The sequence below is a fragment of the Sciurus vulgaris genome (genome assembly GCF_902686455.1).
Source record: "Sciurus vulgaris genome assembly, chromosome: 5".
Classification (NCBI taxonomy): Eukaryota; Metazoa; Chordata; class Mammalia; order Rodentia; family Sciuridae; genus Sciurus; species Sciurus vulgaris.
In genome coordinates, this window is record NC_136465.1 from 110,651,895 (window position 1) to 110,717,787 (window position 65,893).

The window sequence follows — 65,893 nt, forward strand, 5'->3', positions numbered from 1 at the left end:
TTTAAGATGTTAGTTTGTATATGGGGAATGCCTGTGTTTCTGTCCCCTGTTCCAAGGAAACAATTTAATCTTTCAGATTTCTTTGATTTATGTCGGGTGGGAATTTTTCTTTTTTAATCTCCTGAAGACAGCCCCTCGAAATGTCTTCTGTGAGTGCTTGAGCTTCCTGAAGAGGTGGTATTAGGTATTCCTGAAATTCTGTTGAGGAGCAAGAGGAAAACCACTGGAGAGCAGGGCGAGACTGAGTGCAGAGGTAGGGGCTCAGCTGAGGTAGCTGGTGGGACCTGGGAGGGCTGGAGACCCTGGTAGCCTTGACATCACTGCCTCCAGGGGAGTGGCTTCACTGCTCACTGAGCATGCCAGGCGGGGGCATCAGCTCTGCCTACCCGGCCCCAAATTCTCCAATCCCAGAGCTGCAGAGGCCTGTGGGGTGCTGAATGAGGGGCTCAGCAGGGGACACACCGAAGATGAGAGGTCCTCCCGGGGCTCTAGGAAGCAAAGCCTCAGAACTTTTGAGTGATCTTGGGGAGGCAGAGGTGGTTTCAGTCATCATGGAGATTAAATTTCCTGCCAGCCAGTCAGGAGGGAACTCTGAGTTTGATTTAGGTTGGCTTATAATTTAAAAAACAAAACAAAAACAAAACAAAAAAAAAAAAAGGACCTTTTTTTTTTTTTTTTCCCTTTCCTAGCTGGGTTTGGGGAAGAAGAGTCACACTTCCTACTGAGCATTCCTGATTCAGGTCAAAGGAAACACAGTGCAGGTGAGACCCTCCCTCCCTAGTCCCTCAGGCAGCTCAATGATGCTACTCTGGGAAGGAGCTGAGGACAGCCTGGCATTGCAGACTGATTTGGCCAACTGCGGCTTTGTGGCGGTAGGTCCCTGTACATGGTGTGGTGGGCTGTCAGTTTTCTGAAGTCATAAGGCCTTGGCCCCCTTCAGGTTCAACCCCTCTAAGCAGAGCTCCCTGCTTATGACTACTGTGGGTGCACCCCCTGCCTGGAACTCTTTCTTTATGCACCCTCTGTGCCCCCTCTTCCTAGAAAAGGTCTGTGAACTCTCTGCCTATGACCATTGTTCATAGGAATTAGCAAAAAGCATAGAAAAAGCAAAAAGAGAAAACTTGGGAGAAGAAAACCCACAATATCCAGTTGGACCCTCCCACCAAAGCTGGGGCAAATCAGCTTTCCTGTCTCCATTTCCCCACCAAATAAAATGGGAATAACAACTTCTTCTCATCAAAGAAGTGACACACAAGTGGTAGAATACTCTGTGGTTGTGTGCTGCTCTTAAATGCAAGGAAACTTTCCTTCCCCCTTCTCCCTTTAGACTTTTCTTCCCTTGCAGAACTGAACCTGGAACTTCAGAGAGTGGGACCACTTCCTTGCTGTAGAAAGGCCAGAGCTTTGGGCTCTGAGATCCCTGATTCACATGAGAATAAACACAGACTCCATTAAATAAAAAAGGGGGCTTTGGTGCCCCTTAAATCTACCTGTGTACCACAGTGGCAGCAGTAAAGAGACTCTCCAAGCTTTAGCAAGTCATCAGGTCCTTCTGTAAAGTACACCGAATAAGGAGACAGACTACTTGGTTCTGGTGTAGGTATTTCTACTTATTGAAAATTGAAGTTATTTCATTCAACCTCAAGCAATTTTCTCATTTATGGAATAAACCAAGGGGGCAGAATGAAGACTTCCAAATGTAAATCTCAGCTTCCAGCAGTGCAAGGGGAGGTCAACACAGTCCTGAATACCCTCCTGCACCACCTGTCCTTGTGCATGAGTGGGGGAAGGACAAAGATGAGCAGAGCTCTTTCCTGAACTTCCCTTCCTCCTCATGGTCTTTTTGGACCAGCAACTCTTTCAGGCCTCCACTGCCTTCAGCCTGTGGGGCCCATAGTACATAATGGCCACGGAGGAGGTTGGAAGGGCAAGGATGCCCAATTGGCCCCACTCTGCCCTGGCCCACCCGGAAAGCCCCAGTGAGCTCATGTCTGCAGTAACTTCACTGCTCTTAACCAGGATGGTGAGACAAACCTGGAAGCCAGGCACAAGTGAGAAGTGATGGCTGTCTTCTTAGGAATGTACTGCCCAATTAAAATTGTCTCCCAGATGGCTCCAGCAGATGCTGGGACTACTCCCCAGGCCATCCTGGCCACCCTCCAGGTTATGTGGTTCTAAAAGCATTTATCAAGGGCCTACTATGTACCAAGCTGTGTGTTGGGGAGAAAAGAAGCAATAAAAGCCACACTAGAAAGTCCAGTCTATCTGTCCCAAGACACACTTTTGGAAGCAGACTGTTAGAGAGCTTCAGGTTTTGCTAGTGATGCCCCAGACTTCTTTCCAATCTCCAATCAACACCAAGCCCTGCCTCTCCCTGACCACAGGCTCCAAGCCCTTAGACCGTTTCCCTCCCTTTTGAAAGCATCCCCACCCTCCATCTTTTTCTGGGCCCCTCTTCTTTCTCCTCAGCTGATATGAATCAGTGGCTGACTCATTTCTTCTACTCTGGGACAGTCTGTAATCCCTCTGTAATGTCCATCCATAATGCAGATGTTAGGTTTATTGCACCCTGTCCTGGGCAGGGTGTCCAGTAGAGGTCATGAACTGAGGTGACATCCATGCAGTTAAAGAGGATGGGTTCTCAGTAGAGGTCATTTTCCAGGTGAAATACCAGTAGGAGACAAGTCCTCAGACAGGAAAGACTGACTTGGAAGACAGAAGTCTTCCTCTTTCAAAGGGCAAGTACCTTGAGGGCTGAAGTTGGAAGAGGATAGAAACCTAAGTGTGGCCGACATGGCATGTGCTTAAAACAAGCTGTCTTTTTCTATAAGTAGCTCTGTGTCTGTATTTGTTAGGATTACATCCCACTATGAGAAGACACCCCCCAAACAGGTTTGTAATGAGAACCCAGGGCCTGATCATAACTCCAGATGCCATCATGGACTTTTACCCTTCAACCTAGCCTTCCTTAGCACACACTTCCTGCCTCGTGGTTAAAGGTGACTTCCCTATCTCCAACATCAAGTCCAAATTCCAAATAGGAAGATTAAAAGACCAGTTGAGGCTCCATCCCTTTTAAGGAACTTTCCCAAAAGTTCCATACAACTTCTTTCACCTCATTGGCCAAAACAGTGTCACACGGCCACCTCTATCTGCAAAACAGATTGGAAAATGTATCTTTGGTTGAGCATTTGTCCTCCCAACAACATAGATTTGTTTAAGTAAGAAGAAAGGGAGCAATGATTCCTTGTTGCTTCACACTGAAGACTCAGGGCCAGTAGTTGGCAGGTGGCTAGACAGCAGCAGGTGAATGAGGAGAATATGGAAGTAAGAGAAATCAGGTGTCCAGCCTCTCTGTCAATTGCCAAATGGGTCCCTCCTTGACACAATTTCAGAATATCTCCTCTTCCCACATCATCTTTAGTAACTTCAGCTGCCCAATGTGTGCCTCACTTCCTTCTGCTGCAGGCTAAGCTCAGCCTGGAAGCATGTACAACCCCATCAGTTGTAAGTGCTCTCTAGCCTTTTATGTCCATGCCTGTATTGTGTAAGGTTGGGACGGGGAGGTACCCAAGCAGAGTCAATCTACTCCCCAACGCATCCAACTTTCAAAGCTCAGTTCTTGAGTTTGTTCCTGAGAGAAGCAGGCAGGAGTCGCCCTGGAAGCTTCCCCAAGTTGTGCTAGGGGACTCTCCTACTTGCACGCCCTCCTGTCGCACTGTTATCTACAATCCTAGAGTGGGCTGCAGAAGCGTCTCGAGCCTCTACGCGACTGAGGGCAGGTTCTGGGTGTTCGACTTTACACCCTCAACATCTACTAAGCCCCTGTGCAACGCGAATGGCTTTGGTCACCGGTGGCGCCTTCCTCCTCCCGCAGCAGAGGTGCCCAGTTGCAAAAACTTAAGGCTTTCCCAGTGTTTCTGGGAGCAGCGAAGCACCGACCTCTCCATGGACCAGGCGCTCCACCAGCCTCCAGGGTCACCCTCCTCTTCGGCTCTCTGCTGCCGTCTACCGGCGAGAAGGAGCGCGACAGCTGCACGGTGGAAGGGAAGTCCTCACGCTTCGAGAGCGCAGGCGCGAGCGCACGCCGTCGTCCCCGCGCGCCCACTAGCCGTTCTGCGCCTGCGCACCGACTGCCCGCAGCTCTAAGGACCTAAGAGGCAGGTATAAACCCGCTGGAGCGATTAGGTGGCTGAGGGAGAGCCCGGGAAGGAGCTGCCGGGAGTTCGAGCCCTGCAGGTTAGGGGACGCTGGCGTTCGCTCCGCCTAGGCGACTTTGATGAGATCGAAACATCGCTTTTGCAGGGGGCGTGACCTGAGCCCGCCCCTTGGGGTTGGGAGTGGAGGAGGATGGGGTTCGCTAAGGCCTGTTATTAATTTGGTTCGCTTGTTTGTTCAGGAAGGTTTTCTCGAGAAAGACACAGTCTGCAAATAGTGGAGAGGAAAGGGCGAACTGGACCAGGTGGCTGGGGCGAGTCCCAGGATGGTGAGGGGCTGGGTAGGTTGGCAAAAGGCAGGCCCCATGGCCCCCTCTGTATATAGAGGGGAGAGTGCCACAAAGTGAGTGTCCGGGTAGAAATTGTGCAGTTGGATTCACACTCAGGATGGCAACCTCTAATCTGTGTGTGTGTGTGTTCACTTTTCTTATAGAAAGAAGCAGCGTCTTCTGTCGTGGCTCAGTGTGGACGCTAACATGCACTTATTTGCCTCTTTTCATCTAGGACATGACACACGTGGCACATCACGGCCATGGGGTCTCAACAGTCTGCCTTTACACACCCTTCCTCCTGCAAGCGAAAGAAAGAAGATGACAGGGAGGCCTTGTTGACTGATCTAGAGCAGGAAGAAGCCATTGCTCAGTTCCCATATGTGGAGTTCACAGGGAGAGATAGCATCACCTGTCTCACGTGCCAAGGAACAGGCTATATCCCAACAGGTGAGAATATGGTGATCAGGGAAGAACTGATTCCCGGTTAAGGCAGAGGTTTGCTCCAACAGCTTTTCTCTTATGCAACAATATTTTTGTAGTCCTTGACTGATTTTGAAGCCAGCTCAGCTGACGTGATACACTTGGGGCAGATTCTGCAATTTCTCTTTGTCTGCTTATATTTGAAACCCTTTGTTTTCTTCACATCCACTCTTTTATCCCCACCCCCACCGTGGTTTTGAATATTCTTCTTCCTATGTTGTGGGGTTGTTTGGTACATTTCTTTATTGCTCTTGCTCATAAGGACTGGCACAGCTTTGTGGGTGGGCCATCTTGGAAGCTTCTTTATAAAGAAGCAGATAGTGAAGCCCAAGGTCAGCAAAATGTATCAGGTGAGGAGAAACAAACATATGTTAAGGAAAGGAGCCTGGGCTAGGTTCAGGATTATCTATTATTTAGTAAGCCCTCAGAGAGTCTTAAGAGTTTAGGTGGAGACTCACAAAGTTTAGAGCTTAAAAAACATTTACTCTAAACCTTCATATTAAAGGTGAGTAAACAGTTGCTTTGAGAGGTTGATGACTGCCAAGTTGGCCTAGCAGTAAAACCAGAATAAGATCCCAGGTTTCTCAACTTCATGTCACTGACCTCGCACTACTTTCAGGTGTTTTGTTATTTCTCACATTCTCTATAAATTTACTTTTTTTTTTTGTTCATTAGACCTAAAATGTAAAACTATACTTTTTAAATGTCTAATCCCAGGAAAGTATTTGCCATGGCAGGCTGCAGTGAAGTGCGAAGAAAAGTACTGCCAAGTAGATGGGATTTACAAAATACACGCTTCATTCTTTTCCAGAGCAAGTCAATGAATTGGTGGCTTTGATCCCACATAGTGATCAGAGATTGCGCCCTCAAAGAACGTGAGTTAATTGCCTGTCACCTGTTAATACCCACTCCTGTTGCTATTCCTTTTTATATGTAAGAGTGCAAGTTAATTCTATGAAAACTACATCTGTTCTTATAAATGCCCATTTCTTTTATTACTCTTTGCCCAAGAAAGGTATTTCTGGCCCCATCACTATCTGGGAAAAGGAACTTGAAGCTAGAAATGTTTTAAGGGCCGAGTGAAGGGATGAGATTGGAAGGAATTGGAGAAGTAGGGTGTCCTGAGAGTGGGGAAATGTCTCTGTCCACACAGCTCCTCTCTTTGGCTTCTCTTAACAGTGCCCAAACAGGTTTTAAAAGGCTTCTTCTGCTCCACCCCTTCTGCCTGGTTTGTTGTTCCTGGCTTTGTATTCTCCTTTCATTCTCCCCTTTGCTTCCCCTTTTGTATTGAACCTTGGTCCGTTGCACCATGATCTGACTACCTGTCGGGCATGTGTCATATCATTGCAGTAAGCAGTATGTCCTTCTGTCGGTCCTGCTCTGTCTCCTGGCATCTGGCTTGGTGGTTTTCTTCCTGTTTCCACATTCAGTCCTCGTGGGTGATGATGGCATCAAAGTGGTGAAAGTCACATTTAATAAACGGGACTCACTTGTAATTCTCGCTATCACGGTAAGACCTGGAGTTTCACTTCCTGGGTTGTGCACCTGCTAGTCTTGGACCAGGACACTTACACTTGTTTCCTCACTTGCCCTGATGCAGGCCACCCTGAAAATCAGAAACTCCAACTTCTACCCTGTGGCAGTTACTAGACTGTCCAGCCAGGTTCAGTACATGAACACAGTGGTTGGCACATATGTGACCACTAACGTGTCCCTCATTCCACCACGGAGCGAGCAACTGGTAAGCTGTGTTTTAGGGGTCCCTGTCCCGCAGTGTAGGAGGAGTGTCCCGCAGTGTAAGTGCTGCAGGGATACACAGCTGCTTTCCTTTCCTTCTGGTTTCCATGTGTAGGCACCAATTGATGAGGAAGACCTAATCGGCTCTGTAATTATGAACAGTTGTGGAGAAGGAGGAAGAAAATAGCTAGCATTTAAGAATTTGGGGAGCAAAAGAATTTATAAAAGAAAGACTCACCACACATCAAAAAGAGGTGGCATTATAGTCTGAAGTCCTTTGGCCTCTCAGAAGGGAAGAGGTCAGAGTAGTTATTAGAGGTTCATAAACTATATTAGGGTCAGTCTTGGGGGCATATTTTGTATGTGATGGAACAGTATCCAGGGTCTGTGGGTTTCTAATAATAGTGCTGTCCTGTGTCAAGCCTACTTGGCCACAGACTGACTCCAGTTTCTTTTTTTCAGGTGAATTTTACAGTGAAGGCTGAAATGGGAGGACCATTTTCTTATGTGTAGTAAGGACAACACTTTTTTTGTGTGCTCTTTACCAGAGGAAAGGAATTCAGAGTGGTGCTCAGTTGTCTGGGGACTAACCCTGCCTTAAGTCCCAACCTTTGGCCTGTAGGCTCCCTAGCTTTGGCTGTATTAAGGTTTATTTGGAAGAGATATCATTTTATATGTGATTAAAATGCTGGAATTTCTCAGAGATCATTAACCCACTAAAAACATTACCAAGCTCCAGCATTTTCAAAAAAACAAAAAAGGGTCACAATGTGAAAAGATGGGAATGACCCTTGCTGGGGGCTCAGAACTGGTGGGCCTTAGCAGCGTTGGGTCAGAAGGGTGGGTGTTGGGAGTCACCCCACATAATTTTGTACCCTTCTACTGATTCTTCTTCTTCTTTTTTTTTTTTTTTTTTTTTTTTTTTTCTGTTTTAAATCAAACTGCCTGTCTCTGTATTTGCTGCTTGGTAGCTTCTTCTGTACATTACCTGATATCCTGGTGCACAACATAGTGACCTTCATGCGGTATGTCCCTTGCTTCCCTACCCTGATGTCTTGAACTGTTGGACCCTGTGAGCTTACTGCCCTTGCTCAGAGGCACATAGCCAAAAAGATCCCAAAGCTCCTTGGTGTTCTCTAGATGTGGCGTCCAGATCCCCTGCATAAGTCACCAGGTTCACAACAAAGAGTTGAACATTGTCATTTTCTCTATGAAATGGGATCTAGTTTAACTAAGTACACTTGATCCCTTTAGAATCCTAATGAGACCAGTAAAGAAAGAAAAGCTTTCTCAAGGTGTAAGTATTAGGTATTTGACTAGACTTACTCCCTAACCACACAAATTACCATGTGTCATGTAACTTCAGAATTATTCATGGACCCATGACTGTCAAATTTGCAGGTAACGGGTTCTACTACGACATTTGAAATGTGAGGATAGAGCAAGCGTTCTCAGGATGGCACTGGTGATATTTTGGGCCAGAAACCATTTTTTTGTAGGCAACTGTCCTCTTCATTGTAGGATGTTTAACAGCATTCCTGATCTCTACCTACTAGCTTGGGGTAGCAGTCCCTCTATCCTTGGTTGGAACAACCCACAATGTCTCCAGTGTTGCCAGTCTTATGGGGTAAAATCATCCCTGGTTAAGAACCATTTATTTAGAAGATTACCTCATGACATAAGAGTATAGAAGGATCCTCTGACCTCCTGGTTATATAATGATGAAGATATGTGCCTGGAGCCCGTGGGTATTGTTGCCTGAATTTGCAAGAAACTTTGGGCAATTTTCCTTGCTTATTTCATTTCTTCTTGGTTTTCTTTTTCCTAGAACTTCAGTGAAAATTTTATATATTGGTCACATGACCCAGAGCTCCTTGGAGACACATCACTATGTGGATTGTGGAGCAAATTCCACTGCTGTTTAGCATCTGCTCTCAGTTCTCCAATGGCAGTACCTATAGAAGAGAGCCCAGCATCTGTTCCCAGAGCCTGAATTCCATACTGATCCCAGGTGGTATAAGAAGAAGAAGAATTGTTTCTCTTAGTCCACAGCAAACACCCTCCTGCAACCTCCTCCCTGTAGCACCATGTATGTTTCTCAGAACCAGCAGAATATTGCCCAGTGCCTAGCCTGTGCCCAGCAAATAGTTGGCCCTCAATAAAGGCTTGAAGAATTCAATTCAAATCTTTTTAACTGTTCTTGAGGCATTATAAGCTGAAATCATACCATGGTTCTGGTTATCAAATCACAGAGTGGCATGAAGATAGGACTGTTAGTGCATCTGCAGATGTATCGGTGCCTCATCTGCACAGAAGTAGCATCAGGGGGACCCCTGGAATACCTGAAAGAAGACAGCACGGAACCACTCAATGTGTGCATTTGTTTGATCTGTTCCCAAATGCCTAGAAGCTCTTAAAAGAAAGATTTTCTTTTCCTGTAGGAAGTCACTTGTTTCTACCAAAAGTCTATGTGGGGCTTGGTTTACCCTTCGTCCATTGGCTGGAACATGGATTGAGGGTTTGATAGAAAAATAAACTGCTTTTGATTCTTCTGTGTCTCTGATTGCCTAGACAACCCTGAGGGAACCATAGAATAGTAAGTGGATCAGTACAGGGTCCACTGTGGAAAGGACAGAAAAGGAGCCCAGACATCTTGCTGCCCTCATAAGCGCTGTCACAGCAAGCAGCCTCACTTCATTTGCCTCTCCAGGCAACTGGCTGCCCTATTACTTTTCAGAATAAAGCATACAGTACCCTCTGGAGGTTGGAAAAGGCAGGGCAGAGATGCCTGAGGAGTAACTCCCCGATCACCCCCAATGTGACTTTTGTCCTTAATAAGGGAAACCGGTTTGAAGTTGGAAGTTTCTTCAACTGTCTGTGCCCTCTCAACCACCAGAGGATGGGCTGCAGCCACAAATTTGCAGAGGATCAAGCACCTTAAGGCTAAATTTAATGACTGTTGGCTGACATTGAGTACCATCAAAGATTGAACGCAGGAGTTTCGGTGTTAACGGTGTGATGTAAAGAGTGTACAAAGTGGTGGTAGTGAGAGATCTTGGTGAAGGAATAGCACTACTGAAAAAGTTGCCCTAGTCAGAACATGCCCTGAACTCCTGAAGATGTTCACTCTTCTGTATTTTTAGTTTTTCCGTTTTCCATATAGCCTCTGTAGTGTATTTTCTTTGTGATTTTGAAAAAACTACTCATGTCAGTTTTGAGTCATTTTTTTTTTTTTTTTTGTGACTGGGAAACATTTCTTGCTTCTTGATATTAACTTAAAATCCAGTTAATATTTAAGTGAGAACAGTTAAATTCTCTAAACATAGCAATAAGTCTGGTTTTGATGCTACAAATTCTCATACCTACTTATATTCTTAGCATCCCAAACTGTACTTTGGGATGCTCTGCATAATTTTATCATGGTGCCTGTCAATTCTTGAGCAAATGCCTAAATTTTTCTCTCAGCCATCCCAAATTAGAAAGGGGAAGTTGTTGGCTCAGGTATCATTACCATCACCATTGTTTCCAGTGGATTGAAATTTGCAAAGAACGTTTCTTAGAGATGAGGCTTGTTAGAGATCACTTCTCTATAGCTTCTGCTTCGCCTGTACCATATCACCTGGTTGAAGAGCTGCTACCTATAGAAATCTCCATTTATTTGTAGGTTATTCATTCCAAAAAAAGGCATTGAGTGGGCTGGGGTTGTGGCTCAGTGGTATGGTGCTTACCTAGCACGTGTGAGACACTGAGTTTGATTCTCAGCACCACATGAAAATAAAGGTCCACTGGCAACCAAAAAAAAAATTAAAAAAAGCATCAAGCTCCCGTTGTATGCCAAAGATTGCAGTTTCTGATGGATTTTTTTTGAGTGATGTAGCTAGAAGTCTACACAAGCCTTTCATCTTCACCAGGCCCCATCTAGACCACAATTTATCTCCAGTAACTATTCTGTAGCCCTGGTTACCCCACAGCAAGACCCTATGATTTCTGGGTCAACTATCCTTGGGATTATAGCCCAAAGTATGGACAATTACTAAAATAATCAGCTGGGCCTGGTGGTGCACACCTGTAATCCCAGTGATTTGAGAGGCTAAAGCAGGAGGCTCTAAAGCAGAGGCTGGTTTGGGGCCAGCCTGAGAAACTCAAAAAATAAAAAATAAAAAGGGATAGAGATGAAACTCAGTGACAGTACCACTGTGTTCAATCCCCAGTGCTGGGAGGGTGGGGTGAAATTGGCCTATTTGTTAAAAACTGCATGAATCAATACGGTCCCAGATGTGTCCCCCACCCCAACTGCTGAGCAGAATAATTCTTTATAAGTAAAATTTGTCATCACTGTGTTAGCATTCCCGTAAGATTCTGTGCTCCTCCACTTGTTTAGAAGTGGACATAATTTCAGAAGGTCGTTCCATGATTTATTCAGGATTCAAAGGACTTCAGAGTAAGTCTTAGCTGGAACTCAGGCATTGGCTCCTAGTTCAAAGGCTTTTATGCCAGACACTTTCACAGAGAGGAGAAGGCTCAAGACAGGAAAAGTAACCTGACTCAGCCCTCATAATCAGTGAGCCTGCTCTGTCCCGCTTGCTCAGGAACTCACCTGACAGGTTATTCTTTCTGTAGAGTCCTACCTTTCCTGGAGCATCGGGGATCTGGGGAGTAGCAATGATTTCAGTTACTTGTTTACTTACACCTTGCCCTGTGGGGAGAGCAACAGTCCATCATACAGCACTGCATCCCTGCCCTGGTGGGGCTTGCATTTCAACTTGACGGTGGATGCCCACATATGCAGGGCATTCTGTTCCATGTCCTTGAGTCCTCGGGCTGAGTCTCTCTTTCTTTGTAGAGCAGCTGTTATTATTTCCAGGTTTTACTAGGTACCTAGGAAGTGATTGGGTTGTGAGGAGTCAGCTGGAGACCCTGGGACTTCTTTTGCAAGGGTCTAAGCTGGAGGTCACAATCTATTGAACTACTTTATTAAGAATAGGAAGCTCTGCTGCTGTTGCCATGAGTGAAGTGAGCAAGGAAGCCATGTGGGCTCCAGTTGGATTGACAGGTTAGAACTGAACTCAACTCTACCTATTATCTAAAGAAATTTTTCCTAAATATCCACATACCTCACCTGCTTTTCTTGCCCTCACTAGCTCTCTTGATCAGTGGAAGGGTTACTTGTACTTATGAGATGATAACTATTCTGTATTTTTAATTAACATGTTGTAATTTTACTTTATTTTTTTCCATGAGCTAAACCTGGTAAGGCACACTTCATTCAACTAAGTGTACATCATAAGTTGGGTATTGATACCAACAAATCCAACTTAATTTTAGTATTTCTTTAATAGAAAAGTTGTCAACTTAATCTAGAGGAAGTGGGCAGGGATGGGAGAAGGAGGCAGAGAAAGCTTTGCTTCTCTGGTTTATTAGCTGTGCCAGATCTTTTAAAATTGGTTTTATAAAAATCATCCCAGTGACTTGGACGCTGAGGCAGGAGGATCACGAGTTCAAGGCTAACCTGGGCAACTTAGTGAGACCCTGTCTGAAAAATAAAAAAAAAATAAATAAATAAAAAGTAAATATAAGGGTAGGGGATGTAGCTCAGCAGTAGAGTTCCCTTGGGTACCGCAGAAAAAAAAAAGAGAAATTGTCATGGATTCTGACTGGTTTCCTATCTGCTACCCACTTCACACACCACCACCCATGGGGCCCTCTAGTGGAGAAGGGAACAACTTGCTCACTTCTACACTACCCAAGGCACTGGAAAGCAAGGGGCACCAGGTAGTAGAGAGAAAGGGGAGGCTGTCCATTCTTAAGTCTGGTATTCAGGGGAGATGAGTGGAAGCTTTAAGTGCCAACCCAAGAAGTGAAGAATGGGGGCCAGAAGAGGGGTGGGAAAGGGAAACGGGGAGGGGCAGGAGGGATGGAGGTTAATAACCCACCTCTATCTGACCTAAGATTCTTAGTGAAAGATGCAAATAAATATCCTGGTTGCGAATGGGCACTTATCAGGGTCCCCTCTAGTCCTCCTGCCCTCCTGCCTGCTTTTTCACCCCACCTTCTCTCCCACCCAGCAGGATATGGCCCACACCTGACCTTGCCCTCTAAGTTCATGGTGCGCCATGCCTCTTGCTGAACAGCTGTGTTCAGTGGTTACTCTGGAGAGCAAGGCAATCCCTTGGAGACGTCTCTCTTCCCCAACTGTCATGTTATGGTTTGACACTGGGTCCCTCAAAGTTCCCAATGTTTAAGTCTTGGTCCCCAGAGTGATGCTGCTAGGAGGTGGTGGAAACTTGGAGAGGAGGGGCCTCATGGGAGATCCTCAGGTCACTGGGGGTGTGCTCTCAGGAGGGATTGTGGGCCCAGTATCTTCCTCTCACTCTGCTTCCTGGCTCATGATGTGAGAACTTGCTCTGAGACACATTCCTGCCATGATGTGCTGCCCTCACCTGAGGCCCAGACCAATAGGACTGCCTGATCTCGGATTTGAACCTCCAGAACTGAAAGCTAAAATAAGCCTCACTTATTTCACAAATAGCTTGTGTCTGGTGTTTTCATTGTAGTAACACAAAGCTGACAAATAGACTTAGTCTCTGGTCCTGGTTTACCCCTGGGTTCCACACAGTGCAAAGTTTACAAAGAGCTCCAATCTTGCTCTCCATTGAAAAGTCAACAGAAGGCAGCCCCAGGGCCACATCTTGATGCATACAGAATCAAGGACTAATGGAGAACATACTAAAGAACAAAGCACAAGGCAATGTTTACTTTCCAATAATTTTTTGTTTTTAATATCAATTGATGTTTTAAAAAATACAGAGGTGTTTGACACAGAATAGCACCATTGTGTAGGACACACACAGTTCCTGCGCCCAGCACCTGCAGCGGGTCTTCTTGCCTGGGCTGGGGGCAGTCACTCAGGGGGCATTTGACTCACACCAGTTAGTTTCCTGTCTCTGCTTTGACCCAAAGGTCTTACAGGAAGACAATAAATAAATAGAATGCCGAGATTTTATTTTGCAGTCTGCCCAGTTCAGGTCTCTTAGAGAGGGGAGGTCAGTCCAAACTGTGAGAGGGTGGGATGAATGGACATCAGGTCAGGTCAGCCATTCAGTGCAGAATCCTAGAGTGACTGGGATTGGAAAGTACTTGGGTCCTTTGGGTTTGCAATGGATTGTGTTGTTTCTGGGTTCGGGTTTTTACAAGAAGCAGACAGGCCCTATGTCCACACCAAATTCTTGCTCAGGCCCTCCTATGTCCATGGGTGCAATGTCAATGATGGGGAGGCGTGAAGTCTTCTGTGACCGGTACTCGATGACAGTCTTGCCCCACTTACCAGTGTGTTTCTAGGGGGAAAGAAAGGAGATGCTATTTAGTCCATGCTTTTGTAATCCAGTGATAACTTCCCAGGAACCCACAGCTGAACGACTACCATGTGAAACATACGAGGCTGCCTAGACCTCTTCTTTTTTGCAGGGTACTGGGAATTGCACTTAGGGGCACTCAGCCACTAAGCCACATCCCCAGCCCTAGTTTGTATTTTATTTAGAGACAGGGTCTCACAGAATTGCTTAGTGCCTCAGTTTTGCTGAGGCTGGCTTTGAACTCATGATCCTCCTGCCTCAGCCTCCAGAGCCACTGGGATTACAGGCCTGTGCCACCGTGCCTGGCCCTAGACCTCTTCTTGTCTTGCTCAAGTCCTCTCTGCTTCAACTCCTGTCCTTAGCAGCAGAGTTCTCCTCCACCCTCCTGTCCTATCCTTCCTTCCCCATACCATAGTGGATTCCCCACCTGTGATCCCCTCTTTACTTTCTCTTGTAGGGATGTCCATACACATTACATGAGCACTTCTGCAGAAGTCACTGAGTGTGCCAGGTATGGTCTTATTTGTCCAAGACAGAGAGTTGACAAGCTGATAGAACAATATGTACCTTTCCCTCACCTGTCACTCAACTTGTCTTCTCAATACAACCACTCAAACTCACATTTCTGATGATCTGTCACTTTAGGACTAGGACACGGTTATAGGCCAACCCTCCCTCCCACACAGGTGACTTCCAGGCTCTGGGCAGCTCATCTCTCTGGCAGCTCCAGTCAGCCCCACTCACCGTGCAGCCATCCTTCAGGGCAGTGTATGTGAACCTGCTGTTGCCCTCAGCCCGGATCTCCACATCATTGGAGCCCTGGATGAGCAAGGCCTTCTTGAGGTTGCCAGCTGCTTCATCCAGGTAGGCAATGCTGTTCTTGCAGTGGTAGGTGATATTCTGGGAGCCCTCAGTTGACAGCAGGCGTAGGAAAGTCATCTGGACATTGGCTGTGTTGGGAGCCAGGTTGTCATCTCCATAGCTGAACTGAGGGCAGAAAGCCAGGGTATGAGGCCTGGGAGGTGGCATTTACTGGGATCAGGGGCTTCAGAGGTGGCAACTATTCAGGAATCAGAGGAACTGATGGGGATGTTGGGTGGTGGGGAGTTGAGAGGACATGTCTGCTTCCAGGGAATGGAGCAAGCTTAGAGGATCTGTTTTCAACTCCACATGGGAAAAATACTCTTCCTCCTCTCTCTTTCCCCTCAAGCCCAGAGAAAAACTAGTGAATGTGGGGAAGGTGCAAAAACATCCAGGGAAAAAGAAAGGCTGAGGAGCCAGCTTGGGCCTAGAGCACCCAGATACTTACATGGAAGCCACCACTGATGGTTTCTCCAAACCAGATGTGCTTCTTCTCCTTGCTCTTGCTGCTCCACCAGTTCTTCTTGGGCACATTTGCTGGGTTGGGGTAGACACAGGTCTCTCCCGTCTCCATGTTGCAGAAAACCTTCATGGCGTCCAAGGTGCAGCCCTGGTTGGGGTCAATCCAGTAGTCTCCTACAGGAGAAGAGGCAGCACCCCATCAGGCTCAGCAGACTCATACTCAAAAACCCAGGAGGGCCAGACTGCCTGGGAAGGAGAGAGGGCCTACAGGGAAATCAGGGTTTAGGGAAAAGCTTGTGTGTGACCTAAAGAGAGGGGAGACAGAAGAGCATGTGAGCAAGAAGATCTGGATGGGCATCTAGCACTAAAAAAGGACACCAGCATGAAGGTCAAGACCAGAGCAGGATGGAATCCACCCTGAAGTCACTTCTGCCATGGCAGGCCAGGTGCTAGGGATACAGCTTCTCTGCTGTGAAATGGGAGAGCAACCATCTGCCAGAACCTTCCAGGCCCTGTACCAAAGGGTTTCTCTGCCTTGCCACTGAAGGAGGGCATGCCCAGTGGGGTGGCTCTTCACTCTCTGGGGCAGGAAACCCTGTCCTCCAGGCTCACCGCTCTTCCATTCAGGGTGGCAGAGTTTCAGGTCCCGGCAGGTGCGAGCAGGGTTCTTGCGGGAGCCCTCCGGGCTACGGATGCTCTCAATCTGGTTGTTGAGGGATTTGAGCGTGGCATCCACCTCAGCGTCATGCTGTCTCAGGGTACCAGCTGCCTCGTCAGCACGCATGTACTCCAGGGGGCTAGGGCCCTTCTCTCTCGGGCCTATGCCCGCAAAGGCAGACATGTCGATGCCAGGGCCAGGGGGACCTGGAGGGCCAGGGGGTCCAGGATTTCCAGGAGGACCCTGCAGTAGGGAACAGAGAGATCAGTCAGGAACCATGGGAGGAGCTTTGTGTCTGATCCCATCTGTGAGAGTAGACTAGGGCATCCTCTTCCCAGTCCCATGGCAGGAGTAAGGGCAGAAGTAGGGTCAAGAAAATCATAGCATCTTCTCCATTTCTTCCTTAGCCCCTCTCTTTTGTTTCCCAGCACCAACCCTTGGTTCCCTGAGCCCCTCAGGAGACCCCAGGATAAAGGATGACTTCACCACTAGCTACAGGTTAATGCCCCAAAAGAGACTTTGAGCTGGGGACACCTCAGACCATAGGAAAGGACTCAGGACACTTACAGCAGGACCAGTTTCGCCTGAGCGTCCACGGGGACCAGGAGGCCCAATGGGACCAGGGATTCCATTAGCACCATCTTTGCCAGAAGGACCAACAGGACCAGGTGGACCCTACAGGCCAGGAGAGAAAAGAAGTAATGAGAAAGGAATGGACCTCACAGGGAAGGCTGAGGGGCAGCTGTAGCTAGTTAGGAGGTCGTCATGATGGCACCAGCTATTCAGCCCCCAGTTCTTCATATTGCTCAGCTGTGGCACCCTAAATTGGCCTCTATTTGGTCAAGGACCAGTAGATCAGCTCCATGGCTCCCTATCCTCCTTAACTCCTGTTTATAAAACCCTGATACCTAAGCATCTGTCTGACAGCTGTGAGCTGTTCTTGTGATCATCATGTGGCCACAAGTGTTTTTGTAGCCATAGTGATGCCAGGCTGGTCCTGCCTCCCTCAGGGTACATCCTGAGTAAGGACCCCTGAGCCCAAGGTTCCATGACCAACAATTAGAAACCCTGGTCACTACACTGACCCACCCCTCCAGAAAGGCTCTGTCCATCCCCCAACTCCATCTCACTTACTCTAGGGCCAGAAGGACCAGCAGGACCAGAAGCACCTTGGTCTCCAGAAGGACCCTGTGTGGAAGGAAGTGGCAAAGGGCAAAGGTCAGTGCACACACACACACACACACACACACACACCCTACTTTGGGAGTTGGGAGCAGGTATGTGTCCCACCCCATTCCCTTTCTACCTCATCAGTCACCCTGAGTTTGTCCAGGGAGTTTCTGAGGGTGACCCCAAGCTATCAAAGCAGGAAGGGAAGCCCTGTGAGGCCGTGGGCAGCCCTCTGCAGACAGTGACACTCACAGGAGGGCCAGGCAGACCCTGCAGGCCAGTGAAGCCACGGTGTCCCTTCACTCCCCTCTCTCCAGGCTCTCCAGATTCTCCTTTGTCACCTCGGGGACCTTGAGGGCCCTAGGAACAATATAGACAGACATGGATTGGGTCAGGTCAGGGTTAGCAGAGCCCTGTGTTTGTTCCACCTAAGTCAAGAAGTCCCAAGAACAACAGAGTCCCCGCCGTCTTCCAGGCCCACCCTATCAAGGACCCACCGCAGGAGGCTCCAGTACTCACTGGGATTCCCCGGGCTCCGGCAGGTCCTGAAGGTCCCATGGGGCCTTGTGCACCCTGTGAAGACAGAGTGAGAGCAGAGTCAAGGAAAAGCCCTCCTCCACATTTTCCCCTGGGCTGGGCAGCAAAGCTGCTGTCCCCATGGTCTAGAGACCCCTGGATACAGGGAGTTCCTCCAGCCCTGTAGCTTGTGGGAGGGCCATCATGGAAACTCTCCCTGATCACTCAGCCACAATGACCACCACCAGCTTCTGCTGAATGAAGGATACTCACAGCTTCTCCTCTGTCTCCCTGCTTGCCAGTTGGGCCAGCTGGGCCAGGAGATCCAGGGGGACCAGGGGCTCCAGGAGCACCCACGGCACCAGTCTCACCACGATCACCCTGTCAGGAAAGAGGACTCAGACTCAGAGAAGAACATTCCTGAAGAGGAAGGACAGAAGCTCCTTCCAGATTGAGACAAAGTTGATTCCAACTTGCCACCCAGGCTGACCTATTAGGCTGAGTCAATGTCCTCTCCATCCCAGCACAAACAGAAGATACCAGATACTCACCTTGACTCCAGCTGCACCATCTCTTCCAGGTGGACCATCAGCACCTGGGCTTCCCTGGGCAAAGGAAACAAGAATGCACTTAGAACTCTGTCTGCCATCTCCCTTTGGCCCTCTCGTCTTCCCCTTTCCTGCTTGCCTATCTCATGGTCTCTGTGCTATTCCCCCACCCACCACATGCACACACACATCTGCACCATACTCTTGGGCCTATCAGCCTATCCTGACAGCCCCTTCTCCAGGGCCCCAGGACTTGGCTGGGGTAGCACAGAGATGCACTGGACCCCTCTCTCTGGTCAGAACCACCCCAGGGGGATTCGCCACTCACCTCTCGTCCGGGTTCACCTGCAGGACCAGTCAGGCCAGGAGGCCCCACAGGACCAGGAGGACCTCGATCTCCAGATGCACCAGGCGCACCTTGCTTGCCAGGCTCACCCTGTGGGGACAAAGACCATGAGTGTACATGCCAAGTGTCCCTGCCCAGGGCCCACCACTCATTTTAGGAGATAGGCATGACTCAGGGACAATTCTGAGGGTGCCGAGTGGGATAACATTTTTTCAGAGGCCAAGCCACCCACTACCCCAAGCTTAAAAGCCTCAGGCCTGAGCCAGGTGGGGCCCAGCTAGGCTGGAGGGAAGAGCATCTCTCACTCACCGATGGGCCAGGCAGGCCAGGGAATCCTCTCTCACCACGCTGTCCAGGCAGACCAACAATGCCCCTCTGACCAGCCAGACCCTGGGGACCTGGAGGACCATCGGCACCCTGAGAGGAGAGGTAGGAAATGAGAACAGATGCAGTGGCTCCACCTGACCATGGTTTTTCCTGCCCTCCTGGTTCTGTTCTCTGTGAAGTTCCTCTTCTCTCATCCCCACAGTCTCTGCTCCCTCCTACCCTTGTGAGGGGAGTTCAGGAGCTTCTTACACTCCTGTGCTCAGGGACCTTGGCACAGGCCTGGTGAGGGACTTACAGAAGGACCATCATCTCCGGGCTCTCCCTTCTCGCCAGGGGGTCCTGCAGGACCTTGGAGGCCAGGATCACCAGCTCTGCCAGGGGCACCACTGTCTCCTCGAGCACCTTTGGGACCATCTTTTCCAGCAGGACCAGGGGGACCAGGGGGTCCAGGGTTGCCCTAGGAGGAGCAAATGCAGAAAGTGAGAATTCGCCTCAACCTTCTCATCCAGGCTTCCAAACCACTGTCGCCTCAGAGAGAGCAGCTCGTTTGAGGGACTTCCATATCCCCTCCTGCCATACACACTAAGGGAAGCTTAACACCTCTTGTCTGCCTCTTTGTTCTCCTCTCCTCTGTGAGAGCTCTGGACAGCCAGCACAGGTTCCACCAGCCCACCGTGCTTTTTCTCATCCCCACGTTATCCCTCCTGCTTTGTCCCTCATTCTCGATTCCCCATTCCTAAAGGCACAGCCCCAACCTTGCTCCTTGAGCCCCATGCCTTCTGCTTGCCCCAGCCCCACTTCTCCTGCACTTGGCATTGGTGAACTGCATAACATTTCCCTGTAACCACTCTCTCACTGCAGCCCCCCAAGTGTCAGATCTGGAATCTGCTGGCTTCCTTATAAAGCATGGAGCCAGGTGCACAGAACTTGCTCAAGAAATGTATCCATGTTGAAGACAGTCATGCCAGCCTTTCTACCCACTGAACCAGCTATTCAAGGGGTAAACCCAAGTCAGTGCAGAAGATGTATGGTCCCAACCCTGCTCCCAGCTCTCCAGGGGGATGGACCCTCATGATCAATGAGCTCCATCTCAGAGGAAATGGGAGCCAGCCTGGAGCTCTCTTGACCCAGACAATTCCACCCCTGCCTGGGCCTCCTGTGCCAGGAGTAGGTAGACACCAGCCAGGAGTGACACTCACATTGGAGCCTGGGGGTCCAACACGGCCAGCAGCCCCAGGGAATCCAGTGGCTCCCTATGTGAGGAGAGAAGAGGAGAGAGGAAAGTCCCTGAATATCTCAGTCCTCAGGAGGGTCAAGAGTCGAACTGGCAGGGTGGATAGGGGGTGTCTCAGAAATGGGAGTGGGCAAAGGGTGAAGGGTCACAAACATCAAGAAGGGATTAGAGGGGGAAAGGGCCCCACTGGGCCTGGCCATGGAATCAGGTATGTGTGGCTCCTTGGTCTCTTGCCTACGAGGGCCATTTGGTGCTTCAGTGAGCCTAGGGCGCCCTCTCTCCCACCTGACTGGGGGATGGACTTAGGCTGTGGCATAAGCAGTACTGAGAAAGGAGCAGGTGGAGACTCTTGAACACCACCTACCCCAGGAGCCTAGGGTCTAGCCTTCTTTGTGAGGTAGGGGTTGAGGGGCCTCACTCACCGGGGGACCTTGGGCACCGCGGGCTCCTTTAGGACCAGTCACTCCAGTAGGACCCTGAGAAGGAAAGAGGGAAACAATCAGGCCCAGTGGACTGGGGAGAATGGTAGGCTTCTTTCTGAGTCCCAACAGCAGACTCCTGCGAGCTAGGTTTTCAAAGCACAGCTTCCTGCCAATATGATCCCATCCTGGAGAAGCTGTCACAGGCAGGCCTGTCCACCCCACCAACAGGAGACTCTAGAAGTCCTCCAGGCACCTCCCAGGAAGCCCTTCCTGCCCTGTCATCCCTCTCCCCAAGAGATCAGCTGCTTTGTCCTGGCTGTCTGTGGTCAGTGGAGATACAGTCTGTACTTTGTGCAGGTCCTCCAAGACCCCGACCCAAATATTCACAGACCACACCCCAGACAATTGAAAATCCCTTCCACTGACTGACAGGCTCCTAGCCATTCTCTGCCTGTCCAGTCTACCAGGTCCTTTCCTCTTGTACCCAGCAACCCTGCTTCTCAGAGGCAATTCTTAGGGAGCTCAGTTTTACCCACCTGAGGCCCAGGAGCTCCAGAGGGTCCCTGAGGACCAGGGGCACCAGCATCACCTTTCTGTCCAGCCTCTCCTTGCTCACCCTTGGCACCTGGTTGGCCGTCAGCACCCTGGAATAGGAGAAGTGGGTGAATAAGGGAAGGGCAAGCCAAACCCTTGAGGTTCTGCCGAAAGGGCCAGAGACTCTGGGAGTACGTGTGTGTGCGTGTGTGTGTGTGTGTAGTTGTGTGTCCACTCTGAACCTGAAAATAGGGTCTAAGACAGGACTGCTATAGTCACAAGGAAGTGTGAAAGGAGAGAAGGAGAGAGAACATTTCCCTCTTCCGTAATTTCTATGCTTCTCTCCCTCCCCAACAGTCTAAAAGATGCTATCAGGTACTGGATGTGTAACTGGCCTGCATGCAGTGGGGTGAGAGTGGGTTGAACAGAGATTCTCACAGGAGGTCCAGCGAATCCAGCAGGTCCAGGGGGCCCAGTCTCTCCGCGTTCACCCTGTGAAAAGAGCAGGCCCAGGGAAGGTCAGTACCCCCTGCTTGCCCGCTTCTATTCCCTCCTGAGAGCCCAGAGTTCTCTGCCTAGTTCAACCCAAGTTCATATCCAGTCACCCTCAGAGAGAAGGCATCTGAAAGTTGTCTGATCTTAAACTAAGGGACCAAGGGCAGAAAGTCTTTCTTGGTCAAAGGATATGTTGACTCAAAGGCCCTGAGCCCTTACCACATCCTGTGCCCACATGACTTCTCCCTTCCCTTCCCATCTCTCCTCCCACTCCTAGACCCAAAGGACAAGGAGCTGGGGCTAAACAGCCTTCAGGGTGAGGTGGAGGGACTGAGCTGGGCTCCTGGCTCCTGGAGGCTGCAGGCCCAGCTCAGAGAGGCAGATACTCACCGGGGCACCTCTAGCACCAGCACTTCCTGCAGGGCCAGGAGGGCCAACTTCTCCCTGTGGAGGAAGCCAAGAATGAGGAGGTGGGGAACCAAAGTGGGGGCCCTCTGAGAGCCAAGTGCATCCAGGAGGCCCTGATGATGGAAAGGGGACTCGGGGCCCTAGTATACTCCAGCCTATTTTCTCCTCGTGATCTCGGGCACCCCTACAGCCTCTTCAGGGCCTTCACTGAGGCAACTTCTACCCTCAGTCCAGCTGTTCCACCTCACAGGGTACACAGCTAATGGCTTCCCTGCTGAGAGGACCCCACCCTTCACTCCAGGAGTCCCAGTGGCAGAGGGGTGATGGTTGGTGAGTAGGAGGAGACACAGCTTCTCTGGCAGGAGAAGAGAAGGTGGTTTTCTGGGAGAGGGAAGGCAGAATGAGGGTGGCCAGCCATGACTCACCTTCTCGCCATTCGCACCCGCAGGGCCAGGGGGCCCAATGGGACCAGTCAGACCCTGGGAGAGAGAAGGCAAAGGTTAGGCAGGCAGGGAGAGTAGGGCCAGACACATGGGGGCCCACTCCAGTGGGCCTTGGTTGTATCCTGTCCAAGGTCCCCAGAGTTCCCATCCACTGTCTGGCAGATAAGTCTCTGTGAGTTCTCAATCCCAGCTTCTTCCCTCCTCTGATGCCAGAGACTCGTGAGGTCCCCTGTATCTGTCCCACCCAATTTCCAAGTCCTGCAACAAGCATTCACTTACTCGTCCACCGTCCTTTCCAGGGGCTCCCTCAGGGCCTTTCTCACCAACATCACCCTGGGGGAAGAGAAAACCAGCGGCCTCAGAGGGGCGCTCCAGGACTCCTTGGCTATCTTAGTCCCGCCCTGACTAGAGCTCCAGGGCTCAGTTCCTGCCCAAGAGGGTTTTGTTGTGGTCTCAGGGTGTATGACAAGAAGTAACAGGACTAAGATGAAGAGATGGGGAGAGGGTGGCACTAAAAGGCAGTTTTGGAAGTGGGGTCTCCAAGTTCCTCAAGAAGAAGGAACCAAGACTCTCATCCAGAGGGGATGGAGGATGAGTATGAGGGGCAGGAATGTGGCAAAGCCATGACTCTGGGGAGAGGTACTTCAGACCTGGTACTTACCCTGTCTCCCTTGGGTCCAGCAATACCAGCTGCTCCCCTCTCACCGGGCATTCCTTGCAGACCTGGAGGGCCCTGAGCCCCAGGGGGGCCAGCTGGGCCAGATGCACCCTAGGTGGAAGGCAAGAGGAGTCTATGGTGGGTAGCACCTCTCCAGGGCCTCAGTGTGTAGCCTGGGAACCAGTGTCCCAAAGTCCTCTTTCCTTCCCTTCCTCCTGCCCAGATCTCCCTTCCAGTTCCATCTTCCACTCGCCTCTGCCACTCTGCATTCCCTCTGAGCAGCTCACCTTCCTCTCCACCCTCAGTGGGACCTCCCCAGGCTCCCAGAAGACCCCTACAGGAACCAGTCTGACTTACTTTGGGACCATCAGTGCCAGGAGTTCCAGGAAGGCCACGGGCACCCTGGAGGCCCTGGGCACCAGGAGAGCCACGTTCACCTGGGAAACCTCGTTCACCCTGGGAGAAAGACAAGATGCCATCAGGCAAGAGAGGTGGGAAGGAGGTCAGGGAGAAGCAGGGAGGCAGAAAGGGAATTAGGACCTCCCTTCTGGGAAGTGTTGGCAGAACTTCACAGAAAGGGTAGGCCTAAGAAGGCCCAGTAATGGCCAACAGGACACTCACCCTGGGACCAACAAGGCCAGGGGCTCCAGCTTCACCAGGAACACCCTAGAGAACAAAGAAGCATGTGAAAGAGCGAAGGCAGCATGATCCAGAGCCCACTGGGGACAGCCCTCTATGGGAACTCAGAATGCATCATCTGTGAAGAGCTGGGACGTGGGTCTGGGACATTCTTAGTTCTCATGGGCTACTCAGGTCCTCTCACCCATGTCTCTTGCACATTAGCACAGGTTGCAGGCTCAGAGAGCTCCATACTCACCTGGTCACCTGGTTTTCCACCTTCACCTGGGGGACCAGGAGGGCCAGGAAGTCCCTAGAAGTCAAAGTGACAGGGTTAGCAAATAGTGAGTTTTCTGCCTCAGTCCTCCAGGGAGGCATGACACTGGGCAGACCCAAAGGAAGAAGCAACAAGAACCAGGGTATCAAAGCTGTGTTCCCTCGCACCCCATGACAGGGGTAGGCCCTCTACCCATGGTGCCTGCTGCTGCCCCAGATAATCCTAGGTGTGGGAAGGAACTGGACAGCCACCTACCTGGAACCCAGATGGCCCAGGAGCACCCTGTTCGCCTCGTTCACCAGCAGGTCCCTGAAGAGGGAAAGAAAAGGTAGGTTGAGCTAGTGCTCCTGAGAACCAAGAGCCACAGCTAGCAAGGTCCTGGGGTGGTCAGCAGCGTGGGCAGACCAATGCCTTCCTGCACTGTCTAGTCGATGTGTGCACGTATGCCTCACTCCCACCAACTACCTATACTTCCCTGCACCACGATGGGGTCCATACTTCCTCCTGGGACACCTCATCTCAGCTGATGGGTCTGGTATCCTGGTTTAACTCAAATCTGCATCTGTCAGCTCCGTTAGTGAATGAGCCTGAGGTTCCCTGTTCCACCCTACAAGCCCCTGCCCACGAGGTCACTGGGAGAGGCTGGCAGGTACTTACAGCGGGGCCAGGAGGTCCTGCAGCACCTGTCTCACCATCTTTCCCAGGAAGACCCTAGAGGGCAGAGAAAAAGGTGATGTAATGACTCACACTTTCCTTCAGTTCCACAGTTCCCCCCAGGAATGGGCAGATGTACTTTTTGACCCATGGTTTCCAGACCTTCATGATTTTCCAGTTGAACTCATTTCCACCTCTTCCTGTCCCTCCTTCACTGGCCCCCATCTTTTCTTTGCTGTCTCTTCATGGAAGCCTTCCCCATTTCCCCAGCCTGCTGACCTGCAGCAAGCCATGATCCCAAAAGGCCCAGCCCAGCATGGGCTCAGCCACAGAAATCAATTCTTGCTACCCAGGGATCCCAAGATCACACCTAAGGGAGCTACCCTTAAACCAGCAGGTGCTCAACCAACATGAAGCCATAGGCAGTGGGGCAGGTTACTTACTCTTAGACCAGGAGCACCAGGCAGTCCCTTCTCGCCAGCTTTGCCAGGCTCACCCTGGAGAAAAAAGAGAGCAGGATCATGACATGGAGGGTTATAGAGAGAGAGTGGCCAGAGGAGTAGGTAAATCTGGCTGGAGAGAATGGGATTTGGAGCCATATTCTGATGGATGAAAGAGGATAAAGCCAAATATCAGCCCTTCCCTGTATTCAGAGGCAGCTGTGCCACTGGGCACTGCCCTAGAGCACAACAGCATGTCCATGATATCCTGAGGCCTAAGGGGCCCTGGGCATCCCCCAGATCACACATTCTCCTGTAGGACATGGAGGCCAGAACTGCTCATGGCACAGAGATCCACTCATCACTTCCCTGAGTTAGCTCTGTTCAGGTTCCAGCCCTTTTTCCAAGGGGCAAGGAGGGAGATAGCACCACATGGAAGGAAATGGAAGAGCAAATTATTACTTACATTGGCACCTTTGGGGCCGGGGAAACCCATGACCCCAGGCTGTCCACGAGCCCCCTGAGGACCTGGAGGTCCAGGACGACCATCTTCACCAGGGGCTCCCTGAAAGAGAAGATGCCAGTCTCAGAACATAGGCCTTCTGACCACATCCATCCATCAATATCTACCACACGCCTGCTGTGTGGCAGGCACAGGATGAGGCATCAGCCACACACAGGATTGACCGAGGCTGCAACCAGCAGCCCACAGCATACACATGGGCCCATCTGTAACACAGTGCTGCTACATTCAGACATCTGCCCCTGAAAGTACAACTGGACTTTGTCTTATACTCCCAGGAGAGGACCAAACTAATGAAGAGGTGGCATTTTCAAGGCTCAAGGTTACTGCACAGGCCACACATGGCCTCAAACCTATCATCTATCCCCTGACCCAATTCTCAAGTTTCATGGTACTCCAGGCTCCCGCACCCACACTCCTGTCTTTCCTCCCTCTATATCCCCAAGGAGACCCTCCACCCTCCCACAGTCCAAGATGATGGACTTACTGAAGGGCCAACTTTGCCTTGAGGACCAGCATCACCAGGACGACCAGTGAGACCCTTTGTTTAAGAGAGAAAAGACGGTGTTATCAGGGACAGGCCCAAGACCTCCCAATCCTGGCAGCACAGGAGGGAGGGAGGCAGGGTGTAAGGTTCAGAGTCTTAAACCAGGGGCAACAGATGCTCCCTTACTTACCCGGGCTCCAGGAAGACCAGGTTCTCCAGGACGGCCAGGGTCGCCATTGGCTCCCTTGGGACCAGCAAGGCCACTGGGCCCTCGCTCTCCAGGGGCTCCCTACACCAGAGAAGACAGAGTCAGTAGGATACCTTGTAACCAGAGATGCAGGAAGAGGCCCAGGCCTTCTATCCCCACTCACCTTGGGGCCTGCCAGACCATCCTGACCTGGGAAACCACGGTTGCCAGGAGCACCCTGGGAAGAAGCAGGAAGGATGCAGTGAGTAAGAATGTTCCTAACACAACAGTGCCTGGAGACAGCCCAGCCAGGCTCCAGGGGGTCCATCCCATTGACCCACCAAGAAAATTTCTTTGGAGCAGTAGCTGTGGCCTACAAAGGTTAACTTCTTGGGCCTGCCCCTGCCTTTTGAGAAAGGAGCTAACTATTTTGTGTCATCCTGTGGGTAGAGGGCACAAATAGGATAAGGATCGCTGTCACTCTGGTAGTGGAGGAGAAAAGAGGAGTTTGCTTTCAGGAAAAGTCATGGGACTTGGTAAGAACGCAGGACAAGAGGTGAGATGGGGACTTCTCGCCCACTTACTCTTTCTCCAGGGGGACCAATGGGTCCAGCACCACCAGGCTCTCCACGAGCACCTCTTTTGCCTTCTTCACCAGCAGGACCAGGGGCTCCCTGGGGGCCAGCAGGACCCTGAGGACCAACACAAAATAGGATGAGTCTTCACTGGCTCTGGGGCAAGCACTAGCCCCATGTGTGGAGGAAATGGCCCTGGCAATGTTCTAGGGCTGGGGCATCTGAGGAAGAGAGGCCATACGAGAAGGGGAAAGTGGCCCAGGGGAGAGGAGGCATGGTGTAATACTCAAACTGGGAGCAGAAGTTGCTTCAGGGTCCTCTCAGCCCTGTGAAGTCCTCCAGGCTTAATGGGAGAGGGCGTGGATGGGGGATGGGGCTCTGGGGAGGGGCAGTGGGGCTAAGGAAATGCTCTGTACCCCAGGACAGCAGCAGGGAAGACAAGGACTTGTGGGCATATACTCACAGGTTCTCCCTTGGGGCCTTGTTCACCTTTGAAGCCAGCAATACCAGGCTCACCCTAAATGAAAAAGAGAGGCAGGTACTCACACTGGGTTCTCTCCCACCTGCAGAACCTGGCCAGAAGACACTGGGGTGAGGTCAGGTCAGGAAAGCACAGGAAGGACAGGCTTCCAAATCTGACTTCAGGAATGTAGGTAGGACTTAGTGACTACTAGATTCTTACCGTCTGACCTTTTGGACCAAGAGGACCAGTTGCACCTTGAGGGCCAGGAGGACCACGGGGCCCAGGGAAGCCAGGAGCACCAGCAATCCCAGGAGCACCCTGTCGACATGAGCAGAGGGAGCGTCAGGAGGAAGAGTGAGGAAGGACTGATCCCACCAGAAGCAGCCCCAGGCAGCACTTACAGCAGATCCTTTGGCTCCAGGGATGCCGTCGGTTCCAGGGTTACCCTGAGCAAGAAGATAGTGTCATCATGAAACAAGCAGCAAAAAATGAGCCCTAATCACCTTCCAGCCCTCCAGGCCCCAGTGCAGGAGTCTGGGACAGGGGGGTCCACTTCAGGGTACATTGTTTCAGGGGAAAGACTGAAGACAGAGACATGTCAGGAGGTCAGAGGGCAGGCATCGGGCCAGAACAAAGGTTAGGTGACTGATGGCCACACCCCTCAGAGGGTCCCATAGAGTCAGGAGTGACAAGGCCCTAGACCCTAGACCCTCCAGGCCAACAAGGAGCTGCACTTACAGAAGCACCAGCAGGCCCAGGGGACCCAGGAGTGCCGGGTTCACCTCGAGGGCCTTGAGCACCTTCAGGACCACGGGCACCGGTGGGGCCGGCCTCACCCTGGAAAAAAAACAGGAAGATGAAGAGAGGAGGGTGCCATAGCAGGCCAGGGCCAGATGCATGTACCCAACCTTGAGTGTAAGCACACAGGTTCATACCCGCTCACACACATGGGCCTTGTGGTCATTTTTGTCCCCACCTGACTGAGCTTGATGGCTTGATGACTTCCCACCCCTGCCTCTGCATTGTTAGTCCCCAAACACAATCACACAGTTGCCTGCTTCCTTATAGCAATAGGCAGCCTGCTGGGTCTGTCTGCACCCATCAGAGAAAACTGGGTAGAGGAGCTGCCATCTAGTGCCAGGGTGTGATGGACAGACAGATGGTCTGGATGGGCAGACACTGCTCTCTGTCCCACCACCTTCTGTTTTTCTACTCCATGAAAGAATGGAGGCTCATGGAGGTGAATTTCCAGGCACCTGGACTTCTGCTTCCTTGAGCTTCTTAGCTCAAAGTGCTGCTGGGTGATCAGTGCAGCCCAGGTTCTGGCCGTAGCCTGTTTAAAGTACCAGAAGGCAGGGCAGAAGCACGCTGGGACAGGAGGTCCAACTCTCCTTTTTCCAGTTCTAACAGCAGCTCAATTTCCCTCCGCCTCTGACAGCCCTCTCCTAGGCAAAATAGCCTCTGCTTTTATTGTCATTTCTTCCCTGAAAGTTACAACTTGCTGAGATCTGGGCTCTCTGGATGGGGAGTCCCTGGGGAGGATTGCTGACCTGGAGAGAGGTCAGAACTTCCTCAGGTTTCTTCTCAACATTCTTGCTTCACTTTTGTAATTATTGTTTTCTAAAGGTCAGGCCCCCTCACCTTCCGCTGTCCCTCTTCACAATGGGTCTCCTTCACCGGGCTCCCAGGGCCTCAGACACTGTCTGGTTGCCATGGAAACCCCCAGGAGGGGAAAAGCAACCTGATGCCAGTGACACACGGAGGCTCCTTATTCATTCCCAGGGACGTTCACACTGGAATCCCTCCTGGGCTGCCGGGCCTTTCCCTGAACTGGCTGGCCTCCCACTGGCCTCTATTCATCTTTGGAAGAACTCCATTAACATGGCTTAGAAGAGCCCAGCTCCCCAAGTGAGGCAGAAACAAGAAGGGGCCAGAGGAGAGCAAGGAGAAGTCTACTGTGCTGGTGCCCTCTTCCCCTGCCCATTTCCCTCCAGCAACCCCTGGGTCTGCCTAGCTTTTGGATCCCTCTACAAATTTGTCTTCCTTGCTTTCTCCCTGATATTCTTCTTCCTCCTGGGGTTCCGGGGCATTCCCTCTTTCTGTTCTGTCTGCCTCTCTCCACTCCGAAGCTATAACAGAACCTCCAGCTTCCATCATCCCATCTTCCCCTCCCTGCCAGTGGTCACTCTGGACATCAGGCTTTCTTCCTTGCCTTGGTGGGGAGCCACAGTGGGTGGGGTGGGGGAGACTTCTCAGAAGGGAAGGGGAGTTGTCAAAGGGTTCCTAGCACAGGTAAGGGGAAAGGGGGTTTCTCAGCCCTCCAGACTCTCAGCAGGGCACACACCTTGGCACCAGGAGCACCAGGGAATCCAGGACCACCAGCAGGACCAACAGGACCCTGGAGAGAAAAAGCAGAGGAGAGAGGTGAATGCAAATCAATCTGGGCAGAATCTCATCAGCCCCCAAAGACAGACACCCCATCTCATGCTCCTTTCCTGCTTTGTACTGATTTTGCTCTATGTCCATTGTGGCTGAGAGTCCTTGGATAGAAATTGTCCCCACTGCCTATGTCCCCTATGAGCTCCAGAGATATGCTTGCTTTGCTTGTCTTCAGAAGGCAAAGCAAGTTTCTGAGTATACATGTGGTGAGAAGCAGTCATTTCTTTGATCTCCTTGCTCAAAAAAAGATTGCTGAATGGGTGGCTGAGAAAAGTGGAACTTCTAAACTTGATCAAGTTGCTCAAGAAACATTCCTTTTCCTTCTCCCTCCTTTAACAGAAGTCAGCTGCTGCTGTGGTTATACCAGGTACAATGTGCACCCTGCAGTCTACATGGAGCTACTCAATGGGACTGAACAAGCTCAACCTCCTGCTGAGGACAAAATGAACTTACCGGAGGCCCAGCGGGGCCTGGCTGGCCATCGTTGCCCCTGGCACCCTGCAAGCAAGGAGAAAGAAGCAGCCATGTGAGAAGTGCCCGCAGGTCCAGTTGTCCTGCTCGCGGTCCACCCCCACAGCAAATATGGGAGACACTGTGCAGGGGTATCTCAGGGCTGAGCAAGAGGAAGGCTAGGTGTGAGCTACAGGAAGCCACCGAGGGATCCCCTCTATGTCATCTGCACCGGGGGGTGTCAGAGGGCAGCCATGAACTTATTCTCACAGTTAATGAAGCTTAGGTGATTTCCCAAGTAGCCCATCATTTCTTAAATTTCAACTTAGACCCCAAATATCCCTAACTTTAAGTCAGAGTTATTAATAGACTCAGTGAATTGCGTGAAGGGAAATGAAATAGTCCAGCAGTGCCCTTGACTCAGTGTGCTGCCAGTGCACCGAGGAAGCACTTGCGAGACTTGGTTAGCCTGCTTGGTTAAGGTGTGGTAAGGTCTTGGTTAGGATCTCCTCTTGGCAAACTCCAGGCTGCCTCTGTGCTCTGGCCCCTCCCCAGATAATCTGATCTTAAGGAAAACAGATGCTTAAAGGATGTCTCCTGGTGGCCCAGACAGCAGCTCCATGATGGGGGCAGAGTAACGGACTCACTGAGCTCCTTTGCAGAGCAAGGCAAGGCTGCCATTTCCTTCTCTATAGCACTTGCACTTTGAGGGTTTCCCAGGTAATAAGCACCTTCCAGATCCTCTCTCAAGGCCCTGTAAGGCCCAGGGAACTTGACCCTAACTCCAGCAGTCATCTGACTAGGCAGAGACAAGCCTGGGACCTGGTCCTTGGCACAGGACCCCAGCAGGTCAAGAGGAGACCTTTCCCTAGCTGAGCATCGCCTGCCAGTCTGTCTCTCCTCAGAAGCCAAAGGAGAAGGTTGCTTTGTGGGAAGCTCCTGCTGGAAATAAGACTCAATCTTCCTCCTGGCTATGGTCCATTTCTCTTCCCTGAAACTCTCCGGACTGACAGTCAACAGGAAAGCAAGACAAGATTTAACCTAAAAAACATCAGAGGGAACATACAGCCTCAGGATTCCTGCAGCCCTCTAGGCTGCCTGGCTGCTTTGGAAAACTGTGTTTCTGGGGAAGCCCTGGGGCACGCTCCCTCCAGGGGTCAGCCAGCAGAGCCCAGGGTTTGGCATTAGCAAAGGGGAGCTGAGAGGCCAAAGCTAGGATAGCACCTGTCAACTCTCCCTGCAGCAGGGCTGGAGAAAAGGCCCCATCTGCCCCAAGGCAGGGAAGTCATGAGCCTGCATGTCACCTTCTGGAAGTCCAGGCTCAGAAAGTCACTGGGATGCCTCAGAGTAGAGGCATAGGCAGAGGGAGGATGGGCAAAGAAGGGCCCAAAAACAATGGTAGTCAATCTTCTAAGCCAAATCTCATATACTCACTGCCAGGCTGACTACTTTGGGGACTGGAAACAGCAAGGAGAACAGAAAAGCAGGGCCCACTGTACACAGGAAAGAGGGAGAACAATAGCAGGGGATGTCATCTTCATCCCTCATGGGTGAGTCACCATGGCTCAGAGTCTTGCTAAAAAGCCTCCAGTCATGGTTCCACTAGTCTGTAGAAGCCACAGGTTTCTTGGCAGGCATGGTACCCTCTCATCCTCTCACTCAAAGTGACCCTGGGGAGAGGCACTTCGGCAGCTCTGACTGACCAATGGGTCAACGGCTTGTTACTTAACTGATCTGCAAATTGAGGGAAGTTTCTGCCAAATAAATACATTGTATGGAAAGCAGCACCACTGAGTGAAGCGATGTATTTTGGCTAGCCCTGGGAGGAGGGGCTCTGAGCTTGGGTGGCTGGAGTAGGAACCAACAGAAAGCTTAATCTTTCCTAAACACGGCTTTCATCACATCACTCGCCTGACCAAGCACCTACAAGGCCTCTCTATTGCTAAGGGATCCAAGCTAACCGCCTCCATCTGGCACCTGCGCCCTCCATTGGCTGCCAATCCCCTTGCTAGTAATTTCCCACATTAACTAGAGGCCAGCAGAGTCTGAGGCTGCAAAGCACCATTTGTCTTAAGCTATTTAACCTTTCTGTGCTTCAGTTTCCTCTTGTATAAAATAGGGAGAAAATAGAGCCTACCTCACAGGATGTGGGGGAATATTAGATGAAGCAAAGCACATAAGGTATTAAACATAGGAAGAGCCCAGAGGATGGAGACCACTGGTATCATATAGTGGCAGCAACAAGTGCACAAGCTCATGAGTCAAAGCTAGACTGTTGATATTTTTTCTAGGATGCCATCATCTGAGCAACCAGAAACAGCAGAGTTGCATGGAGCTATAGCTAGTTTAGTCTCTCCATAAACTCCAATTGGAATGATCGGGAGTAGTGAAGGATGCTGAAGGGGTTACCTGAATAATCCAGACTGGTTAAGAGAGAACCCTGCTCTCACCAACCAACCCTCCTGGATCCCTCCCTGTCCTCCCACTGTGCAGGACCAGCCCTGAGATTTTTTTATGGGCACATTCAGGATGAATTCTTCTGGGACTACAATACTCCCCATACCTTGCCAAATTATATTGAGGGTCAAGTGTAATAAGCATGTAAACTCTAAAGTGATGGCACATGGTGGCATTTGGCTTTGTTGATTACTTACCGCAGCACCAGCAGGGCCAGTTCGTCCTCTCTCACCAGGCAGGCCACGGGGACCCTGGAACACATAGCCCAAGTGTGAGTTGGCTTAATAGTGCTCAGTGTGATCACTTCTGCCTACAGTGCCTGCCCACGTCCAGGAAGCTAAGGTGGGGAATGGCTGACGGTGCTGCCTTCCTGGCCAACCCATGACTCCCCAGAGCACAGCTCAGGGTTTTCGGTCAGGCAGAACTCAGGAGTGCTCCTGTTGCTATCTATGGAGAACCATGATATGAGCACTTCTTCTTAGAATAGATAAGCTCCTCTAAGAGGTGAGAGTAAACAGAATTTTTAAAATTGAAATATAATTCAAGTGTGTGTTAACAGGGCTATTCAAAGAAATGTTGGTGAAATCTTAAATAAGCCATCTACATGTACATGTTGATTTTTGTTCATGATCAGATCAAATCTACAAAGCTGGATATCTACTTTGCACAAAGGAAGCTCTGGTGTTTGATGTGCAGCCATCTGATAGGCATTAGGAGGGTCCTGAGAGTATCTGGTGGCCTTCCTGCTGGTGACCCTCATACTCACCATTGGGCCTGGAGAACCATTCTCGCCAGGGGAACCACTCTCACCCTGGAAAAAAAGACACACAGGGTCAGTGTCTGGAGTCTCAACTTCCAGAAAACTCCCAAGAAAGCCACAGAAAGGCCTGACCAGCTAGCACTCAGCTAATACTGACATACTATAATAACTTCAGTCCTATGAGGGACAATTCCCAAGTTGGATGCAGACCTGGGTATTCCCAACCAACACTTGTTCTAAGGTTCTAACTCCATAAATTTTGCAGTATCTCCTTAGCTGGAAAAGAAAGGCTTTGTGTTGCTGGCCATCCCCTGCTGTGTGGGTTCTGGTCCCCTTACCTTTACACCCGGAGCACCAGCTTCTCCCTTAGCACCATCCAGGCCTGGGTAACCCTAAGGAATGAGAGAAAGCATTCAATCACACAGGAACTCAGGCAGGAAGAAATACACATTCCTTTCTCCCAAGCAACCCCTTCCTTCCAAACCCAGCATCCATGATACTTACTCTGTGACCTTTGACACCAGGAAGGCCTGGAGTTCCTGGGAAGCCTCGAGCACCCTGAAATCCAAGGAGAAGATGCTCAGGGCACAGAGTAGAATGGGCAAAGGCTGTCCTGGGCTGCTAAGAGCCTGCAAAGCCAGTTCATTTGTGCACCCCACCACCTGGTTGGCTCATTCAGCCAGAAACTGCCTCCTCATCTTGTGCTCATACAAACACGATTGCCAGCATAAAGGCGCACACAGCAGGCACCACCAGTACTTGGTTTAGTTGGAGATAATTGAGTTGCATGTGCTGGATGGTGCAAGAAGGGAGACTCCGGGAGAGACATTTGAGGCCAGGAGTGGTGGGGCTTTACCTGAGGGCCAGGAGGACCTCTTTCACCAGATTTTCCAGGTTTTCCAGCTTCACCCTGAATGGAGAGAGAGGACCTCATTTTTCTTGGAAAATACATTAGCACAGGTGGCATGCCCCAGAGCAGCATCTCTCCCGAGCTCTCCATGCCTTTGCCCACCAGCTTAATCATGTCACCACCTTCCTCAGACTACCATTCCCCAGATGCCTTTATGGTAACAATTTACTCTTGCAAGCTCCTTGGTCCTTGTCACCTCCAACTTCCCCTGAATGGCTGACTCCTCTGCTGGGCTCTGCTGACTGGGCTAGTCTGCTCTAACCTCAAGAGATGTTACTGTCTAATGCTATTCATTAAAGCAGCTTGAGAGAGCCAACTCTTGTCTCTTCACTTTATTTGCATCCTTTGTAGACATCCTGACTCAGGCTGAGCTTTTTCTAACTCATTTACAATTGAGATAATGTTGGGGTGTTGAATGATTCTCTCTGTTTGTTCTTCTCTACATCTTTCCGCTTTGTGTTTTTCCTCTCCCTTCTCTCATTTCTCAATTTCCCTTCCTGAGGCTAATGATGTTTTAATTATTTCCCTTCTCATTGGATCCAAAACAGTCTCCAAGAAACTTGAAAGCTAAGTCTCAAGTGGGCATGCACATGGAAGATAGAACCACAATTTCAGACTGACTGGTCTTGTTCCTCAAGATGCTTCCAACCCAAGTGCCTCCCCATCATCTCCAAGAACACACCCTCTCAAGGCCCTTTTGAAGGAGACAAATTCCCATCTGACTACCCAGGTACACTCACATCATCACCAGGTTTCCCAGGGGGACCAGGAGGACCACGGGGACCCATGGGACCCTACAAACAAAGTAAAGATGGTTAGAGGAGGAGACACCCAATGGTGGATAAAATTCAGGGATAGTAGTTTTGAAAGCCCATTCTCCTATAAGAAAGAAAGGTCAGAGTCAAGGTGCAGAACAGATTGTTGTCCAGGAAGTGATGGATAATGCAGGCTGGGGTGTCCCCCAGAAAGAGGACGGTCATGACAGAGTTCCTGATGATCTGGCCACATCTGGTTCTTTTCCAGAGTTCTCCCATAGCTAGGAAGTGACATCTTAATTTCCCCTGGACCATCCCACTGTGGGAAAGATCTGGCAGAACCCAGAAGGGGGCAGCGGCTGGGATCTGAAGGATCTATCATCAGAGGCTCCCCAGGGGAGGGGTGGGGCTTCTGCTGCTACTCACTGAGACGCCAGGTTCACCAGGTTCACCAGGGTTGCCTTGAAATCCTTGAGGGCCCTAAAAAGGAAAGTGAAGATATTAGGTTGACTCCCACAAATTGTGCTAAGACACCAGAGAGTTTGACATGCACCTACAACACCCCCAAGAGGAAAAACTCCAATACTTACAGGAGCACCAGCAGGGCCTGGAGGTCCTCGAGGTCCCATGGGGCCCTGCATTAGAACAGAAAATGACAGTTTACTGTATATGCTTCACCACAGCCTCCAAAGTGTTACCTTCTCCCAGTCGAAAGCTGGACAAAAGACAAGAAGGGCAGGGGGCCTACAGTGGCTGCTCCCTCTCATTTCCCACTCCTCACAAAACCATTCATTTTTATTTATAAGCAGATGGAGAAGTTGGCCTTGCTTTCTCCTGGATGGAAGCCATGTTTACTAAAGTCTGAGTTTCATTTAGCATGTGCCAAGTCAGAACTTCAGGGCTGAGATTTCCTGCTGGAAGTCTTGTGGATGCTGGAGAACAGTAGCTGCTGTCTGCATTCTTCAGTTCTCATTCCAAGAGCAATAGCAACTGGCCTTCTAACACATCAACTATATGTATCTCTCCATCCTTGTTTTTCTTAGTCACTCCAGTGCATCATTAAAACTGGCATCCATCACCATTAAAAAACAAATGCTTTGGACTAACTAAAGGGAGGTTACATAACTGAAGGAGAAGAGCTGCTCTAAGCAATTACCTGCAAAGCAGAGATTGTCAGACTCTCTGGCTCTGCTAAGGACAACCTCCTGCCATTTTTGGCTGCAAAGTACTGGTGTCTTTTCTTACCATTGGTCCTTGCATTACTCCCATCTGGGCACCACCAGCCTTCTCATCAAATCCTCCAGCCATCTGGGCAGCAAAGTTCTGCAAATCAACCCAACAACATTAGGAGGTTGAAAGGCCATAGGCTCTTCCTACTTACTAGGCAGCTATATCAAGAAATAAAGAAGTCTACTTGGATAATATCTGTTAGAGACTAATCATGCATTAATCAGAATCACCAATGATGCCTGAGAAAGAGTTTGGAGAATGTTACTAAACGACAGTGGCAATACTTGAATAAATCCTATTCTTTTCACACTTGAAAAAAATTACAGTGGCAAAAACATTTTCCTAGAAGATGAAGTATTATTTGGAGGAGTGTCAGTTCCTTGTATTTCATTGTATAGAATTATTTGTATACCCTAAAACATTACATACATTATTTAACATATTTTGGGAAATATAGCTAGAACATCACTTTTAAAGGTGGTCTTTTTTCTCTAAAACTTTAATGCCCAGCAAAGGACTAAAATCAACAGTCTTGAAATACCTCGATAAGAAACATAGAAGACATCTATGAACCCATTTAAGTTTGAGAATTTAAAACAGCAAATATCAAAATGGCAAACCTGCAAAAACTGGGCAATAATATAATTTGTTGATTGGTTTAATTCCAAGCACAGCTTTAGCCACACACCTTTACTCAGTGGGGCTCTTTCATGAGAATGAATAGTTGCTTGGAATGTACTTGGCAAGGAACAAGAATAAATGTCTTCCAAGGACAGTGGTCACTCCTCTTCCAAAGAAATACAAGTGCCCAGTCATCCTTTCCCTAAACCCCTAAACCCACCCCCAAGAATCAACCACATGGCACAGAGGCCAGGAAATCAGGTAACTGAAAACTTTCTTTATAGAAACCCAGTGACTTGTGGGGGGCAGTCAGTCTGTAGCACCACAGTCTCATGCCTAATATGATTCCATGCAATTATAGGCCTGGGGGCAAAACCCATGGACAGGCTATGTACACACTGCTGGCAGCCCTGGGAGCCAGCCAGGTAAGTGCAAGTAGCAATTTAGAAGCCACATTTCTGGAGGGACAGCCTGAAGGAAGGGGAAATAAGGATACTTACTCCACCGAGGCCAGGGGGACCAGGAGGGCCAGGAGGACCCGGGGGGCCAGGATTACCAGGGGTTCCAGGCTCTCCATCTCTGCCACGAGGTCCAGGAGCACCCTTAGCAGAAAAAGACAAGGGCGTCGGTGGAAAGCAGTGTTTCTTCAAGAGCCATCTGATTACAGGCAGCTCTCGAGGATGTAGTCAGGCACGCGGTGGCCTTGGAGGGCCTGGGGAGTCTACAGAGGTCAAGCAGTGTTGTTCTCTACTCACTTTTTCACCTTTGTCACCGCGATCACCTCGGGGTCCTTGTTCTCCTGCAGGTCCCTGGAAGTGAAGAACACGGTGAGATGACCACAAGTTCAGGAACCTGCAGATCAGTAAATCAGATGCAGCAAGGAAGGGATGGAGGAAGGGACTTCTCCCTTTCTTACCTGAGGCCCAGGAGGTCCTTTGGGTCCTACAATCTGTGAGAGACCCACAGGATGGTCAGTTAGAGGAGTGTACAAGCAACAACCATTTAGAGCAGCAGATGCTTGTGATGTGAGAATAATGTGTACTTACATCCTTGATGTCTCCAGGTTCTCCTTTCTGTCCCTGAAACATGAAACATTCACAGGGTTAAGCTGAGTAAGCCACTAAACCCCAAGTCCAAAACCATGTCTAGCAGTCCTAATATTGAGATGCTCTCTGAAACAGACATCTTCTGATATGTAAGGAAATAATCAGGGCTGGGGATGCAGCTCGTGGGTAGAGCAAAACCCTGGGTTTGATCCCTAGTACCATAAGATAAATAAGTAAATAAAGAACCTCAGGCCAGTTCAGCCTAGCATTGCTTCTGAAGATGGAAATACAAAAGCAAATGAAAAAAGCCTTTACCTTTGGTCCTGGTTTTCCTGCAAAGGAAAAAAAATAGAAGAGATGGTAAGATTTTTAAGATGGATAAGTTCTTATCATTCAAACACTCTTTTTAGTGGATCAAAGGGCACAACCAAGGAAGGAGGCAACTTCTTGTAACTCCATTGAACCCCTCTGTTGGAATGTTAAGGTCACTGTGGCCCTGGGGTTGTTGAAGACCCATGAGAAATGGAGGGGTCCCAGACTTTGTTATTCAAAAACCAGGCAGCATGCAAATGAACCCAGTGAGCAAAGAGAAAATAAAGAACCCAAGCTGGAATCAGCCACCAAGGAAGAAAGCCAGAAGCCCTTCCCAACCCCAAGCCCTCCCAGAAGAAGAGATTAGGGACTTAGAAAGTCTTACATTGGAGTTGTGTCTCCTTGAAGCAAGCACAAAAAACAGCAGGACATAGAAGTTACCAAAAGCACTGCAGCCAGGGCCACCCCAAATCCCAAATCAATTCTCTCCCCAACCACAGCAGCAAAATCTTATGGGCAATCAACACTTCACTGGTCTGGACCCCTCAGTCATCAAGGAGCCTGTGGTAGGGAAGTATTAAGGAAAGGCAACTTCTCACTCCCCTTTCAATTGTCCTCTCCTCTTAGACAGTGAGGGTCACCCAAGAAACCTAGACGTGTGTCACTACTCACCCTATAGTGAGCCAGGACATTTGTTTGAGTGCTAGGGAGGGGTCCCTGCATACATCATCATCCACCAGCACTGATTCTGACAGGCAGTTTTATAACTACCCACCAGAGTGCAGGCACCCGGGGCTCTACCATAGCCCCATCTTCACCCTTTACCACTGAACTCCAGAACCCAGCCCCCTCCTCCTTCTGTTAACTTCTCAATTGGTGGTCAAGTCCAAGGGAGTTAAAAGCAAAGAGGAAATACCACCAATGTTCCATACCTCAAAGTGCAATCCTCCTCCTCTGTCTCCCTACTCTCTGGCAGAGTTTCCTTTATACTGAGGACCATATGCTTGGAGGTCTTCTATGGAGATGACAAGGCGAAGGTGGCAGAGGAGGAATTAACTCATGGTTTGGCCAGACTATTTGCTCTCCATTGTGGCTCTAGTAATTGGCAGGTCTGATTTCAGAGAAGGCACTTTTATGGAATTACATCTGTACTTCCATATGTGTCAGAAGCATATTTTTTGGAGATGCTGGGTAAGGAAGGACCCCTCCAGTGTCCCAAGCTCACTGGGTTTCAACCTGCAAATGAGAAGTGGCCTTTCCTTTCTGCCCCTTTCTGCTGCTGGGGTCCCATGGATAACCAGCCCCTCTGCTTTGCAGAGATGACCAACATCCATGGTGGGGTGGGGTGGTGCTGTGCCTGCAAGTAATTTATTTATATTGAACAATAAATAAATAAATTACGACCACTGGTAGTGGCGAGGTCAGCTGGGCAGATGGGGCAGCACTCTCCGAAGGGGATCTCAGGGCTGAGGCAGTCTTTCACGTCTTCACAGATTATGTCGTCGCAGAGGACAGTCCCAGTGTCACAGACACAGATCCGGCAGGGCTCAGGCTTCCATACATCCTTATCATTATACCTCTGCCCATCCTGCAAACAGCTGCCAGCCTCCTCTGCACCAAGTGGGGAGGGGCAAGCAGAGAGCGAAGAGCAGATGGGATGGGGAGCCAGAAGAGAAAGAGAAAGAGGTTGTGGTCAACTTGACATCACTGAAATGCTGAAGAATGTGGGCCCCAACTAAAAGAGAAATTTTTTAAATTATTTTTTTCTAAAATATCACTCATTTTTCCATATAGTCCACAAATATTTAGTATGTGCCTTGCACTCTGCTCTCTATTCACAGTGAAAATTCTGACCCAGCGATTAAGGTTAAGGGGTTTCAATGTATTATATTCTTTTCATCTATCCAATATGGGGGAGACCTGGTGATGGGGGTAATTTGGAAGGTGAGTGGGGGGAGGAGATGAGACTGAACAGTACGTTAAGGAGTTTAAAGGAAACAGAAGAACAGTGAGAAGCTCAAAAGAAAAGAGGTCTTCCTTTTCACCTTCCTCTAGGAATTGTGGAATTTGCTAAATATAACTGACAGCTAAAATTCAGAGAGAATGTAGATCCATAAAATTAGAATCTGTGGACAGGCTCCACAAAATGGATATATAAGGGGAGGGGGGCAGGGAAAGGAGGGATATTAAGAATTAGGATACTTTAAGCCATGTTAGCATTAGGACTAATTTAGGAAGAGGAGCAGGCACATTTGAACAACACACTTGGGGCCAAAGCAGACTAATAAATGACTTGAGAGACAAGCCAAGCTGAAGAACCCCCAGGGTTGACCCCTCCCATGTGGCCCTCCCTGGAGAGGCCCTGTCTCCCTCTTCAGACAGCACCCCAATTTGGGGGGCAGGAGACTTTAAATGCCTGGCCTGGGCTAAGATTGGCCAGACCAGGCTTGGCCTCCTCCAAGAATGCAGATGAAGAATAGCATCGGACTGGTCCCTCTCCACCAGCGCCCTGCCGTCTGGAATTCATGCTGCAAATGAAACCTGTGCTGACAAGAGCAGTCCTTAAAGCGCCAAGGGCTGAAGAGCCCGCACCACGTGCTAGGGAGCGCCCAGCGCTGTTTTTCTCATCAAAATCCCCAAAGCAATGGCAACAGCAGGGGATGAATAACAGAACGGAGCCACAAATCCAGTAAGCATGGAGAGTAACGGGTCTGCCCACTGCTCTTGAAGGAGAGTGCAAATCTCAAGATAAATGTTGCTTTTTTTTCTTTTCCACTAAAAGAAACCCATTTACCCTTTAGGTAAGAGTCATCGGGAAGGTGAGGAGATCCCAGGGGAAACATCGAAGCTGCTGGTTCACACCCACCGCTAAAATAGTTGGAGGTACAGAATGCAGAAGACGAGCAAGGTGAAGGAGGAGAGGGGACGTTGGTAATGGTGCCCGTTTTAGACTATGGAAGAGCCCACTCTCATCCAAGAGGGCCCAGGAAGGAAAGGGGGAAATGCCGGGAGAGGCGGGTGCGTGGAGAAAGCGGATCAGATTTCTCTAAGAACAACCCGCGGGATGCGCGGGCGCAGGGGCGGAGCTGGGCAGAGTTGGGTGTGAGAGCCACTGGCAGATTCTTTGTGGCTGAGGCTCTGGACACCGCTCGCCCGCAGACACTGGGAGAGTAAAATGTGGGATTAAATGACTGGCCCTGAAAGGAGCCAGCATCGTAACCGGATCCCCTAGGTGTGGACGGAGGAGACCAGCACTACCATAATTGCTGCACGAAAACGGCTGCAGATAGCATCCCTGCGCGCCTGATCCGGTTCCCTTCATTACCCAAGCACCGTATAAGTGATTCTTTGTGGCAGACCAATTAAAAGCTACCTCTTTCGGGGAACTGTTTTGCTTTGCCGCCCCTTCGCGCAGGGCTGGAGCCCGGAAGGTGGCGGCGGGCTGGTACAGGGGGGCATTGTGGGAGAGGGGGTCAGGGAGTCCCGGGGAACCCACCGGACCTCGCCTCTCATGAATGGGGCTTTTCTCGAGTGCATACAGAGCCCAATTCACAGGTCTCCGCAAGGAACCAGTTTAAATAAATACGGGCAGGGTTTCAGCCCCATCTGGAAGCCATCGCTGCCAATCTCCTAACGCAAACAGCCTCACAAAGGAGGATTGAAGTCTCTCCCCTGAGCCAGGGGCACTTTCAGAGGCGAGGGCTGTGAAATGCAGATGTGGGTCAAAGACGCCGACGCCAAGAAGTTTCTCAAACTCGTGGAAAGATGGGGAGGAGGGGCGTGGCGGATTCGAGGTTTCTGACATTCCTGACGTCCACGCCGGCTGCGCTTTTCCCCCACGTCACATCTTTGGGTCTGCAGACCCAAGGCGGTGCGGGGGTGGGGGTGCGCCCGGAGTAAAGGGGACGAGCCTGTGTGTAAAATCAGCGGTTCAACTTCCCCTGGGAGGAGGAGCGGCAACTGGAAGGTTTGGACCCAAAGAGCTGTGGAATTCACTCCATGCCGGAAAAGATGCGGGGGAGAACGCTCTGCCACTTAAGCGAGCGCCTGTAATCTTTAATGGAAAATTGGGGGATCATTTTAGTCACCCTGTTAAATCTCATTCCGCACTTAGGCGGAAGACAGTCAAGAAGACAGCTTTGTTGGGTGTGTGCTTGCAAATTTTGAACAGGAATACAGTCTGAGCCCAGACCACGTCCGGGCACACGGTATTCCCCAAATGCTCCGGAGCGGGACTCAAGCTTAGTACACTACCCGGCGATGCGGCCCGCCTTCTATCCCTGGCTTCTTGCTGCACAGCGAACTCCAGCCCTGCCCCCGCCGGAATCAGTCTCTCTAATGAACGGAAAGTCCGCCTGGGTCCGCAGTCTTCCAAACCATCTCTGGCTACAGCCTGGTGGCAGGCGAGAGCGCACCAACCTCCAAGGAAGAGAGACTTTGATCCCCCTCCCCCCAAAAAAGTTTCACCTGCGATTGATTTACAATCTGCAACATACAAAGACGGGGCTGGAATCCCAGCCATCGGAAACGTGCCCAAACACGTGGAAAAAAATCCTCTTTACCTAATACACTTTCCAGGCTTCGTTTGTCCTGAATATAATCCCAGACAGTGGACTTTTTCAAAGGGGGCAGTGAAAAGGTGCGGTCCGAACTGCCTTTGGACCAAACTGTAAAACTGCCATCTCTAACAACATTCCGCTGAAACAAGTCACAGCAACCAACCAGCCATGTCCCCTTCCCCTGACACACACACACACACACACACACACACACACACACGGGCAGCCTGGCTCAGTGAATTCCAGAAGCTTAGAAAAGTAACTCATTGTAGTACCTCGTGAAGGAATGGGGGGAAGACCTCAGGGTGGGGGTGCTATTTTCAGGGCCATTTGAAAAGCAGGTCTGGTTGGAATGCTATCGCCTTTCAGAAGGCCTCTCCTACGGGAAGCTTCTGTAGACTTCACCAGAAGAGAGGAAGGGAGAAGCCGAAATGAGGGCTGCACCTTACTCTGGGTTCAGCCCGGAGGGGGAGGGAACTCAAGAAAGGCGCTGAGGTCCCGGAGCTCCTCTCCGAAGCCTTTCTTTGTGGCCTCAGATTCCAGCCCACCAGTGTCAGTTAGTCCTCTTTGTCTAACTCTTCTTTAAACCCCCTAGCCTCAAACCCTGGAAGGCTATGGAGTCAACCTTTACGCGTTTGCTCGCTCCCTGGATCGATCTCTTTTCTAGTTCTTCTAAGTTCGATGGGCCATAGTCTGTTTTGCTGAACTCGAAGTGCTTTAGCGAGGCGAGTTGAACGCTTGTGCACCTATCAGAACTAATGGAAAAGAGCGCGTTTATATCGGTGCGCAAACTTCTCGGATCCTTTACAAGTTCAATATTCTTGCTCAATATAGAGACCTGCAAATGCCTCCAGCCGCGATCCGCGCTGATGACGCTGGAACAGAGCCCTTCATTGCAGAACTAGGCTTAGTGAGTCCCTCATATCCTGCGCCTAAATCTCGACGCTCTACCACTCCGAGAGCCTCTCTAACACCGACTCATCCGCTCCAGAGCCACAGCAGGCTGGAGACAAGGATGAGAAAGAACGCCCTGAAGAAAAGCAAGCAGGAACTGTGGGCAACTTACGGACATCCTGGCCCTGACACCGAAGGACAGCGGCAACAAGCAGCGTCAGCAGCACCAGAGTCTGGGGAGCCCCGAGGCGGATCATGGCTCACCGCGGGGCCTGGCGGAGCCGGGCCCGGGCGGAGAGCAGCGAGGCGGCAGGAGCGCGGCGCGGGTCCGGGTCTCTACCGCGCCCTCATGCAGGAGGCCCTTGGTTTAGAAGGAGAAGGCGGGAGACCCGGCAGCCCAGCAGCGCTCTGCGTCTTCTCCCGGCAGCTGCGCCCGTTATATGCACCCGGTCCCTCTCTAGGCTGGCAAATTCACCCAAACCGCGGGCCGCCCCCCGGCCCCCAGCGGGGCTGTAACCTGAGACCCCGCCCCCGGAGCCCGCCCGGGCCCTGCCAGAGCCCGCACCTGCCCAGGCCGGACCCCCCTTTCCACCCGCCGGGTTTCTCGCCCCCCACCCCTGTGTGCCCAGTGGCCTGATCGGGCGGGGCGATGAGATGGTCCCCGGCCCCCCTCCACCTGGGACTGCGGCACTGCCCCCTCCATCCACAGGCGGGAAGGGGGGCCTCACGGCCCTCCCCTCTGGGTTCTACCGGTTTGAAGGGGAGGGGGTTATTTGCAGAGGCACATGCCACGAGCCCTAGACCCAGGACCGAAAAGGACAAGGGAGGAAAGAGGAAAGCAATAGCAGTAGGGGGAGAAGGGGCATTGCGTGGGCCTTTGGAAGTGGTGGCAAAGGGGAGGCCACGAATTGTCCGGAGTCCTTAATCTTGAACATGGGTTGGTAGGGCCAGTTTTGGAGATTGCCCCGACCCATCTACTGGCACCTTCCCCGAGTAACTGACCCTGGTCTCCCACCTGGAGATTCAGAGCGAAGTACCCCCACTTCCATCCCTCCCCCATCCTGCTGAGCGATGAAAGAGTGTCCTCTGGAGACTAGGCAGACGTTGGCCTGAGCAGACGGCCAGGAAAGGGGCCTGTGTATTCCTGCACAGAGGGAGACCTGTGTGAAGGTGTGGGGGGCGGGGGCAGGCCCTGGGAACGGGCGGGAGGAGCCGCAGAGAAACTAGGGAGCTGAGACAAACGGTGCACGGTGCACGATGCACGCTGCCCGGATGGAGGAGGAGGGACTGTCTACTTCCAGGCTCAGACGTGATGTCTACTGTTCCTGGCGGGGGTCCGGGAGTACCCGCGGGGGAGTGGGCGCTGCTAGCAGAAGTCGAGAAGCTCTGGCCAGGGACGGTTGGTCACTGTGAGTCCCCGGCCAGGGAGCCGGGAGGCTGCTCCAACTGGACGGAGTTCTGTGAGCTAGGGGAGAAGCGCCAGAATTTCCTAGTTGGTCCCTTGGCCCTCGGCTTCCCACTTCACCTCGCCTCCCCCGACGATTGCCTTCCCTCAGTTTAGCCCAAACTGCTTTCTCCCAGAGCCCAGCTGATTTCCTCTTTTGGTCCCTGGTGTTTCCTTTGATGCCAATGAGGAATATTTCCCATATAGACCTTCTTCCTCATGAATGAGATGGTGCCGCAAAGAACTTAAGGCAAAATGAAACTCAGAGTTTAGGGTTTGACTTAAGCAGAGCTGGCCTCTCCAGGGAGCTGGGTTCTGTGGAGGTTTCCTCCTAGAAGCTGAGAGCACTTGGAAGCTACCCTGGTTCATACTTGCAGGAGGGGTTTTGGGTTTCCCCCCACCCCACCTCACCTTTTGAAGCTTCTCAGAGTAGAAACAGAAGTTCCAAGTGTGTGACAATTTAATTTCTGTACAAGTATGCTGGCCAGAAAGGGAAATAACTTTTATCGTTTAAAAGATATTCCATGTTTTGTGGGGTGCAGGTGGAGATGTTGGAGGATGAGACCACTGTAGAACATTTCCTTTACCTACCATGAACCTTCCTTGCCTCCCCATTCTTCAATCTTCAAGGCCTTGTATTCATCTCTAGGTCCTTCCCCAGCTCCAGTTTTTGCTAGAAGAAAGCTCACCTCAAACCTGCAGGGTCCGATGTTCTCCTTAGGGCCATGGGTCCTGTATTCTCCACCTAGAAGGTAGAATGACCAAATTCTGCACACTTGTTAAGATTCCCTCAGATCTCTAAGAAGCCTTTCCCAATATCTGTAGAATGCAATGTCTCCCTGCCTTTCTGGATCTCTGTGGCATCTTATAGCCTATGTCCACACTTGTACTTTAAGCTACCTACATTTTTAATGTGTATCATTCCCCTCTCTTATTTTCACTGGTCTTGTCTCACCAGTGAGTATGGAAGCTCCTTGGAGACAATAAATGTACTTAACACAATTTTACTTGTGGTCTTATTAGCACATAGGTAAGAACTTGTGGGTTAACGGATTTAGATGTAAAGTAGGATTTATTTTATGATACAATCAATACATAAGCAACTATAAGCCAGGCATGGTGGTGCATGCCTGTAATCCCAGAAGCTCAGGAAGCTGAGGCAGGAGGGTAGCAAGTTCAAATGCAGCCTTGGCAACTTAATGAGGCCCTAAGCAACTTAGTGAGACCCTGGGCTGGGTCTCACTAAGGGCTGGGAATGTGACTCAGTGGTCCAATCCCTGGAATAAATAAATAAATAAGCTGTTCCAAAGATAGACATTCAAGCAATTGTCCTCAAATACAAATGGTAAAAAAAATTCAGTAGAAAAAAAAAGTTTGGGAGAAAACATTAAAATATATGAAAAAAATTGAAATTTATCCCCTAACAACCTAGGTTGGTGGACAGCAGAGTGGTATATACTTGCATTACCAATGTATTCTTAATTTCATTCTTCAACTCTGTAATTCTTCTTTGCCAATAGGTTGTATCTACATATAAGTGCTCTGGATTCTTTTTCAATGATCATGGTCCATCTGTAAAAACCAAGTTTAGTTTTCTACTTCTTCACTGTAAGATGAGAACCCTGAGGACTATAGGGTCATTGATACTACCCTGTTGACCTTAAGCTCCCATGTTTCATATTCACTGGAGATGGGAATTGACAAGAGCAAAATAAAATTAAAAATTCAAATTGACAAAGCCCAAATAAACTATTGAAATTATTTAAATTCTAAAGCCAACTAAACATCAATATTAGTATGTTACCTGTCCATGAATCTAAGCAACTACAATTTCAAAACCTCTAATTTGTGATTCAAACTAAAATTGAGTCTATATGTAATCAAAAAAATCACCGATTTGAAGATTATTTATCCAGCCATCTCACTATCCAGAGCATTATCCCAAGATCTAAAAGAAGGGGAAATGTTCCTCTGAATAGCCCAGAACTTATGTTATGCACTAAAGCTTATACGTTTTATGTATAGCAAAATACCTTTTACTGTGTCTGTGAGTTCAGAGTTTACATAATGTATTAACAAGTAGCATTATCTGACCTCACGGATTTGAGGCAGACAATAGACAGAAGAGAAGAGAGCAGTTGTTGGGAGACGGTGCAATAAAATGGGAAGGAGGGACCAAAAGAGAGGAGACAAAGAAGCAACATGAGGTTGACATGATGGACACAAGACATGGAAGCCTAGGGTTATAGGGCACAGCGTCAAGGTTCCCTATCATCCTCATTTGTTCTCATTTACAGCATCTGCTACAATCCCTGCAGCTAATAATGATGAACTTAAATGTCCAGTAAAATGTTAATTTAGGTTTAATTTCCCTGTCTCAGAAAAGACAGGGAAATATGATTCCATTTTAAACTTTATGAAATTAGAAGGGAGATCAGTAAGTAGAGGAAGGGAACCAGCCAGAGAAAGCAAGGAGAAAAAGAGGAGGTACTGGGGATTAAAAGTGATTAAATTATGTTATGTGCATGTATGAATATGTCACAGTGAGTTCCACTATTATGCATGACTATGATGCATCCATAAAAATTAATTAAAAGCATAATGAAAATAAATGTTTGCTTACCTAATGTGAGAAACCTTATATGAGGGTCAGATAGGTGAGGAAGTGCCACAATCTCTGGAGCTATTATACTCAAAACAAAGCTCTCTGTCTTCCCTACTTGGTAGAAAATGGGCATGAAGGACTGAGGAGAAAGTCCAGATGACCATGATCATTCACTTACCTCTAAGCACAACATGCATAATAGTAGGTAGAACAGTTAGTAGTTAAACAGATATGATTAGTGTCAAATCAGATGAACTCAGTGAAACAGATGGATTAAGTCAGTAATTCTGTGATGTGTGGACAAAAATAGCCATTTCACTATTTTCTCTCTTTTACAGACATATTAAATTTAGACTCAAGCAGACAGAGAAAGATATTTGTAGGCAGACCCTAAAGAAAAGATCTCTTTCTCTCCCTGTACATAAATCCTATTTAAAAATAGTGGTAAAGTGAGGAAGGATTCACATTCCAAAGAGTTAAAACCACTCCAAATATGGCAGGTGGTGAATGCACACACTTCACACAGACAGCCCTGGAGATGGGTGGGAACAGCTCCCTCTGTGACACCCAAACTCTGTTGGTTGGGCTGGATTCAGACAGCCTTTCAAGATGTGTTTATGTTTTCCTTTGGCATTTTTGGAGCAGAGTAACAGGATCAGGACTGTCCAGGATAGGGTTTTTCCAGATTTATGGTGTATATTCCATTCCATAAAAGCATAAATGTGTTACTATATATTCTCGAATGCAAACAGCATTAAGAATCCCACCCAGTCTCTTCAGTCCTGTCCCAGTGCCATACAAATTCATTTAGCACTTGTACTAAACACCCACTTCTGTATGAAGTGGGGATACACAGAGGATTCAGATGCTACCTCCAAATCTGTACGTGATGTGAGAGAAAAATGTCAATAAAGAATATTGCAAGAAGGGAAGGGAAAGTCAGGGAAGGGAAGGGAAGAGAAGGCACTGATGATTGAGGAAAAGGAAAGAAAGGGAAATAAATTAAGAGGAGAGGAGATCAGAGAAGGGGTGAGAAAGCCAAGTGGGAAGGGGGAAGGGGGAAGGGAAGGAAACTACAGAGTAAGCTGAGGAAGGTTTCCTGGGAGAGTCTCCAAGAATGGGTGGGGTTTGCCAATGCAGAGGTACAGTGATAGGATAGAACAGGTCCTGTAGGAGACCAAAGAAGTACCAGTGAACCAGAAGGTATGGCAGGGGTTCCAAAACAGTGTAGAGTCAGCCATGAGGACCCTGGAAATAAGACACAGAAGTAAGGGATGAAATCAAGGACAGACACATAAGGCTCCTTGAAGGGTGCTACTTGTTACTGCATCTGACTCAGACCTTACTTCTTGCTTTTCCCTTTTACTTATCTCCTACTAGCTAGGCTTCTGGGAGCTGTGAATAAAGATATCTGAGTTTGTCAGATTTACTTTTTGAAAACTAGCTATATTTTTATCCATAAATGATTTCCCCATTTCATTTTTTTTAAACAAGCACAATATTGCATTTTCTTGAAGTGCACAGTTTTCTGGCTTTAGGGAACATGTGTCAGCTCTTGATGGTTCTGGGGTGCAGGGAAGAAAACAAATACCTCAATGCAGAGACATTCAAGCACTCCTAGCAGAAGTTCCATATGAAGCAATTGATTCCACATCAGACTACAATCATATCCAAGAGCCAGGGAACACATTTGAGAGGCCAATAACTCATGAGACATGGGAGATGGGTGGCTTCTACCTCCCATCTGTCTGGCTTTTCAGAACTCTTAATGAACTTGTGCACAACCAGTACATGGAATTGTGCCTTAAGTCATTCATGCATCTATCCATCCATCCCCAAAATGTGTAAGAAATCTCATGTGAATCTATTCATTTACCTCTTTGAGAGCAGAGGCCATAACTTAAACACGAAAATTTACCCTTCAAAATCTTTCTGCACAGTGCTGTCCCCTAGTGAGTGCTCTAAATTCAGCAAATATAAGCTTGATTCATGGACCCACCCTGGGTTAGAAAAACAGAATCTACTAAATCAGAATTAGCCTTTACCAAGCTCATCAAATACCTCCTCTGCTCATTAAGACTGGAGAAATTATGGGAATCATGGCACATGCCTGTAATCCCAGCCTCTTGGGAGGCTGAGACAGGAGGAGCAAAAGTTCAAGGCCAGCCTCTGCAACTTAGTCTGGGCCTAAGCAACTTAGTGAGACCCTGTCTCAAAATAAAGAACAAAAAGGGATGGGGATGTGGGTCGGTGGTAAAGCACCCCTGGGTTCAATCCCCAGTACCAAAAAAAAAAAAAAAAAAAAAAAAAAAAAGGACTCAAGAAATCTGGTCTAACTGCTGGTAGATGAATAGATAATGTCTAGCCTTGAATAGAAAGGGTGTGGTTGGCATGGCCAGCAGTTAAGATGCCTGGGCTCACAGGTGCCCTAAATGCAGGCAGGTCAGGGGGCCTGGGTTTAAGGTGGCAGAAAGGAGATAGGAGTTAAGGAGAGTGTTATGTTTTGAATATGGCTTCCCCCACTCCCCACAAATTTCATGTTGAAATTTGCCGTCATAGTGGAGCTGGGAGATGGGGACTTTAGGAGGTGATTATGTCTTTAAGTGGATTAAATGCCTTTCTTGCAGAAGTGGATTCATTCTTCAAAGTGGGTTTTCTAAAGTGACACTAGCTCATTTGTTCATTCTCTTCCACATACACCTGCTTGCCTTTCCCCTTTGCATCATGATTTTAAGCAACATGATGCCCTCACCAGCACCATGCCCTCGGACTTCCCAGTCTCCAGAGCCATGAGTCAAAATATACTTCTTCCTTATAAATACCCTAGTCTCAGGTATTTTGTTACAGCTACAGAAAACAGACTGAGAGAGGGATGGAAAAGCCTACTGCTGGGTGTGTGAATATGGTAACTCTCAGAAGATTGGCTCCTGAAATAGACAGGAGCTCACTTTCCAACATTCCATTTCTCCAATAGGAAATGGGATCATGCTAGGAAGAGCCTAACCCATGATTAGAACTTGACATCTGGATTCCATGGGAAATGTCATGGCAGAGCTGGGAGGGAAGTAGATCTGTTAACTTTCCCTCCTTCCTACTACAGCCTCAATCAACGTGAAGCAGTGCCCTTCAGGGATTCCTGACGTGAGTGCTTCTGGGTGGGCAGTATCTTTGAAGGCAAGGAGTTGACTGGATTTTTTTCTGGGTCTAGCAAGGTATGCACCACTCAGAGAAAGCCAGGCAGCCCCTGGAAACTAAGTTTATCCTGCCCTGGGGGTGGGTCTGCCCTCCAGGAAGTCCCTGAAAAGCTCAGGGGAACGTGTGGTAAGTTTCTAGTTGGCTCTGCAACCAAAAACAACCTGGAAAGGGAGCAGAAGGACAGAGTGTGCGGCAAACTTAGTGCGGGACCTTGTCTGCCCCCACCAAAGACACCTGTGTGGGGCAGCCAGGGCATTGCTGTCTTCCGCACTCCCCACTCCTGGACTCCAGCCTTCAGGCCCGCTCCTTAGCTCATAACCCACCCAGTGCCCTGACTCTTCCTCTTTGTCTCCCCCACTCTGCTGTCCCTCCTGTCCCCTTCCCTGTCTCGTTCCTCAGCCAGCATTCCTTTAGCTCCACTGTGCAGAGCACCCTGAGCATCAGTAAATGAAGTAACATGGGTGAAGCCTCAGCAGAGCACTTTACCTGGGAGGCTCAGAGTAAAGGTTGATTGTCATTAGTATCTCATTCTTTGGTCTTCACCCTGTTTATTTACTACATGCCTATCATAACATAAAGAGACAATCACACACACACACACACACACACACACACACACACACACACACAGAGATAACCTCACTTCTCTGTTTTTAATTTAGTTGGGTCTTGTTAAAATTTTTGTCTGAACAGTTATGTTTTATGAGTTTGGATTACAACTGATAGGCTCTGGGTTGATTGATGGATATCCTGGAATTTAAGGTATGAAGTTGAAGATATTGTAATTATTGTGAAGTCGTTAGTAACACAAACTCTGAGTTCACAAACTTTCAGTATAACCTGGGAAGGAAACTTGGCACTGAGGATAAATAGACACAATATTTCAGTATGACTTATAGGAGAACAGGAAGGAAAACAGGACCTCCTAACTTTATCATGAAGCTTACCTAGGGAGACCCAGGTAACTATCAGTAGCTACCAGCTTAAACCAAGGGACAAGTTGGATATATTGTAGAAAGACCAATACTTGGAAGAAAACTACCTGCAAATCTTTTTTGTTTGGTTTGATTAGAAGCTCTAGAGGATTTAGAACAAAAAAATGAGAGAAGTGGGGTCTTTTCAACTTTGGTTAGCACCAATGCTATGTTTCACAATCAGAGAACAGTTTAAATGAATGAAAACGATCCCTGAATGTACCTAGGTTCTTTAGATCTTGCTTGGAATCATGTATTTATTTGCAAGTTACATATTCTGATTCCCTATGATCTTTATAATTAGTTATATTAGTAATGGGTTCTATTGTAGGGAAGATTCAATTAAATGGAAAGCTATGGATGACATATCATTCAGAGTCCACAGACGAGACAGAGTGTCCACCTGGTGGCCAAGGGTCCCAATTACAGGCAAAGCACCTGGGAGCCAAGAGCCTGATGAATGCTGTCTTGGCAAAAGTGACAGGACAACAAACATCACATCTTCCCTTCTACCAGTATTGTAAATATCCAATACTGTACTTGTGAACTTAATTAATAGTTGGGTTTTTTGGTTTTTGTTTTTGCACTTTTGGTGAGATTATACTTACTGAGCACTTAGGAAAGTTTAGATTTGTAATGCCTTGGAAATGAGCACTTTGGTGTATTTGCCTTTTTTTGTTGTTTTGTTTGTTTGTTTGGGGGTTTGTTTGTGTTTTGTTTTGCTTTGCTTTGTCTGATTGATCCCAGGGTCTTGCACGTGCTGAGCCAGCATTCTACTACTGAGCAATATTCCCAGTCCTTTTTGTTTTATTTTGAAACAGAATCTCCCTAAATTTCCCAGGCTGGGCTTGAACTTGCAATCCTTCTGCCTCAGCCGCCTAAATAGCTGGATTTACAGGTGAGCACCACCAGGCCCAGCATTGTGTTTGTCTTTGACATTAAATAGAAGGTCAGGGATTACCTTTGAAGAGACAGTCTCAATGGAGATAGTATTCAAAGATGAAAACATTAGGGTGGTTTTCTAGCCAGGTAAGTAACTTGATCAGTACTGGGGTAGAGAAAAACTAAGCAAATTTGAGAAATGTTGGCTAATGTAAGTTCATGCACTTATTAGGAACTGAGTGAGACCACCTTGATGTCTTGGGCTGCTTGACTTGCAAATGTCCAGTGGGGTATGTCTGTATACCCACAAAAGAAGCCACCATTCTCTTCCTCATCAGCTTGGGGACACTTCCTGTGGTGTTGGTGCTCATAGCTCCACCTTCTTTTACTCTCTGTTACTCATCAAAGATGTCGCTTAATTGCTGATATCTGTGCACAGGGTGAAGGAAAGGGTTGGTTCTCAGGAGTACACAAAGTGAATCTAGGAGTAGGATGTGGTGGACTGTCAAGAGAAGACAGGAAAAAAGCAATTTCATTATCATCCTTCCTAGAAAGCATTTAACACATTATATGCTATACTTTTTTCTTCTTTCTCTCTTCTTTTTTTTTTTTTTTTGCAAAAAAGTGGGTGTGACCATTATGTGAAGCTTAAAAAAAAAATTTATTGCTTAACAATCTTTGTTGTCAGATTCAGATGCACAGAATACTCATGAATATACATTAAAATTAAATAATCCAAATCAAGGCATGTCATTTCTTCATGAGTTTAGTGAACATTTTTCTGGTCTGAAAAAAAAGGTTAACGTATTGGTTGTTAATGATTTATACATTGTGGTCGAAATATTACACTTGAGAAAATTTACTACAGTGTTGAGAAGTATGAATTTACAAAATTTAATCCTGTGTGTCTGAAGTTTCCATGTTGCCATCTGGTTTCCTGATCTGGTGATCTGGTGTGCCATCCTCAGCACCACTCATACAAGATGTGTTTGCATTAGTTCTGCCGCGCACTAAACAAATCATGTAAGTCAGCTTTCAGAAACTGACAATGCCAGATCGCTAAGAATTCTAGGCTAGGGGTCTCACAGTGCATGAGAAGTCATTTGCATCATATGCTACTGGTGAACAGATTGCTTCTCTGTTTAGCTTTTAAATGGCATGATGAACAGAATTATACCATGTGATGATTACTCAATGAAAAGTTATAAACCAATTTTTGGACTGAAAAAACAGGGTATCACAATTATGCTGTAGTGACAATTATGCAGTGAAATATGATACAAATTTATATAAAATTCTATTTTTATTCCTATTCTACTTGAGTGACTTATACATTCTCGAAAATATCTTGGGCATAGACTGGTGAAAAGAACACTGTCCCTGGAGTCAGAAAACCTCAATTTCACACCTGACCTGCTATGTGATCTTGATCATGTAGCTTTCTTCTGTGAGATTCCAGTTCGTCACCAGTAAAACGGGGTGGCTGCATGTGATGAGAAATGCCAGCTCTTGTTTCTTTTCCACTACCTGTCTGATCCTAGCAGAATTTAGTTTTACTATCAATCCATGAATTGAGTCTGAAAATCAACCACTGTGAAGTTAAAACAAGAGATCACTTGACTGAAGGTGTATTTTCCCACCCAGTGTGACTACAACAGACGGAGCTCCCTCTGCTTCTGGAACTCAGCATCCCTTGCCCAGATACATCTGTGTCCAGTTGCCCAAGAAGAGATCGTTACCCAGGAATGGAAGCAAGACTTCTTCAGGCATTTCCCTTTCCCAAGGTCAAGTGCCTGGAGAGAGGGAGAGAGAGAGAGAGCGCGCGAAAGGGAGACAGAATGTCTCAATTTTTCCCCTCTGAATTGGACTTGAGAAATGAAGCTGCACCTGGGCATCTTAGTCACCTCCAGGGCTATAATGACGAATGGCGGGCAGATACTCTGGTAGAGGAGGCCATATGTAGCCCTGCTTATTCTTGCCTGCAACATGGGCAAGCCAGGTGTAAGGGAGACATTCCCTTTGCAACATGGTCACTTACTGGTTTTGTGTGCAGTCACAGTGCTGATTTATAATAGCTCCCCAAGTTATCTAATATGCAGTCAACTTTAGAACTATTGTCCACCAAGATAACATGTCCATTGAGCTGTCCTGGGTACAACTCCATTAGAATGCTGATACCCAAGCAGACATCAGTTAATCGGCTAGCACTTATTTTGACAGTAGTCTCTGTCAAACATAAATGCCCTAACCTGAGCTAGTATTAACTCAGCGCCTATTATGTGTATAGCACACAGGCAGTATGTGAGCAGTACAGAACTGTTTGACAGTCCCTGCCACCAAGAAATCTTCCTTCCACATTCCAAAATGTGGCAACTTGAATAGAAGTTCAGAGACAAGCAGCTGCTCTAAGGCCTGTCTAACAGAACTTTCTGGGATGAATATTCTCTATATGTGCTGTGAAATAGTGTGGCTAAGAGCACTTGAAATGTGGCTAAGGCAATTGAGGAAATGAATTTTTAAAGCTTACTTAATTTTAATTGCTTTTAATTTTAATTAACTAGTCATATATTGTTGGTAGCTACCATATTGGACCATGCAGCATGTCATTGCTACTCAAAGTGTGGTCTGTAGACCAGCAGCATTACATCACCTGGAACTTGTCAGACATACACAAGTTCAGGTTCCTCCTCAGACCTACTGAATCATAATCTACATTTTAACAAGATCCTGAGATCATTTGTTTGTACACTGAGGTTTGAGAAGCGTGGATCTAGGATAGTGGTTCCCAAAGTTGACTGCATATTTGAATCTCTTGGGGAACTTTTAAAAATCCCAACGCTGTGACTGCACCCCAAAGCTGATAAGTCAGGATTTTGGGCAGGGAAACCCAGATATTAACAACTTTTAAGCCCCTCAGATGAATCCAATGTATGCCCAATGTTGACAACTGATACTCTCAGGCCATACAGCGAATTAGGGTCACACTCTGATGGATGAGTCCATGTGAAGTCCAACGACTCACCTCTAACTTCACTTGTTGGGCCTGGCAGGTTGGGAAGCCAAAGGGACTTATTCATCCCTCAGCAAGTGTAAGAATTGGCTGCGGCTTATGTTTGTTTCCAGCGTCTAAGCGAGATGTTCATTAGTTTTTGACAAAATATGTCCAAATACCACACCACCAAAGGGTACTGAAGGGGCCTGGATGACTGAAGGTCAGGAAGGGCTGATTCACTTCCTCGCTCTGGGACCTGCAGAACCCTGGCTCCCAGTGCAGTCCCCATGAAGGGAGCTATTCTTCCCATCCAGGGTGGAGGCCACTGTTTTTTCCGATGCCACGTGTCTTCAACTGCCCCTCCTACATACAGCTCAGCAAGCAGCTGAGAAACACTAGGGCCAAAGAGAAGAGGTGGGTTTTCCTGAAGAGTTAGATATTCTTGTTGTTCTAAACAGGACCTCGGCGTCCCCAGTCAAACGTGATGTGATGTGATGAATAACATTGCAGAGATGAGTCTTCATCTCTCAGCTTGTGAAGGTTTGGGAAATGTATGTCTGAAATAGGCTCTAAGGAAACGGGGTCCCACAAGCAACAAGGCTGTCCCAGTGGGTGGAACATCAATTTGCAGAGTCTCACTGAGACTATCATCTTGATTTGGGTGATGTGGAGGTGCAAGTGATTCACTTTGGGACACTGGGATTCCCCAACTGTGTGATGATGAGATGATTTGTGTTGACATGGCCTTAGAATTTCGTGAGCTTTGTGCTCACAGATCTTCTTCATGTCATGCCAAACTAAGAGGGCTCAGTACAGACCACAGTGTCCTCAGGAAGGTTATGAGAGAGTAAGCTGTGATTCCTTGGACATTCCCAGGCAAAGAAGGAGGGTGGACTGTACTGTTTTGTATCACAAGATATCAGAGCAAGGTACCTCTCCCTTCGTCCCCTCCATGTGCAGGTTACAAACATCCTGCAGATATCCTTAGAAAGCTTTGTTAGCCACAAACTGTGGGTCACAAGTCACACCTGAATGAACCTTCTCTGTGCTTAAACTGGATATGAGCCCAGCTCCAGAGCAGATTCAGGAAAGAAGGGAGAGAGCATGGTCTCCCTCCCATTGCTGGTGACCTGTGCCCAGTAGAACACAGCAAGAGAAAGTTGGCCGAATGTCTTTATCTCCTCCAGCTGCCTTGACCCTCTTGCTGTCTCTTGTCTCTGCTAAGATGCTCTGTCACCCTACCAGCACTGTTGTCTGAGCTACACAATTAGCACTTTGTGAAATGTTCTCTCATTATTCAATGGCACTTCATTGCCAAGCCATAAAACATCAGGGCCCTTGGTGATCCAAGGCCATAATCCTCTTGACTGAGAGATGGGGAAAATAAGACACTGGGGGAGCAGTGCTGTGTCCAGCCAAACTGGAGCCCAAGGCAAAAGGAAAAATCAGTCATACTGACCTGTCGTTATTTAAAATGTTGATATTTTGTTCATCATGTATTTTCTGCATTAGTTTTTATCTTTGAAATGTTGCAATAAAATCTTAATCTTGATTGCTGAGCTTTTTCGTGCCCCTTAAAGTTTGCACTCTGGACCTTGCCTTGACCTAACTCTCATTCAAGGAATAACTAGTTTGGATCAGAGATAAAAGGAGATCTGGGACCTTCCAATTTGTCTACTTTCTTTTTCTCTGTCGGCTTCAAGTGCAAAGTACTGTTTCTACAGGCAGGTGGAGAGCTCTGAACTGGTAGAATAATAACACTCCTGCATGGTTACTGCCCAGCTACAGAAGCAACCATATTTGAAAATTGAAGAAGGGGCAAGTCTATTCTGAATAAGGCATTGATGGTAAAATAAAAATATAGATACTGCAGTGAGCTAAAAAGAGATCTAGAACACATACCAAAATGTGGACTAGTTCCCAGCCAAACCCGCTGTCACCAGCACCACTTTGGAAACCAGGAAGCCCCTTCTATTCCTTCCAAACCCAGTTAACAGCCTCCAAAGAGCTTTATGTCTTTGGTCAAACTTCACTACACTTGTGTTTCTTCTACTCACCTGCTGCTCACCGCACCGAACACAGCCTTAGGTCAATACAGGGTGAAGAATAGCCAACAACAGATCACAAAGACCCCCTCCTTTTCTAAGTAATGGCTGCACTGCCTGGCCTTCTCCTGAAAAGTTGAACCATGATTTACCTGTGGCCTGTTGGTGGACTTGCAGAGCCATGTGATCCTCCCAGGTTTCCAGAGAGAGCACAGTGCAAACACTTTCTGCTTTAAATGGTCACATTTACCATTTTATTTTATTCTTTGTGGTTTCATTCATAGAATTTAAAAATTTTTCATGGTTCTTTAGAGTTTTTTTAGGATTTAATTTTTACCTTTCAACCTTTGATCCTCATACTATTGATTCTATTTTATGACATGAGGGATGAATCTGAATTTATGCCTTCCCCCCAACCCCCATGTCTACTCAGTAGTTGTAGGACATTTTGGGGAAAGTCTGTCTTTCTCCCCTGGCTGATGCGCTCTTCACTCTGTTACAATTCCAGGATGTGTCGATGCACATGGCAGCATTTCCTCCTGAGGCATTGTCCAGAGTATCCCTGCACCAGCTCCACACTTTTTTTTCTCTTTAGGCACCACGTGGACTTGTCCCTGAATTTCCAGACACGAGGTTTACAGGCTCTGCGGTGGGACATGGAGTGGAGGGGGAACAGCCAAAGGACTGGGCATTCCAGCGGGATCACTGCTTTGCTCTCTTGGAAGAACCCAGGCTTCTAAAACAGTGTTGTTTCCATACATTCTCTCAAAAGAAAAACAGAACACAGAAGTTCTTTCCTCATTAAAATATCTGGCTATTGTCCAGGCTCGAGGGAACCCCCTCCTCTCCTAATCCATCTCAGGCACCCATGAAGGTCTCAAAGGCCCCGGATCCATGGTTTCATTCACTTGTTAAAAGGGTGTTCCCATCAGCTCCTTGCTTTCACTACCAGCCACACTTGAAGGTCACAGGTAAATCCATGGTCTTTGTCTTACAAACATTACAAGGACCTTAAACAAACACTAACAACTGCCAAGAGACCTTGCTAATGGGGACCAACAGAAAACCCTAGAGAGCTGCCATGGAAGAGGCTGCCTTCCTGATGCCCACCCAGTGGATGATGGCTGTGAGTATATTGGGGTCACTGCTGACCTTGGCCTGCTGTCACTCTTCTCCAAGATGACCCAGGGCAGTCGCTGTACAGTCAGTAAATACCAATTGCAACTAAGACAAGAAGGACATTTCCTTTGAAGGAAGAGCTAACAACTCTAAATGATGGAAAGGAATGCTTTCCACAGGAGCTAGTGATTCCCTGTGGACCTGTAGTTTTAAATCTTAAGTCGGTGGGTGCACTTCAGAGGTTCCCTGAGTCCCTGCAATGATTTGCAAAATTTACAGCTAGGCTCAGTTGCAGTGGGGTAGCCACAGTGGGTGCCTATAAAAACTGAGGATCACATGTAGGAGGATCACATGTTCGAGGCCAGCAACTTAGTGAGACCCTATATCAAAATTTTAAAAATTTAAATAGGTCTGAGGATGTTGCTCAGTGATAGAGCACCCTGGGTTCAATCCCTAGCAGAGAGAGAGAGAGAGAGAGAGAGAGAGAGAATACACTAGGTCTAGAAGGACGTTTTTTCTAAGTATGTGAAGGGGGGAGATTCCTTAGTGTTCATGAGTTCAATACTGAAACAAAAACAAAAACTTGGTGTCTGTGGATAAACTGATGATAGCTGGGATTTGCTGCAAATATTCCAGTTGGGGCACAGGAAGTGGGTGGGATGGATGCAGCTGCAGATCGAATAGGATTGGCCATAAGTTGATTTTTACTGAACTAGTGATGGGTGTTTAGGAGGTTATTATTATATTATTCTCTCCTGGAAAAAAAAAGGAAGTGTAAGATGGAGGGACAGAGGAAAGAGGGAAGGAAAGAAGGAAGGAAGGAAGAAAACCTGCTAGACTGCACCTTTAAGAATTTCCCATTCGCTTGGTTCTAGCTTTATAGGAACAACTGCCCAGTGGTCTCCCTGACTAGTATATAAAAGCCTGAAGAACTTGCAGGTGTAAAGGCAAATTATTTCCCTTACTATCACCCCAAGGCTCTAGCCCCAGTGTCACCCAGGGAGAAGAACCAGAGCCCCTGTGACCATCTTTGTCCATCTGCACCCTCTCGGTTAAACCTCTTTCACCCCCTCCCCAGGGCTGCACGCAGGTAGGGAGGTGGTCATCTGAGGTCTTTGCTCCATGGCAGGGACAGATAGAACTGCCACTGCCTGGGTGAGCTTGTGCAGAAGGGGCTAGGGCTGCACCTTTTGGATGTGCTTGGAGTAGAAAATTCACAAATTCCAAGCTCTGTTCCCAAAGCAAACCTCCCCAGCCCAGGTGGCTGCATCCCTCTCTTCCCCTCCAACAGTTCCCAGGCCTGGGCTGCCCAGCCAGAGGCTTTGAAAACCCACTTGTGTTTGAGCTGTGAAAGCCCCAATGTCTTCAGTGTTTGTCCAGTAGAGAAGAGGCATATTTTCTCCCTTCCAAATGCAAACTCAGAAGATGCTCCACGGGTTTTTCTTCAGACTTTCCACAGGAAACATAAATAAGGAAGAAAAATGACTGTAGGTGCTGAGACCTGAAGTGGAATTTCAACCCTGAAGGAATTGCTTGGAACAAGCTCTGTCTGTCCTGGTGAAGCCTTTGAGAGCCTGGGTCTGAGTTGCTTTTCCTCTGAGCAGCTTCCACAGAGGAGGCGATGGGAGTAACTGAACCAGTTCTTAGGTCTGACTCTCAGCCAGGTCTTCACCCCATCCAGTGGATGGTCTGTGCCTGAGATTCCCTAATGGCTTCTCTTTTATCTTTCTTTATTGGGTTAGAATAGAAAAGCACTAGAGTGCCCCAAACCCAGAGGCCCAGCAGCTCTGCTAGCCAGATGCTATGTAAAATGTGAAATGTGGACAAGTACCTGGTGGAGCCTGAGGCCTGCAGTCTGCTGCCCTCTCTGCCCTAGTCTCCATTTTGGAAGGATGTTCTGGCTTACCGTCTCTGCCCTCAGGGGGAAAGTGCAACATATGGAGCAGTCATAAGGCAGAGTTTGAGTGACACACATACACGCACCTGTATTCAGGGTGTTGAGAAATCTTAATGGGCAGAGAATCAGTTGTTCATAGGTGCCAACTGACTGCTTCTGGTTGGGTGTTTTTGAATTATATATTAATAAACCAATGGAACTTGACAAAAGGCTCCAGACCTAAGAAACATGGAGTCGAAGTCAGTGTGGCTAGTTCTAGTGGTTGAATGCAAAGTGCTGACTGATTCGTTATGAGCTACACATTGAGTGTTTTACTAGGGCTATAGGTGGAATGTTCCAGGACACCACTTAAGTCTCTCGACAACTGAGAACTTTCTTTTTAAGACATTATCCTATAACATCCTCTCTTTTATAGGCCCAAGAAGGTCTTTGACTATCTTCCTTTCTTTTAAAAAAATTATCGACACCTATAGTCCTTGTGAAAAGTCAACTAAACAAAGCAAGGAACACTGTCTAGAGGTACTTTGGAGAAGTTCATACTTCCAGCTAGAACTTGGCTTTGATGCATCATTCTGAGAAAGACCCCAGAAGCCACTGCCTTTTTGATTGAGGTTTATTTATCCTGTTTATCTGAAGTCAGACCAGTAATCCAAGTGGCTTTCAATGGCTGCAAAGTTTTCTCAGTGTTAGACTAACCAATTTGCCCCATCACAGGAAAGTCAACTGATGTGAGAACAACCTGCCTTATTCATGAGTGGGGCCCTGGGGAGAAGGGATTTCCTCAGAGGGATAGGCACTAGCTGAGATTACCTTTAAGAAGAGATGCAGAAGAGGAACAAGAGGTGGGGGGCATGCTGATGAGGGTGAGGGAGGGTGGATATGGTAGGAGTTGCCGGGGTGCGAGTGACTCAGAGCACGGGCTCTACAGTCACTCAGATCTGGGTCCACAAGGCTGGTGAGGCCCTTCCATGTAGTTACTGTGCAGCTGGATGTGTTTACATGTTTCCTGACATGTGAGAGCAACATAGTACTAGTACAGGTCAAGTGTGCCTTGTTCAAACAATCCTTGGGACCTGATGTGTTTTAAATTTTGAAATTTTTCAGATTTTGGAATATTTACATATACATAATGAGGCATCTTGAGAATCAAGTATAAACATGAAATTCATTGCTTCATATACACCTATATTCACGCGTACATTTTTATTCCAGTGCTGGTGATTGAACTCAGGACCCTGCACTACTAGGCAAGTGCTTTACCACTGAGCTACACTCCCAGCCCTTGAAGGTGATTTTGTACTATATTTTCAGCACATCTGAATTTTGACTGCTACCCATCACTTGAGATCGGGTGTGAAATTTTCCACACGTGGCATCAGCTCGCAGCTCAAACTTTTTCAGATTTTGGAGCACTTCTGATTTTGGATGTTTGGATTAGGAATGTGCAATCCATATCTACCTCTGATTTGTGTTTTTTTGCTTGTTTTTGGTTTCTTCATTTGTTTTTGTCCTTTTGAAGTGCTTGTAAAGATTAAGTTAAAATAGAGAAAAAACTTAATATAGTGCCAGACTCACAGTCAGCACTCAGCAATTAGAAGCTGTTCTAATCATGATACAAAGAAAGGACAAAGGGAGGGGGCAAGAAGGAGGGAGCACTGGGGGGAGGCACAGAGCCCTGCCCTACAGCAGCCCCTTGCCCAGCTCCACCTCTGGGTGCCTGGGACAACACAGCTCCCAGTGCAGACAGACTGCTCTGATATTTATGAAGAAACCATCCATAAAAGTTATTGGGAGCTTTACATCTGCAGTGCGTCTTTGCACACCACCTGGCAGCCACGGCCTCAACAAGGCCTCATTAACGTCTCCAGATGACACTCTCAGCTGCCCCGTCCCCTCAGGCTCACACCCACCTGGGTCCCATGGGACCTTGTTTATTAGCCCCCACCCCACAGTGCCTGGCCTCCTTCCCCAACCCCTTGCACTGATCTACTTGCCTTTTCCAAATGTGAAATCTTCAAATGAGCTCACTTCAACTGGAAGAGCAAGAGGCCAGTCACAAGGCAACATTTCCTAAATACACAGGTCACTGGGTGATTTGGGGAAGATTCTGGATGAAAGTCTCTCATTTTAATAGTTATGGTAAAGCAGAAGTGGAAAAGAAAGTTGACTGAAGGAAACTACTAAGTCAAGAGTAATCTAGGTAGTCCTTGGATTTGACAGATAAATCTGGGAAAATGGCCCACTTGGTCTCAGCCCTCAGTCGGAGATGCCTGGACATGGTAGTTTGATGGACAGATACAGTTTGTTTTTTTTTTTTTTTTTTTTTTTTTTTTTTTTTTATTTTAGATTCTTTTTTTTTTTTTTATTGTAAACAAATGGGATACATGTTGTTTCTCTGTTTGTACATGGCGTAAAGGCATACCATTTGTGTAATCATAAATTTACATAGAGCAATGTTGTTTGATTCATTCTGTTATTTTTTTCCCTTCCCCCCATCCCTCCCACCCCTCTTTACCCTCTATACAGTAGTGACAGATACAGTTTTGATCTAAACGGGAAGGGACTGCCCTGGGCTGCCCAGAGAGAAGGGCTGCTACACTTCTAAAGAGCTCCAGGGACTTGTCCTACCTCACTCACACAGTTCTGTCTGCAGCAGCCAGTCCTCCTCCCTTAAAACACTGTGCATATTGCCAGCAGGAGAGAGCGCAGCTCCTCAAGACCAGGTTGACCTTTCCACTAGGTGTAGGGCATGACCTACACAGGACAAGGGGCTCCTGCCTCTGGTGTGCCCTCTGCTCATGTTGCTCTATTGGTGTAAATTGTCCAACAGCCTCCAAATTTTCCCACTCCACCTTGACCTTCTCCCTGCAAGTGGGAGAGCTAACACAGCCCATGCTCAAAGCCAGCTGTGAGTGTGATACTAGCACTACTGCTTGCCAGCCATGTGTCCTCTCTGTTACTCTATTGCCTCATCTGTAATGAAGAGTAATGGCAGCAACATCTACCTCCTCCCAGGTTTCTTGGGAGACCAGAATGACATGATGTGCCTGGCATAGAATCTGATACACAGCAAAAGCAGGCAAACAGAGAAGGTTGTGCCTTCATTGAACTTAGAGTTTAGCTCTTGCCAAATGCAGCCTTTTAAAACTTGTTTTCCAGAGAGCAGGTGTTTGATACACATTTGTTGACTGCTTGTGAATATTCTGTGATGCATTTTCTACATATGTTCTCTCGACTGGAGGCTCCATGGAACCTGAGAGCAAACTCCCTTTTCTGGGCCTAATGGCCCTCTGGAGACTTGAAGAGCATCCATCCCATGTCATCCCGCAGCCTTCTCTCCTCTGGGCACAGCAATGTTTGGTCATCAAGACTCTTTCTGGAGCTGATTCTTCTTCCATCAAATTTAACCTGACAGCTAGAACCTTCCAGGAGTGGGCATAACTGGTGGAGGTAGCATATAGAACTTCTCCAGTGCAGAGGGACAGAGATGGTACCGGGGGACACACAAAGTCATTTGTTCTGAAGCCACCTGCATGAACAGACTAGAGAAAGGCTATTAGCGCATACTTAGCAGTATCTCCTTATGTCAGGCACTGAGCTAGGTGTGCCCTACAGGGCCAGGTCCTGCTTCTTGGTCTTGACTCCTTAAGCCTTTGCTCAGGTGGCTTTAAAGTGTGGGGGTTGAGATGAGTTCTCCAGGTACCAACCTGTGGCCCTGGAGCGTGCCAGAGGGAAAATAGGGCCTGCTACATGCATTCCCCCGACCCCGCCCCCGCCCAGCTCCCAGCCAGCTGTCCCTCCCTTTCCCTTGCCACATCCCCTTCCTCCCGCAGAGCCCGGGTCCCCCAGGCTGCAGTCCAGCAGTTCCTCTGCGAGCAGACTTCCAGTGACACATGGCTTTGTTAGAAACCTCATTAGCAGAGACAGAGCGCAGGGAGGCAGCTCAGTGAGGCGATCCAGGTGTCAGCTAAGAGGGGCAGCAGGAGGAAAGGCCATTGAACCAAAGCTAAGGTCAGTTCCCAGTAGAACAAAACATGATAAACTGAGACCTGGGAGAAGTGGAGTAACTGGAGAGTTAATGCAGGGTGGTGGCTCTGCTCAGGTCTGGAAGAAAAGGATTCAGATCCTGGGAGGGGAGGGGCTGCCAGCTTCTCTTGCCTGATTCTGGCAGTCCTGGAGGCAAGATCTGACCAGCTCACATCGTGAGAAACTCCTGAGGATGGTGCAGGCCCAGGAGACTCTCCAGCACCCAGCCCAAATTCAGGATAGGCACTCCCAAACCGTGAAGAATGAGGATTTAGCTGAGACCAGGGAAGAAGGCCAGTAGCTCTGACATGCTGTGCACTCAGGTCAGACCCTGCACTTAGCACTGCCTATCTCTAAGCTCTTAGAACCTCAATGATGTATTATTAGCTCCATTTTAAAGATAAAGAAATGTAGATACCAGAATGTTATTTTGGTGCTCCTTTGACTCTTGGAGAATTCACTGGAACTCTACCTACTGATGATACTTGGAACTTCTGAAGCAGGGACACATTCCTTCATTCCACGATTAGTCATAAAAAGGCTGAATGTGTATTGGGACTAAAGCCACACATTACAACTTGCTTCTATTGAAGGGCAATTAGTGTGAATGTCTGGGATCTGGAATTCCTTGTCCTGCCCAGGACGAGGGGAGGAGGGCTCTCTGGAGTGGGGGGATGAGCCCTGCTGAGGGAGGCTGAGGACAGTGGCCGGTCTGTGTGGATTCCCAGGTTGCTCCAGGGATCTCTGTTTGCCTTTGCTGGGCAGGGACCCGCAGGGGCTGGGTATTTTTGTCCTGCCTGACGGGGAATGCACATGATTTATGAAGTTTTTTTTTTTTTTTTTTTTAAACCCAAGGCTTCCTCATAAAGAAGCTTTGAGAAGACTACAGTGAAGCTGGTTATGAAAGGCCTTCCTTT

General features: G+C 48.5%; 2 protein-coding genes across 3 annotated transcripts; one reads left to right on the forward strand and one right to left on the reverse strand.

Moving 5' to 3' along the window:
- Positions 1 to 4,107: 4,107 nt before the first annotated feature.
- Positions 4,108 to 9,255, forward strand: TMEM106C (transmembrane protein 106C). Of its 2 annotated transcripts, none has more exons than XM_079143038.1 (8): positions 4,108 to 4,239; positions 4,722 to 4,936; positions 5,781 to 5,844; positions 6,320 to 6,479; positions 6,570 to 6,710; positions 7,169 to 7,218; positions 7,678 to 7,731; positions 8,535 to 9,255. In XM_079143038.1, the coding sequence occupies exons 2-8, from the start codon at positions 4,750 to 4,752 to the stop codon at positions 8,629 to 8,631; spliced, it is 753 nt and encodes a 250-aa protein (XP_078999164.1). In that variant the 5' UTR covers positions 4,108 to 4,239; positions 4,722 to 4,749; the 3' UTR covers positions 8,632 to 9,255. The 2 variants fall into 2 exon arrangements, with proteins under 2 accessions (XP_078999164.1, XP_078999165.1); XM_079143039.1 differs by having other exon boundaries at positions 4,143 to 4,164.
- A 4,228-nt stretch (positions 9,256 to 13,483) lies between these two features.
- COL2A1 (collagen type II alpha 1 chain) lies at positions 13,484 to 44,206 on the reverse strand. Its single transcript, XM_079141715.1, has 54 exons — positions 43,970 to 44,206; positions 39,749 to 39,955; positions 38,348 to 38,364; positions 38,033 to 38,065; positions 37,903 to 37,935; positions 37,742 to 37,795; positions 37,487 to 37,588; positions 36,381 to 36,458; positions 35,726 to 35,770; positions 35,562 to 35,615; positions 35,121 to 35,174; positions 34,327 to 34,380; positions 33,975 to 34,028; positions 33,809 to 33,862; positions 33,477 to 33,521; positions 32,908 to 32,961; positions 30,257 to 30,301; positions 29,709 to 29,762; positions 28,103 to 28,201; positions 27,766 to 27,810; positions 27,584 to 27,682; positions 27,365 to 27,418; positions 26,911 to 27,018; positions 26,511 to 26,564; positions 26,330 to 26,428; positions 26,140 to 26,193; positions 25,596 to 25,694; positions 25,133 to 25,186; positions 24,693 to 24,746; positions 24,291 to 24,344; positions 24,018 to 24,071; positions 23,762 to 23,806; positions 23,498 to 23,596; positions 23,144 to 23,251; positions 22,762 to 22,815; positions 22,465 to 22,518; positions 22,022 to 22,075; positions 21,575 to 21,628; positions 21,139 to 21,246; positions 20,603 to 20,656; positions 20,146 to 20,199; positions 19,242 to 19,403; positions 18,929 to 19,036; positions 18,602 to 18,709; positions 18,277 to 18,330; positions 17,999 to 18,106; positions 17,729 to 17,782; positions 17,462 to 17,569; positions 17,174 to 17,227; positions 16,607 to 16,714; positions 15,994 to 16,282; positions 15,368 to 15,555; positions 14,803 to 15,045; positions 13,484 to 14,040 (listed from the first exon to the last, which is right to left on the reverse strand). Exons 1-54 carry the CDS (start codon positions 44,052 to 44,054, stop codon positions 13,894 to 13,896), a joined length of 4,464 nt encoding a protein of 1,487 aa, XP_078997841.1. The 5' UTR covers positions 44,055 to 44,206; the 3' UTR covers positions 13,484 to 13,893.
- Positions 44,207 to 65,893: the final 21,687 nt, after the last annotated feature.

What these genes read in the sequence shown, in the direction of transcription:
- TMEM106C (XM_079143038.1), top strand. Translation starts at nt 4,750, where the DNA reads ATGGGGTCTCAACAGTCTGCCTTTACACACCCTTCCTCCTGCAAGCGA. An exon ending in AGATTGCGCCCTCAAAGAAC is followed by an intron (nt 5,845 to 6,319) that starts GTGAGTTAATTG and finishes ATATCATTGCAG; the next exon opens with TAAGCAGTATGTCCTTCTGT. An exon ending in TTGTAATTCTCGCTATCACG is followed by an intron (nt 6,480 to 6,569) that starts GTAAGACCTGGA and finishes GCCCTGATGCAG; the next exon opens with GCCACCCTGAAAATCAGAAA.
- COL2A1 (XM_079141715.1), bottom strand. Translation starts at nt 44,054, where the DNA reads ATGATCCGCCTCGGGGCTCCCCAGACTCTGGTGCTGCTGACGCTGCTT. An exon ending in CGGGTGCGAATGGCGAGAAG is followed by an intron (nt 22,076 to 22,464) that starts GTGAGTCATGGC and finishes CTTCCTCCACAG; the next exon opens with GGAGAAGTTGGCCCTCCTGG. An exon ending in TTGGACCCCCAGGCTCCAAT is followed by an intron (nt 19,404 to 20,145) that starts GTGAGTGTCACT and finishes TGCTCCTCCTAG; the next exon opens with GGCAACCCTGGACCCCCTGG.